We start from the raw sequence: 72,089 nt of genomic DNA, 5'->3' as shown, positions 1-72,089 counted from the left end.
TGATGGATGAATGGATAAAGAAAATGTTGTATTATATACAAAGGGCTATTATACAATGATAATAGAGAAGGAAATCTTGCCATTTGTGACAACATGAATGAGGCTTAAGAGCATTATGCTAAGTGAAATAAACAGAGAAAGGTAAATTATATTGTAGTTATATGTGGAATTAAAAAAACAAACTAGGAATAAGTCAGTGGTTATCAGAGACTGGAGATGGAGGGTGGGGAAAATGAATGAAGGTGGTCAAAAGGTACAATTTTCAGCTCTAAGTAAATTCTGCAGACATCATATGCACATGGTGACTATGGTAGCGGTGGCGGTTTAGTGGCTAAGTCGTATCCAGCTCTTGCAACCCCATGGACTTTAGCCTGGCCAGGCTCCTCTGCCCATGGAATTCTCCAGGGAAGAATACTGAAATGGGTTTCCATTTCCTTGTCTACTAAACAGGGCTTAATGGCATCAACCTCACTGGGGCATGAAAGGGCTCAAGAGAGACAAAGCCTCCTAAAGTTCTCGACACAAGGCTTGGTACCCAGGAAGGTTCCACACACAGTAAGTTCACTGTAAGCAATGATCAAGAACACTCCTGGGGGCCTGCAGGGTTCCCTGAGGGAAAGGAGCAGAGTGCCCACCTCCCCAGTCTGACAGAGGGCCGGAAAACACTGGCGCATGAGTTAACAATATGTATTTGTATTTGAAAGTTGCTAAGGGAAGATCTCGATGGACATGAGTTTGAGTAAACTCTGGGAGTTGGTGATGGACAGGGAGGCCTGCTGTGCTGCAATTCATGGGGTCACAAAGATTCAGACACGACCAAGAAACTGAACTGAACTGAACTGAACTGAACTGAAGGGAAGATCTTAAAAGTTTTCATCACAAGAAAAAAATGTGACTATGTGAAATCATGGATGTTAACTAAAGTTATTTGTGGTAATCAGTTCACAATACATATACAAATAATGAGGGGAGTCGGGGCACCAACCCACCATGAAGTCAAAAATCTGCTGACTGCTCTGCCTCAAAAACAAAAGAATTAATTAATGACTCACCCAAGAGCAGGAAGCTGAAGCAGTTTGGTTAGAATTGGGACTCAAATCCTAGTCATTTTAATTTCACATATCGTGATCTCAAGTCAAACATAAACTGTTCCGCCACAGTTAATTCATTTAAAGATCTGCAAAATGAAAATACAGGTACCCAAATTTATTGAAAAAAATTTGCATATAAGTGGATCCATGCAGTTTAAATCCATGTTGTTCAAGACTCAACTGTATATCAAATCACTATGTTGTGTACTTTAAACATATATAATATTACATGTAAATAATATATCAATAAAACTGAACAAAATAAAGAATAATATGCTCTCCCATAATCAAGATTTAGTCTTTTTTTATACACAAGCTTTTGAGTTAGTTCATAGCACCTGTAAACGATATATTGGAAGATGTTCTGCTTTACCTAATTGAGTTGCTCAGTCGTGTCTGACTTTTTGCGACTCCATGGACTGTAGCCTACCAGGTTCCTCCATCCATGGGATTTTCCAGGCAAGAGTACTGGAGTAGGTTGCCATTTCCTTCTCCAGGGGATCTTCCCAACCCAGGGATCAAACCTGGGTCTCCCGCACTGCAGGCAGACACTTAACTGTCTGAGCTACCAAGGAAGCCCTCAATATATCAATAAAACTGAACAAAACAAAGAATAATACTCTCTTCCATAGTCAAGATTTAGTTTTTGTTTATACACAAGTTTTTGAGTTAGTTCATAGCACCTGTAAACGATATATTGGAAGATGTTCTGTTTTACCTAATTGAAGCTTGAAGCCAAAACCTAAAACATATTCTAATTTTTTTCAAAGCTAGCAACCAAGATGTGCGTGACAAAATACATTTTCACCTACTATACTTTCTGTACAGTTATTTTTATTTTTTTAATAGTCACTGTTAACAGCTATCTCCTATTTTCTAGCTTAAAATATTTTAGATAGCTTAAAAAATGTGTATTTGTCTAGGTTGCTTTTTTTCCTAAGCAAGAATCTCTCTGCTTTTGCTGGTCTGAAAGTTTATTAGGAGTCATTTTAAGTGACAGTGGGAAACTGTTAAGTTATTGAAAAAAAAGTTGGCAACATTTTTAATGCATTGTGCTTGTAAGCCAAGATATATTAGAGCTTTTTATGGACAAAATGTGTTAAGACATAGAGTGAAATCTACTTACAGGGAAAACAGAAAGATCTTGATCTCTTTCCCGTTTTTAGTATCTAATGTTGACATGCCTATATTTACAGTTGACTGAAATTGCCCCTGGTTGGCAATTACCATGCCTGTCTCTGAAAGTATGAAAAGATCAAATTAACAATAAAATGGATTTCTGACCCTCAAAAGTTACAGTAATAGCTAAAGTGCTGTGTAAGTTTTTGCTAATTTAAATGAGAGTTGCTGTTTTACATTTAAATGTACAAAAAAAAATTTACTTGTGTTGGATGGTTTTTCCATATTAAAAAAATGGGTTACTATGTTTTTCTCTATTTAAATAATAAGAAAGATCATCCTCTGGTATCATGCCTAAAGTAGACATTGCATATTTTGCTGATCTTTTTATGCCAGTGATCTTTTCATAGCTGCCTAAAATTCCATCTCAATTATAATTTATTAACTATTTCCTTATAGACAAACTATTTTTTGCTATCACATACTCTGCTGTTAACTATATTTTCAACTTACATATTTTTCACATTGAAATTTTGATAAGGCAGAAATCCAGAAGAGGAAATTTACAGGGGCAAAAGCTATGTACATTTCCAAAGAATCATGGTGGACACTGCTTTTGCACTCCAAAAATCTACACAAATTTATATTTTCACTAAAAAGTTAGTGGGAGTGTATACCTTTACATTTTCTTGCAGAATATTTCAGTAGCTTATTTATTAGTACCTATAAGACATATATATTTGCTATTGTTACAAACTTTATGTCATTATTTAGGATGAAGATTCTTCTATACACTTATTAAACTTCTCTATGATTTTTTCAGAGATTTTCATGACATGTTTTGTCTTTGACCTCTAGTAATATATTTACTTTAAAAACATTTTAGAAGTGAATTCTGGCATTAATAGCAAATTTTAAAGGATAGAAAACATGTATGTTTAAACAGAAATTTAGAAACAATTCTAATTGTTTATGCTTTCTAAATATTGAAGTTTTTTGTTAGGTTGCCTAAACTACAAATAATATTGACCTGCTTGATGGAATGTAACTTTACATTTGTTGTTGTTTAGTCGCTAAGTCATGCCCAACTCTCTTCAACACCATGGACTGTAGCCCACCAGGTTCCTCTGTTCATGGGATTTCCTAGACAAAAGTACTGAAGTGGGTTGCCGTTTCCTTCACTTCACTTCCTTCTGACCCATGGTGCAAACCTATGTCTCCTGCATTGGCAGGCAAATTCTTTACCACTGAGCCACCATGGAAACCCCAACTTTTACATTCATTGTAACTAAATTTTAGAAGAGAATAATTACCTCTCACCACCCCTTTTCATTTCATACTGCAAGTACTAGATAGTACAATAAGAAAAGGCAAGACACAGTATAGAGATTAGAAAGGAAGAATTAAAAATGTCTTTGTTTGTAGATGATATGATTATCTATGTAGAAAATCCCAAAGAACTGACAAATAAACTCCTGAAACTAGCAAATCATACAGCAAATTTGCAAGATTTTTGTTGTTGTTCAGTCACTAAGTCATGTCCAACTCTTTGTGACCCTATGAATGGCAGCACATCAGGTTTCCCTGTTCTTCACTATCTCCCAGAGTTTATTCATGTCCGTTGAGTCAGTGATGTCAGCCAATTATCTTATCCTCTGTTGCCCCTTTCTCCTCTCGCCCTAAATCTTTTCCGACATCAGGGTCTTTTCCAATGAATCAGCTCTTGGTATCAGATGGCCAAAGTATTGGAGCTTCAACTTCAGCATCAGTTCTTCCAAAGAGTATTCAGGGTTGATTTCCTTGAGGATTGACTGGCTTGATCTCCATGCCATCCAAGGGACTCTCAAGAGTCTTTTCCGGGACAGTAGTTCAAAAGCATCAATTCTTCAGCCTTCTTTATGGTCCAACCTGCACATTCATACATGACTACTGGAAAAACCATAGCTTTGACTTGACAGACCTTTGTTGGCAAAGTGATGTCTCTGCTTTTTAATATGCTGTCTAGGCTTGTCATAACCTCTCTTCCAAGGAGCAAGTGTCTTTTACTTTTGTGGCTGCAGTCACCATCCACAGTGATTTTGGAGCCCAAGAAAATAAATTAATTACTGTTTCTACTTTTTCCCCATCTGTCACTATTTCCACTTTTCCCCCATTTATTTGCCATGAAGTGCAAATCTGTCAGTTTCCACTTTTTCCCTGTCTGCTTGCCATGAAGTGATGGGGCCAGATGCCATGATCTTTGTTTTTTGAATGTTGAATTTTAAGTCAGCTTTTTCACTCTCCTCTTTCACCTTCATCAAGAGACTCTTTAGTTCCTCTTCACTTTCTGCCATTAAAGTGGTATCATACAAAATCAATATATAAAAGCCAATAACTTTTTTATATACCAATAAACAATAGGTAAAATTTTAAATTGAAAGCACAACACCAATTATACAACACCCAAAACCAATATACATAGATATAAATCTAACAAAACCTTTATAAGATCTAAATGAAGAAAGAAAGAAAGAAAAAACCTCTGATGAATGAAATAAAAGTAAATGACTAGAGGGACAGTGTATGTTCATGGATAGGATTATATTGTCAAGATGTCAATTCTGTCCAACTATATTGATAGATTTGAAGATTTGAAGGAATCACAGTTGAAATCCCAGAAAGTTATTTTGTGGACTCGACAAAACTGATTCTAAAATGTATCTGAAGAAGATCCAGAGTATTCAACACTGTATTGAGAAAGAAGAACTATATTTAAGAATTGAACTACCTAATAATTTTACTATATTGAGCAGTAGTTTAGCTTACGGAGAAGGCAATGGCACCCCACTCCAGTACTCTTGTCTGGAAACTCCCATGGACGGAGGAGTCTGGTGGGCTGCAGCCCATGGGGTCTCGAAGAGTCGGACACCACTGAGCGACTTCACTTTCACTTTTCACTTTCATGCATTGGAGAAGGTAATGGCAACCCACTCCAGTGTTCTTGCCTAGAGAATCCCAGGGATGGGGGAGCCTTGTGGGCTGCCGTCTCTGGGGTCGCACAGTCAGACATGACTGAAGCGACTTAGCAGCAGCAGCAGCAGTTTAGCTTGAGGAAACCTTAGATATATTCATAGAGCATCTACTATGCATGTAACTAGCACTTCTTAGACATCATAATGGTTATAAGAAACTAACAAATAAAATAGTCAATGTATTGCTGCTAAGTCGGTTCAGTCGTGTCCGACTCTATGTGACCCCATAGATGGCAGCCCACCAGGCTCCTCCGTCCATGGGAGTTTCCAGGCAAGAGTACTGCAATGGGGTGCCATTGCCTTCTCCAGTCAATGTATTATGTGTATTTAAGTCATGCCTAGAATAGCTCTCAGGATTTTATCTGTAGTATATAAATTATACCTCTTGACACCACCACTAAAGGGTAAATATTATTATTATGCATATTTTAGACATGAGAAAATTAAGACTCAGAAAGTTAAGTAACTTGCCTAAATTAATGATGTGAAAATGGAACTATATTCAGTAGGCTCTTATGGTCTAGATAACGATCACAGGAATTATAAATGTGAAATATTTGTTAAAAGACTATATTTTAAATACCTATGAAAACTATAAATCCTATAACAGTTCAGTGGGCACAAAGTCAGTATGACTGGGGTGATTAAGGGTGTTTTTATAAATGTTTTAAATTTAGGCCAGGAGACATAAGTTGATTTAGCAGGTTTTAGGAAAAGATGAGGATTTTCTAGTAGAGAGGTTTATGGATGGAAATGGGAATAATAATAAAGGACTTTTGCAACTTATGAGGATTGTCCTGGAAAGGTAAATTTTAAGTACTGTCAGAGAGTAGCCATTTGTTGGATTTACTTGTCCGGCACCCAATTTCCTCTTCTACAGATAAAACATTTCAATTTTCATCCAAGTATCCATATTTGATCAGTTCATACATTTCATAATTTGATTCCACTAGCGGAGTTAGTTATTCCTTCGTGTCTGACTCTTTGCAAACCCAAGGACTTGTAGCCTACCAGGCTCCTCTGTCCATGAAAGTCTCCAGGCAAGAATTCTGTAGTGAGTTGCCATTCCCTTCTCCAAGGGGATCTTCCCAACCAAGAGATCAAACCCATGTCTCCTGCATTGAAGGCAGATTCTTTACCTTCTGAACGACCAGGGAAACCCATTGTGACTCACCCTAAATCGGTATTGTCTGCATTGCTATATTAGAAGCATCTAATATGAGTTCATCTGAACTCTTTTGGTCCATAATAACCTTTTTAAACACAGTCATTCATATGAATGTGTGCAAAATAAACCCAGAAGCCATTATAGGTCCCCAAGTAGAGTATCCTTCTAAGAATGGAGGCAAAAATGAAGAATGGAAGCTGTGTAACAGAGAATAAGAAATGAGAGCCTGGACATCCTGAGTCTCTTACAGGTACAGCTTAGAGACTATGCTTTTGTTACAAAAATTACATTTCTTTATTTTTTTTAATTTAGTTTAATTATAGGTTTTCATTATAATTGAAAGCATACTGTTGAAAACAGATAGTAACATGTGAAGCAGGTAACAGAAAAAGCATAAATGTAAAACAAACACTATGCATGATTCCCCCATTCTCTAAATGAGTAATATTTTCAAGATATTTAACTTCTCTCTGAGCTTCAGTTGACTCATTGGAAAAGAGAAATAACTAAATTATAGATCATTTAGCACAGGCAAAATTGACAGAGTGGAATTAGATGCTGGTAAGAATGAATGTATACTTGAGGAACTCAGATTTGATAGTTTTTTACAACGGCCTTAAAAATGCTGGCTCAAGGGAACGACCTCACTGGAGGCTGACATGACTGTACTGTGAGCACATTTATTTGAACACTGTTTTGCTTAAAGATCTTCAGGGTAATAGCTAGAAAATACCTAACAGTAATTAAGTGTGGAGATTTGGTCTGCATTAGAGTGTTGAGCACAGGAACAGGAATGAATAAAAACTGGTGAGAAAAATATTTCAAAAACCAGAAAAAGAAATTGATCCTCTACTTCAATAGAATGACAAAATACATTGGCTTAGTTCTACTTTAAACTGATATTCTAAATTTTATAGGAAAATAACAACAATTCAGTTGATGGTTCAGCAAAAATTAATGTTATACTCGGTTTTGGAGTTTTATAAATCTGTGCTTTTCCACCTGGTTTGTAGTTCATAGTTCAATAAAGACCCTACTTAAAGATATGATGCTATGCTGTACACCCAAGAGAGCTACAGAATAGAATAATACATTAAAGGAAAATATTAGACTTGTATTTGGTAGAACTGTACAATAGAAATGTAGAGAAGTTGAGATCAAGCTGAAATAAATTAGCATGAGTTTGAAAGAAACACTAACCTAAAAATAGTTGTAGCCTTTGTCAGGTGTATTCGCTGGAAAAAAAAAATAGCAGCTCAGAGTGTATAAATTTTCCCCAATCAGGAACTATATATACAAATATAAAGAAAACTGAAGAGCTGGAAACGATTAATATGTATTATAGAGTAAGACCATGAGTTTCTTCAAAAAAAATGAGTAAAGAAAATGACTGAATTATCTAGAATGATAATTTTTCTATAATATTGAGCTGGTTATTTTCAGTGGGTTCTTGTTCAAGTTTCTATTCTTCTAAAAATAGCTCAAATTTGTGATAGAATGTCGATGGAACACTAGGGCAATCTTGTTTCAGTGAAATACAAATTTCTGGCCCTGACATTCCTGTCATGATTGCAAACTGTTTTCGCTTTTTTTTTCTCCATGTTGCTTTATTCCCTCTACAAACAAGGGAAAAAAAGATAGTATTCTTAACATGATTTACAGGTTTGTTTTTCAGCAGAAACTAATAAAACCTAGGTTGTAAAGCATTTGGAAGATATAAAATTTGAGGTTAATGCATAATCATATGTGCCGAAGATACCATGCGACAAAGGACAACACCAATGTTCCAGGTGTTCAAAACTAACAAAGCTAATGACACCAGAGCAGCTATAATTCATGAAAAAGACAAAGATCTATTATAAGTTTTGCAAAAGCCAGAGAAGGATGAAGTAAATACTGTGGGACTTTATTCATTATTAAAATATGCAAAATTGAATAGCTGGGGCCTCAAGGTAAGAACACTATGGCACTATAAAATGAATTGCAAATTAGTTTAGCTTATGCTAGGCTATCAGAAGAATATAACTATAACTTATGCTAAAGGATTTTTCATTTTAATTTTTCAGGAGGATCTGTGAGAGCCAAATTCTCAAACCAAGAAATAAGATCACTGTCAGTCTGAGTGTGTTCTACTATCTCTGGTCCTTCTGTTTCAGCATTCTACATTTGCTGCATTGATGTAACCCCCTCAGAGCCTTGCACTGACCCAATTCCTGAGCCAATTCTGATTAAGCCAAGAAATATAGCAGTGCAACCATCAGGGAGCATATAAAATCAAGTCAGCTTTCTCACTTTACAGTTTTATGCAGTTGCCTTGTTTATATCTTATACAGTCCCTTCCTTGATGCAGACTCTACTTTAGAAAATTTACCTTTACTGAGCACTTATTTTATGTTAAACTCTGTCCTATAAGCTTTTTAAGCTTCAAATATATATATGTATATATATATATATATATATTTTTTTTTAAGTAGAGTTAATCCTGTGACTCAGTTCATAGTACTTAGTCATCACTGGTCACTATAAGACTCCTTGTTAATGTTTTTTATCCCCTTTATCAATCACCATCTCCTTTCTCTACATCATCCCAAACTATTAAATGAAAAATGGCTGCTCCTACTCAGAGCAAGTAGGGAGGAGTATATAAAGCACACAAGTCTTGTGGAGGCACCTCTTTGTGCCACTCTATACTGTGATGACAATTAATGGAAAACTACAATTCAAATAGGCAGGGTTGTTAATGGTACAGATCCTAAAGGAATAAAGTTTGTTGTTACCATGCTAGTCAAGAGACCACAGTCAGCTGAGGTGCTTTCTGAGACCAAAGGAAATATGAAATTGGTAGTAGAAAATGGAATTTATTAATATAAGCTACAACAACATGATCATTTGCAGCAAGGAGGATTAGTAGTTCTAGCTATTTCTTTCTTGTCTGTGTCTTTCTGTGTGTAGGTACGAATGAAAGCATTTGTGTATATGTGTATATGCCAAACAAAGAAGGCAATGGCACCCCACTCCAGTACTCTTGCCTGGAAAGCCCCATGGATGGAGGAGCCTGGTAGGCTGCAGTCTGTGGGGTTGCTAAGAGTCGGACATGGCTGAGCGACTTCACTTTCACTTTTCACTTTCATGCATTGGAGAAGGAAATGGTGACCCACTCCAGTGTTCTTGCCTGGAGAATCCCAGGGACAGGGGAGCCTGGTGGGCTGCCATCTATGGGGTCGTACAGTGTCGGACATGACTGAAGCGACTTAGCAGCAGCAGCAGTATATACCAAATGTTATTTTAATTTTTCTGCTCCTATTTCTTTATCATTAAGAAGAAGTTGTATTAATAGTGGCAAAATAAAGCAAAAGCTGGAATCAAGATTGCCGGGAGAAATATCAATAACCTCAGATATGCAGATGACACCACCCTTATGGCAGAAAGTGAAGAAGAACTAAAGAGCCTCTTGATGAAAGTGAAAGAGGAGAGTGAAAAAGTTGGCTGGAAACACAACATTCAGAAAACTAAGATAATGGCATCCGGTCCCATCACCTCGTGGAAAATAGACGGGGAAACAATGAAAACAGTAAGAGACTTTATTTTGGGGGGCTCCAAAATCACTGCAGATGGGGACAGCATCCATGAAATTAAAAGACGCTTACTCCTTGGAAGAAAAGCTATGATCAACTTAGATAGCATATTAAAAAGCAGAGACTTGACTTTGCCAACAAAGGTCCATTCACTCAAAAGTATGGTTTTTCCAGATATTCATGTATGGATGTGAGAATTGGTCTATAAAGAAAGCTGAGTGCCAAAGAACTGATGCTTTTGAAACTGTGGTGTTGGAGATATCTCTTGAGAGTCCCTTGGACTGCAAGGAAATCCAACCAGTCAATCCTAAAAGAAATCAAGTCCTGATATTCATTGGAAGGTCTGATGCTGAAGCTGAAGCTTCAATACTTTGGCCACCTGGTGTGAAAAACTGACTCATTGGAAAAGACCCTGATGCTGGGAAAGATTGAAGGTAGGAGGAGAAGGGGAAGACAGAGGATAAGATGGTTGGATGGCATCATCGACTTGATGGACATGAGTTTGAGCCAGCTTCGGGAGTTGGTGATGGACAGGGTAGCCTGGCGTGCTGTAGTCCACGGGGTTGCAACGAGTTGGACACAACTGAGCAACTGAACTGAACTGAACTTGATATATCAATATATAACTTAAAAGATATCAAGGGGAAAGTGTGACTCAGAAAAATGAACATCACCTCAAGATGAATAAAGTAAGACTTTGCATATTCTCCTTGGGGGAATGGGATAGCATATATGGGGTTTTATGAGGGACCATTGCATCTTCTTAGATTGAAACTTATCATGTTTAGATGGAAGCTTAATATGGCCAAAAGAATGTGCTTGGGTATAAATCTGTCTAAGTGTAGATGGCAGTAGACTCTTTTCTGTGACTTGGTTATTCTGGGAACCAAATTTTTAAAAATCCACTTTTCTGTATGATTGCAAAGTCAAAATGGCAAAAAGCGAAATTCATGGTAGGTTTCAAATGCGTAGAAGCAGTAGCGGCCATAAGCCTTTGAAGATATTTGTCAGATTCAGTTGTGATGACTAACAGGTTCAGAAATGTGTGATGGATCCTCATGTATTGTCACTATGTTCTCTCCTTTATGGCTGCCCTTCTTCCTAAATGTTGACCCTGCTGAACACCAGTGACCCTGGGCTCCCCACCACATACTTGGCTGTGACATCACAGAGTCAAAGATTTCTATATAATTCCCCGTGAACTCCCCAATTACGGTCTTGCTTCAGCAGCTAGGTGGGTTGGACTTCTCACATGAACTGGTTGGTGACATTCTGCCAAGACTCCTCTCCATAAGCTCCAGATTCTTATACCTAACTGTAAGCTGGAGGTTTCTGCTTGATGTCTACTATATATCACAAGTTCAAACTGGACAATGTTCAATGACTGCTCAAAGATCAACTCTATCACATAATGCTTGTCCTCCTCAAATCTTCACTATCTCACTAAATGGTAACTTCAGTCCATCTAATGCACTGATGTGATTCTTGGTTCCCTCCTTTCAGTCTTAATTCACTACCATATTTTATTGGTTATCCCCTTAAAATACCTATGGAATTAGACCATATCCACTTAACTCCTTGGTTTAAACTAACATTATCTTCACGTGAATTATTTTCAACAACTTCTTCATTAGTCCTCTTACTTCTTCCCTTAATACCTAGTGTCTATTTTAAACCTCTGTAAACATTATCAGCTTGTAAGATTCCTTTGCTCAAAATCCTCTAGTAGGTCCCTGTTTCAGCATAAAAGATAATATACTTAGGATTTTCTGCAATGCCGTACATTAATGGCTTCCAGTGAAAATGATTCCATACTCTAGACAGCATTAAGAAATATTTAAGAATATTTTGTATTTCATAATATTTGATGGGCAATTATTGGGAAGGATCCAGTGATACTTGATATCTTGAAATTCAAGATACTTGATATCTTGAAATTCTTGGAGTATCCTGTACCATAAAGTATTACCCCTTATTTATAAAACTTGAATCCCTATTCTACATTACTCTGGGTTTAAAAATCTCATTATAATTATCTAAAACTAGAATCCATTTCAATGTGATTGCAAAGAATTTTGTGTGACTTTAATATTCCAGTGTTACAGGAATGAAACCACCATGTTAGCCAACAGAAAATTACACTATGTTATATTCAGGTTTTGCAAAAATAAATTACTTATTCTGAAAGTCACAACAACTATAGAAACAGGACTGCTGCTGCTGCTGCTGCTGCTGCTAAGTCGCTTCAGTCATGTTTGACCCTATGCGACCCCATAGATGGAAGCCCACCAGGCTCCCCCATCCTTGGGATTCTCCAGGCAAGAGTACTAAAGTGCGTTGCCATTTCCTTCTCCAATGTGTGAAAGTGAAAAGTGAAAGGGAAGTCGCTCAGTCGTGCCCAACTCTTAGCGACCCCATGGACTGCAGCCCACCAGGCTCCTCTGTCCATGGGATTTTTCCAGGCAAGAGTACTAGGGTGGGGTGCCATTGCCTTCTCCAATACTTAAATCACGTATGCAGGGCAGTTGCATAATAAGCTATTATAGCACACCGTGATGATCCATGTGATTCTATTTAATCCAAGCATTTAACTCCATCATTATATCTTCACGCATAATTGTGTCTAAGCTATTTAATATCAAAATACACATTGTTTTATTATAAATAAATTATATTTTGATTCCTTTTATATTAAAATTGGTTATTTTATTGATTTTTTTAAAATTGTGAGTATTGTTATATTCAGTTCATTACCATTTAATAAGAGTAGTAGTATAAAATTCTCATTACAAGGGGATATTGAGCCTAACACAGTTTCCTGATTTACATTACCTGGATTCTATGAAATATCCTTGTGTCTATCTAGTAAATTCTGACTTCTTAGTCTGTCTCAGCTATGATTTCCTTTTTCCCCAAAGTGCTTGAATTGGCTTTTGTTACCTGTAACCAGAAACCACTAACAAAGGATATCCATTACATTTAAAATACTATTCAATTCAGGAATATCTCAACCAAATCAAGGAAATCTCTAATGAACAAAATGATGCCAGTATTGCTTTCATTTTTCCCTTTTTGAGTCTTCATTTCCACATTCTTATTTTCCCTACTGTCCTGTGATTCTGGAACCTTTAATAGACCTTCTCCCTCCTTTCCCCATCTTCCTAGCTAATAAGAAGATGAGAAGAGAAATAAAATCTGAAACTCAAACCATGTGGTTTTAGACTTGCTGAAGTGTGAAAGTGAAAGTGTTAGTCACTCAGTTGTGTCTGACTCTTTGCCACCCTATTCACTGTAGCTGCCAGGCTCCCCTGTCCATGGAATTTTCCAGGTAGGAATACTGGAGTGGGTTGCCATTCCCTTCTCCAGGGGATCTTCCCAACTCAGGGATAGAATCTGGGTCTCCTGAATTGTTGGCAGATTCTTTACCATCTGAGCCACCAGGGAAGCTCAAATGCCAGTAAATGAAAAACAATTATATTTAATGACAAAAATGAAGTACTAACAAAGCTTCAAGGTAGCCTGTTCCTAAGCCTGGGGGCAAATAAAGCACAAATTTATTTCTCAGCAAGATGATCCAAGCTACACTCCAGAGAGAAAACATTGGATTTCACATCAAGTGACAGATTACCAACTTCTCTTCAGCAAGGTAATTGGCTCTTTGCTATTCAAACAGTTTTATTCTGCAATGATTTCTGGGAACCTGCTTTGTGCAGGGTTTCTCATCACTCGAGACAGAAAAGTGAACAAAATAGACAAAATCCTTGTATTAACAGAGCTGATTTCTCATGAATGAAGACAAACAGAAAGTAAACAAACAAGTATCTAAGAAGGTAACAACAAATTAAGAAGTTAAAAAAGCAAGGAAGGGGTACAGAGTATGATAGGATGTCTTTTTAGATAAATGTCAGAAAATACCTCATTTAATTGGGTCTTATTCACTGATGCAAGAGTGATAAAGAGATTACTTGTCCGCATATATTGGTAAAGACTTTTCTAGGATGAGGGAAAAGCATGTGTGAAGGTTATGAGGGAAAACAAAAGGATGACAAGATTAAGAAACAGGGAGATTATTGCTTTAGAATAGAGATAGTAAGAGGAAAGGAAAATTAATAAGAGATGAGATAACAGAGCTGGAATCAAGATTGCTGGGAGAAATATCAATAACCTCAGATATGCAGATGACACCACCCTTATATCAGAAAGTGAAGAGGAACTAAAAAGCCTCTGGATAAAGGTGAAAGAGGAGAGTGAAAAAGTTGGCTTAAAACTCAACATTCAGAAAACGAAGATCATGGCATCCGGTCCCACCACTTCATGGGAAATAGATGGGGAAACAGTGGAAACAGTGTCAGACTTTATTTTCTTGGGCTCCAAAATCACTGCAGATGGTGACTGCAGCCATGAAATTAAAAGACGCTTACTCCTTGGAAAGAAAGTTATAACCAACCTAGATAGCATATTGAAAAGCAGAGACATTACTTTGCCAACAAAGGTCTGTCTAGTCAAGGTTATGGTTTTCCCAGTAGTCATGTATGGATGTGAGAGTTGGACTGTGAAGAAGGCTGAGTGCCGAAGAATTGATGCTTTTGAAGTGTGGTGTTGGAGAAGACTCTTGAGAGTCCCTTGGACTGCAAGGAGACCCAACCAGTCCATTCTGAAGGAGATCAGCCCTGGGATTTCTTTGGAAGGAATGATGCTAAAGCTGAAACTCCAGTACTTTGGCCACCTCATGCGAAGAGTTGACTCATTGGAAAAGACTCTGATGCTGGGAGGGATTGGGGGCAGGAAGAGAAGGGGATGACAGAGGATGAGATGGTTGGATGGCACCACTGACTCGATGGACGTGAGTCTGGGTGAACTCCGGGAGTTGGTGATGGACAGGGAGGCCTGGCGTGCTGCAATTCATGGGATCACAAAGAGTCGGACATGACTGAGCGACTGAACTGAACTGAACTGAGGTAACAGAGGAGGCAGGAGAAAGGAAACTGATTAAACACAAAAATTTTAAATGAAGGTAAATCATCCCAACAGAGTATCACAAAATTGAGGAGAAAAAAAAAGATCACTATATACCACAATGTGTTATCTTCTTTTGGAGAAGGTGGTGGCACCCCACTCCAGTACTCTTGCCTGGAAAATCCCATGGATGGAGGAGTCTGGTGGGCTGCAGTCCATGGGGTCGCTAAGAGTTGAACACGACTAAGCGACTTCACTTTTCACTTTCATGCATTGGAAAAGGAAATGGCAACTCACTCCAGTGTTCTTGCCTGGAAAATCCCAGGGACAGGGGAGCCTGGTGCGCTGCTGTCTATGGGATCGCACAGTGTCGGACACTACTGAAGTGACTTAGCAGCAGTGATCTTCTTTATAATATAACTTGTAAATTAATCAGGTTATCAAAAAGTATCTATAGAATTATGCTTTTAATTTTTTTAAAAAAGTACATATGTGTGTGTGCATACAATTATATTTTAGAAAATTAAAAAACTGTTATATAAATTTTAAAATTATGAAAGAAGTTTCCTGTTGTGAGAGGAAAACACAGAGAGAAGACAGAGGTGGAAGTTAGTCTCCTCTACAAGTACCTTGTTTTGTCAATGTCATCTTAAAGTTATGTAAATATTTTATGAAATTATGAAAGATAATTAAATCAAAATATTAAAAGTAATCCCTACAAATCAAAAGCAATGTGAATGTAATTATCTTTTTTCAAATACTCAGTGATAAAATTATTTAAAATGTTTCTTTTATTTCAGTGTTATAAATCTTGGGGGATTAGATGGAACAGAAGACAGAAGAGTATTAGTTTCTTTTTTTTTAAAAAAATAATACCTACATAACCTATGCATGGCAGTCATTATCTGGGGATACTGAGACAAAAGGCCATGTCCTCTTGTTAAAAAACTTGCATTTCAATGGCAAAAATGGACACAAACATTACAACATGACATCCAGATTAAAACTGCATGAAATGATAAATAGCATTTGACACCTCTCTGTCCCAAAATAGATGTTGCATTTTTTCTCCTTCTACTACTTTTCTGTGTCTAGTTTATTTCTTTTTTATCACAGTTCCAATTATTACCTAGGTCTTTTCCCATGATCTGTATTCTCTACTATATTTTCCAATATCTCCTCTGAGGAGGCTCAGGTGAGTAGAGTAGGAAAGAATACCCACTTTTATACAGTTTTTTTTTTTTTTGCAAAAGAGTACTTAACATATGATACTATCAGAATGCACTTCAAATATATTCATCCAAGAAAAGAATGACTCCAATAAAAGATATTTCTATTTATGTAGGAAAAAGTTCTCTTTCAGTTATCTGTTACCATGTAATAAATCTAAAACATTGGAACAGCTTCTCTATACTGCACAGAATGCCAGTTTTCACGCAAACCAGACAAGAGGATCCATTTCCAAAATGGTTTACCCAGTGGCTGGCAAACTGCTAGAAGTCTCCATGGGACTGCTTAAGCTTCTTCATAGGATAGTGGCTGAATTCCAAGACTGAGTGTTCTGAGAGTCCTTAAGGACTTGGCCTGGAAGCTGGTACATCACTTTCACCATATCCTATTGGTCAAGAAGACATAGATCTGACCAAACTCAAAGAGAAGGAACATAAACTCCACCTCTCTATGGAATAAATATCAAAGCATTTGCAGTTATTTTTAATCACCACAAAATTACCCAGACACATAGGAAGATCATTTACTTATAAAAATACGTGAATAAATTTTTTCAAAGGTCTGCACACACACACACACACACACACACACATACACCAAAAAGAAAACAAAAACAAATCTGTATGAGCCCACTAAATTGTATTTCATGCACTGTCTCAGTGCAATGCCATTAGTGAGAGTGAGGGGAGGGAGCTTTGCTCCAAAATATAAACATAGGTTCCTTCTAACATGTAACTATGACATATTCCTGGGCTTTGTCCTCTTCTACCATCAGACAGTATACAGGGAAAGGGAGAGACTAAGCATGTAGGATGGTGAGAGAAGTTTTTTAAAAATGCCAGTATAGGGTGGAAGGTGGGAGGGCAGTTCAAGAGGGAGGGGGCATGTGCATATCTGTTGTAAAGCAATTACCCTCCAATTAAAAATGAAAGTAAAAAAAAAAAAAAAAACCAGTAACTGGGAAAAAAAAATCGATTAAAAAAAGAAAAAACAAAAAAAATGCCAGTCTAAAAGTTGACGTAAATCACATCTCATTGACTAAAACTCACTGGCTAAGTGAAAGGGAGGATAGGTGTTTGAACTACCTGTATGCTCAAGAGAAATAAAAACAGGTTCGGTGAGCATCTAGTCAATCCCTGATGCACCTTTCAAATTACAGATGTACAGATGCCTGTATACAGCTGCAAATTTCATGAACCACGAACTTTTTCTACTAAATAAACAAAACAGGAGATGAATTTTAAATACTGCTACTCCAATTGTCTGATTTCTGATTAAGATGCTTCATGAAAGAGCCTGTGGTTCTAGCCTAATGAATGTGTAATTCAGTTTCTAAGTTGGGCTGAGACTCTCTGAGAGTTTTAAACCCTCAAATTGTTCAATAGTGAAGTGAAGTTAATAGGTAATAGTGAAGTTAATAGTTAATAGGTAATTTTCCCAAGTCCTGGAAAATTTTGTCTTCTCTCATATTTAGCCCTATTCCATTGGATGTTCCTTATCTCCTGGCTTCTGACCTTGTTTTCTCTCTCTCACCACACACTATATATAGCACCAATGACCCTGAGCAACTATTAGCTCATATTGAGTTGAACTTCATGCGAAGAGTTGATGCATTGGAAAAGACTCTGATGCTGGGAGGGATTGGGGGCAGGAGGAGAAGGGGACTACAGAGGATGAGATAGATGGCTGGATGGCATCACTGACTCGATGGACGCGAGTCTGAGTGAACTCCGGGAGTTGGTGATGAACAGGGAGGCCTGGCGTGCTGCTATTCATGGGGTCACAAAGAGTCGGACATGACTGAGCGACTGAACTGAACTGAACTGAGTTGAACTTCTCTTTGTTTTAATTAATTTTTATTGGAGTACAGTGAATTTACGGTGTTGCATTAGTTTCTGCCATACAGAAAACTAAATCAGTTATACATATAGCCACTCTGTTTTAGATTCTATTCCCATATAGGTCATATAGAATATTTAGTAGAGTTCCCTGTACTATATGGCTCAGATGGCAAAGTGTCTGCCTACAATGCAGGAGACTCAGGTTCAATCCCTGGGTTGGGAAGATCTGGAGAAGGAAATGGCAACTCACTCCAGTATTTTGCCTGGAAAATCCTATGGATGGAGGAAGAACCTGGTAGGCTACAGTCCATGGGGTTGCAAAGAGTCGGACACGACTGAGCAACTTCACTATTACCTATTTTATATATAGCATAGTGTATAAGTCAATTCCAACCTCTCCACCCCACACTGCCCTTGTGTGTTTGTTTTATACATTTGCGACTCTATTTTTGTTTTGTAAATAAGTTTATTTGTACCATTTTAAAAATTCTACATGTAAGCAATATCTTATATTTGTCTTTATCTGTCTGACTTACTTCACTCAGTATGATAATCTCTAGGTCCATTCATGTTATTGCAAATGGCATTATTTCATTCTTTTTGTGGCTGAATATTATTCCATTTATATATGTACCTCATCTTCTTTATCCATTCTTGTTTTGATGGATATTTAGTTTACTTCCATGTCCTGGCTATTGTAAGTCATACTGCAATCAACACCAGGGTACACATATATTTTGAATGATGGTTTTCTCTAGATACATGGAGTATGATCATTGGATCATATGGTAGCTCTATTTTTAGCTTTTTATGAAACCTCCATATTGTTCTCCATAGTGGCTGTATCAGTTTACATTCCCATCAATAGTGTAGGAGGGTTTCCTTTTCTCCACACCCTCTGTAGTATTTGTTGTTTGTAGATTTTTTTGATGGTGGCTGTTCTTACAGATGAGAAGTGATACCTCATTGTAATTTTGATCTGCATTTCTCCAATGGTGATACTGAGCATCTTTTCACGTGCCTCTTGACCATGTCTTCTTTGGAGAAATGTCTATTTAGATTTTTTGTCCATTTTTTCATTGCATTGTTAATTTTTTTGATATTGAGCCTGCATGAGCTGTGTCTAAAGTTTTTATTTTAATATTTTGTCAGCAACTTTGTTTGCAATATTCTTTTCCCATTAAATGAATATACTATCCAAAGTAATCTAGAGACTTAATGCAATCCCTATCAAATTATCAATAGCATTTTTCACAGAAGTAGAATGAAGATTTTTAAAATTTGTGAGGAAACACAAAAGACCCAGTATAGCCAAAGCAATCTTCAGAAAAAAGAAAGAGTTGGGAGAAATCAGGCTCCCTGACTTCAAACTATACTACAAACCTAGTCATCAAAACGGTATGGTACTGGCACAAAAATAGAAATATAGATCAATAGAACAGGGTAGTAAGTCTAGAGATAAACCCATATTCCTATGGTCACCTAATCCATGACAAAGGAGACAAGAATATACAATGGAGAAAAGACAGCCTCTTCAATACTCAGTGCTGGGAAAACTGGACAGCTCCATACAAAAGAATGAAATTAGAACACAGTCTAACACCATACACAAAAATAAACTCAAAATGGACTAAAGACCTAATCCTAAAACTGAATGCTATAAAAATCTTAGAGGAAACATAGGCAGAACATTCTGACATATATCGCAGAAGGCTCTTTTCCGATCCATCTCCTAGAGTAATAAAAATTAAAAAATAAAAATAAATAAATGGGACCTAATGAAACTTAAACATTTTGCACAGCAAAGGAAACCATAAGTAAAAATGACCTTCTCTCTTTTAACTGTAGAAAAGAACTTTCAGATCTCCAAGCGGGTTTCCCAGATTGGCAGGAACAGCATTGCCTGGGGATTTGTTAGAAAGGCAAATACAAGTATCCAGCCCCAGACCTACTAAATGAGAAACTCTCTGGATGGAGCCCAGCAATCTGAACTTTAACAACCCCTTCAGGTGACTGATATCATTAGGTTTTAGAACAACTGAAAGAGAGTATGCCATTTCCCCCCCTTCCATGTTCATAACCAGCCCATCGACCTAATTCCTAACCTCCTGTTTCTTATTAGTCTATGTTCCTGTGGTTTGCCCAGAAAGAAGTCATTGTATAAGTATTAATCTACTTGCTTAATTAGCACTAGTTTTATTAAGAAATAAATAAGGAATTTGTTGCTGCTTACTTAATACCTAGAATACCTAGAATAAATTCTGAGATCAGCTATTGTTTATGCCCTTATATTGTCACAATGACAAAAGCTGTCTACTTTGTCTCTCACATTTTTCCCTGTGAGCTTAATATCTTGTTCTTTATTACTCAGCTAAATAAATAATTTCTTGTCATCTTAGAAACTTTACTTGGATGGTTATATAGAGGTTTCATATACTGTTGATTTGTATGTTTCTTTAATTATATGTTGATGAACATAATATGATAATCATTTGTTTATAAAGATATTTAATGCTGTTTACGTCTAAAATCACACTTAGTAGAGGTAAAAGTACAAATAAAAATGTTTAGCACTATTAAATTCTCAAATTACTCTTGTAATATGAGTATTTTTCACTTAAAATATATTTATTAAAGTAAGTAAATACTGGGATACCAGCACAATATTTGGCATGATTAAACACATTGCTCTAACATTTCCCTCACATTTCTTAGAGAGGAATTTAGCAGTGTTATAGAAGACATATAATGTGCTTTTGTGGTTGCACAATGGGGGATCCATTTTAAGCTTGAAACCAAGCAGAAAATGGCTCATTTCATCAAAGAGATTTAAAATGTCTTTCCTATCACCCAGCAGCAGGGCTGCTGCTTACAGTAGAAAACGCACACACACACACGCACACACACTTTTCTGGTTAGAGAAAACAAGAACTTCAGTAACACACAGCCTCTTTGTTTCAACTGTAAAACAAGTAGCTAGTTCTAAGCAGTGTATTTTAAAAATATAAGAGTTTTTCTGTAACAATTTATAAAAGTTTAGAAATTACAGGACTCAGACATTGATAAAGGACTTGATTAGTTAATAATGAATTCCTTGAAGCAAGAGGCATATGTCGCTGCATACATGTCTTTGGCAAATAGAACAATGGCAAATGATTTAGAAGAGGATCCTGGCTCCACTTGAAAAGCTCTGGTCCAGTTGTTTAGGGGTTCTCATTAGCACTTTAGAAAAAGTATATCTGTTCAGTTTTATTACAGAAAACGTAGCACACTATTTAATTTGTTATGTATTATATAAGAACTCAAAATCTACATGTTTTATTATCAGAAAATGTGAGTCACTTCTTAGCACGTTGTTTTGTGGTTTCCTTAAAGATCCAGAGTATAAAATCTCACCAAATGTTATTATAGCTATGTGAATAGGGTGGACTCTACTGGACAGATTATTTTTTTTTTTATACTTCTTAGGGGCCCCTTTTGGAGAAGGAAATGGCAATCCACTCCAGTAATCTTCCCCTGGAGAATCCTGTGGGCAGAGGAGCCTGGTGGGCTGCTGTCCATGGGGTCGCACAGAGTCGGACATGACTGAGGCGACTTAGCATGCATGCATACATTGGAGAAGGAAATGGCAACCCATTCCGGTATTCTTGCCTGGAGAATCCCAGGGACAGAGGAGTCTGGTGGGCTGCTGTCTATGGGGTTGCACATAGTTGGACACGACTGAAGCGACTTAGCAGCAGCAGCAGCAACAGAGGCACCTTTTGGGCTTCCCTGGAAGCTCAGCTGGTAAAGACTCCTGGGCCAGGAAGATCCCCTGGAGAAGGGATAGGTTACCCACCCCAGTATTCTTGGGTTCCCTAGTGGCTCAGTTGGTAAAGAATCTGCTTGTAATACAGGAGACCTGGGTTCCATCCCTGAGTTGGGAAGATCCCCTGGAGGAGGACATGGCAACCCACTCCAGTATTCTTGCACAGAGAATCCCCATAGACAGAGGAGCCTGGCAGGCTACAGTCCATGGGGTCCCAAAGAGTTGGACATGACTGAGTGACTAAGCGTGCGCGCGCGCGCGCACACACACACACACACACACACGTAATAGATTAAGGATTCAGTTATGTAAAGGTAGAAGAAATAATTTTTTAAAGAAAACTAAGATTCTTTTTACAGTCATATATTAAGAAATATGTTTGAAATGTGAGATAATTGGAATGATCTTATAGGAAGACCAGTGTGCCTGATATGTAAGTGAAGATAAAGTAGAAGGTGTGACTTTGAGTAGAGAGGTGACCTTGAACAGAGAGGACCTATATCTTACAGGCCCTTTAGGGTGGAGTAAGAGTTTGGATTTCAAGTGGAATAAGACACAGTGAGAAGTTTTAGCCAGAGAAGTTACATGGCTCTATTTATATTTCAGCAGATACTTTGGATGATACATTTTTTAAAAAAAAGATGAAACTGGATTATGAACACTAGTTACAAAGGACTGAGGCAATAATCCAGACAAGAATAGTTTAAACATCAAGTTGTACTCTTCAAATATACAAAACTTTTATGTATCAAAATACCTCAATTTAAAAAACAAACAAAAAACAATGCAAAGCCCAAACATGAACAGTGACAGTGGAAATGAAACCAAGTGGAGATATTAGAGATTAAATCAACAAGTCTGTTGATGAGTTCTGTCTGAAGGATGTTTGAAAATGAGAAAACAAAGATGATTCAAAGATGGGTAACAGCGTTACTGACTGTAATAGGGTGAGAGGATAGCTCTAAAATAAGATTGGGTAATAATGAAGACATGTTTTATTTATTCAGTTCAGTTCAGTCACTCAGTTGTGTCTGACTCTTTGTGACCCCATGAATCGCATCACTCCAGGCCTCCCTGTCCATCACCAACTCCCGGAGTTCACTCAGACTCACATCCATCGAGTCAGTGATGCCATCCAGCCATCTCATCTTCTGTCGTTCCCTTTTCCTCCTGCCCCCAATCCCTCCCAACATCAGAGTCTTTTCCAATGAGTCAACTCTTCGCATGAGGTGGCCAAAGTACTGGAGTTTCAGCTTTAGCATCATTCCCTCCAAAGAACACCCAGGGCTGATCTCCTTCAGAATGGACTGGTTGGATCTCCTTCTCCAACACCACAGTTCAAAAGCATCAATTCTTCAGTGCTCAGCTTTCTTCACAGTCCAACTCTCGTATCCATACGTGACTACTGGAAAAACCATAGCCTTGACTAGACGGACCTTTGTTGGCAAAGTAATGTCTCTGCTTTTCAATATGCTATCTAGGTTGGTCATAACTTTCCTTCCAAGGAGTAAGTGTCTTTTAATTTCATGGCTGCAGTCACCATCTGCAGTGATCTTGGAGCCCCCCAAAAAAGTCTGACACTGTTTCCCCATCTATTTGCCATGAAGTGATAGGACCAGATGCCATGATCTTCGTTTTCTGAATGTTGAGCTTTAAGCCAACTTTTTCACTCTCCTCTTTCACTTCCATCAAGAGGCTCTTTAGTTCCTCTTCACTTTCTGCCATAAGGGTGGTGTCATCTGCATATCTGAGGTTATTGATATTTCTCCCGGCCATCTTGATTCCAGCTTGTGCTTCTTCCAGTGCAGCATTTCTCATGACGTACTCTGCATATAAGTTAAATAAGCAGGGTGACAATATACAGCCTTGACGCACTCCTTTTCCTATTTGGAACCAGTTGTTGTTCCATGTCCAGTTCTAATTGTTGCTTCCTGACCTGCACATAAGTTTCTCAAGAGGCATGTCAGGTGGTCTGGTATTCCCATATCTTTCAGAATTTTCCAGTTTATTGTAATCCACACAGTCAAAGACTTTGGCATAGTCAATAAAGCAGTTAAGTTGTGACATCTGTGAGACATCTGGTTGAAACTATCTGTTGTGAGGCTGAAAATTTAAGTCTGGTGCAGAGGTGAAAGTCTGGGCAAAAAGTCCACATAAGGAAGTCATTGTTGTATATTACTGAAAGACATGCAGTAGGTAAATTTGTCTAGTAAGAGAAATGAAGTGGACACAAAATGGAATGATATATACCTTCAGTGAGATACTGAATATGGGAGAATTTGGAATAAAGAGGATTACAAAGGAGTAGTTACTAGGGTAGATTAAAAATCAGAAGAGAATGGCATCATGAAAGATTTCTCTCTAACAAAAGAGAAAATGTCAAGAAGAGGGAATATTCAACAATACACCTTCTACAAAGAATTTTCATTAAGATGAGTATATTGGTAGCATGCACAGAACTATTTATTATGATAAAACAGATGTAGTGGGTGAACGAAGAAGTCAGAGAAAGGATTGAGTATGGAATAGGAGGGAGAAAGTGGAGGCACATATTCAGACTTCTTGAGAAATGGGAAAGAGAAACATAACAGACTTGCCTGATAACATTAAGTACCAGTTTGTGGTCTACTTTCATAAGTAGTATTAATATTATTTATTTAATTATAAATTATTTAATTTGACTCTATGATTTTTTTCAGTAATGTCTTGCTATTTTTTGTCTAGACATTGACAATGCAGCTATTAGACTCTATTTGTTCTGGAATTTTGAAAGCAAGTTCAATAATACAGAGTCTAAGGAAAGGATGATATTTGATGTAAAGGAAATTACTATATTGATAATAATACATCATTAAATTTAGTAAAATGAATTAACAGATCATTAAATCTAGTAAAGGGAACGTAGGTAAGAAAGGGTGGGATTAAATGTTTGAGGGTTTGGGTAAAATCTAAGACGTGTAGTAATAGTAGTAATTCAAGAATCAAGCTAGAAATAAAAAGTCAGGATTTGAAAAGTGGAATTTTACAGTGGCTGGTTTTTGGGAGTGGTAATGTCACTGGTAATGACAAGGTCCTTTATTGTCATGGATCAGAATGAGGTAAGGTTAAAAAAAAAAAACACTGGAGATGAGGAAGTCGGTGAACTCAGGATCAAGATGTAACATGGATCATCACTTCAGATGATGCTAACAAGAGTGCTGCCTGAGTCTGGAACTGTGGGGAGGAGAGTAAGACAAAAGGAATGACCAGATAGTTCTGAGAGTAAAATAATAGGATGAATTCTTTTTTTTTTTTTTTTTGTCTGTTAAGATGTTATTTTTTAGAGAAGTTTCAGGTTCACAAAAAAATTGACAGGATGGTAAAAAGATTTCTCATACATTCCTTGCCCTCACCCATTCCTAGTCTTCTCACTATTAAAGACTCCCACCTGAGTTGTACATTTGCTACAATTGATGAACCTTCATTATCTCCTCACAATCACCCCAAATCCATAGTATAAAATAGGGTTCTCTCATGATGTTGTGAATTCTGTGGGCCTGGACAACAATATAATGACATATATCCATCATTATGGTATCATACAGAGTATTTTCACTGTCCTGAAACTCTGCATTCTGCCTATTCATCTTTCTTCCTAGGTCAACCTTTGGCAACCATTGATCTTTTCACTGTCTCTATAGTTTTGTCTTTCCCAGAATGTCATGCAGGTGGAATCACACAGTATGTGGGCTTCTCAGGTTGGCGTCTTTCATTCAGTAATATGCACTTAAGGTTCTTTTGTGTCTTTTCACTGCTTGATAGTTCACTTCTTTTTAGCACTGAATAATTTCCTTTCTAATTGTGGTGCTGGAGGTGAATCTTGAGGGCCCCTTGGGCTGCAAAAAGATCAAACCAGTCAATCCTAAAGGAACTCAATCCTGTATAGTCTTTAGAAGGACTGAGCCTGAAGCTGAAGCTCCAATACTTTGAATGAACCATTGGAAAAGTCATTGATGCTGGGGAAATTGAAGGCAGGAGGAGAAGGGGGTGATAGAGGATGAAATGATTGGACAGCAGCACTGACTCAATGGACATGAATTTGAGCAAACTCTGGGTGTTAATGAAGGACAGGGAAGCCTGGTGTGCCATAGTCCATGGGGTCCCAAAGTGTTAGACATGACTTAGCAATTGAACAACAACAATTCCATCATCTATAAATACCACAGCTTATCCATTCATGGACTAAAGGACATTTTGGTTGCTTCTACATTTTGGTAATTATGAATAAGGCTGCTCTACATCTATCTATATGCAGGTTTTTGTATGCATATGTTTTCAAATCCTTTGGTTAAATACCAAAAAAAGTCTAGATCAAATGATGAGTCTGTTTAGATATGTGATAAACTGTCTTCTAAAGTGGCTGATTTACATTTTACACCAGCAATGAATGAGAGTTTCTGTTGCTCAACATCTTAGCAATGTTTGTTATTAGCAGTGTTCCAAATTTTAGCTAATCTAATTGGTATTTAGTGGTTCGGTTTTTGATTCCAGCTTTCAGATGGTAAAGAACGTGCCTGCAATGAAGAATATCTGGGTTCGATCCCTGGGTCAGAAAGATACCCTGAAGAAAGAAATGGCAACAGACTCCAGTATTCTCACCTGGAGAATTCCATGAACAGAGGAGTCTGGCGGGCTACAATCCATGGTGTCACAAAGAGTCAGATATGACTAAATAACTATCACTTTCACTTTCTTTCTAAAAGTGTGAGAAGATACATTAGAAGGTTTGTGGGAAGGAGAAAAGCAAAATTTAAAGAGAAATTAGGGGATGTCCACCTATCCTACACAGTAGTGTACACACTTTTCTACCGTATCTCATGGCTCACTTTTATCCATAAATAGAACCTATTTGCTGATAAGTTACCTTGAGTAGATGAATCAAGGTAAATTGGAAGTGGTCAAACAGGAGATGGCAAGAGTGAACATTGACATTTTAAGAATCAGTGAACTAAAATGGACTGGAATGGGAGAATTTAATTCAGATGATCATTGTATCTATTACTGTGGGTCAGAGATCAAATTGCCAACATCCGCTGGAACATCGAAAAAGCAGGAGAGTTCCAGAAAAACATCTATTTCTGCTCTATTGACTATGCCAAAGCTTTTGACTGTGTGGATCACAATAAACTGTGGAAAATTCTGAAAAAGATGGGAATACCAGACCACCTGACCTGCCTCTTGAGAAACCTATATACAGGCCAGGAAGCAAAGTTAGAACTGGACATGGAACAACAGTCTGGTTCCAAATAGGAAAAGGAGTGTGTCAAGGCTGTATATTGTCACCCTGCTTATTTAACTTATATGCAGAGTATGTCATGAGAAATGCTGGGCTGGAAGAAGTACAAGCTGGAATCAAGATGGCCGGGAGAAATATCAATAACCTCAGATATGCAGATGACACCACCCTTATGGCAGAAAGTGAAGAGGAACAAAAGAGTCTCTTGATGAAAGTGAAAGAGGACAGTGAAAAAGTTGGCTTAAAGCTCAACATTCAGAAAACGAAGATCATGGCATCTGGTCCCATCACTTCATGGCAAGTAGATGGGGAAACAGTAGAAACAGTGTCAGACTTTATTATTTTGGGCTCCAAAATCACTGCAGATGGTGACTGCAGCCATGAAATTAAAAGACACTCCTTGGAAGGAAAGTTATGACCAACCTAGATAGCATATTGAAAAGCAGAGACATTACTTTGCCAACAAAGGTCCATCTAGTCAAGGCTATGGTTTTTCCAGTGGTCATGTATGGATATGAGAGTTTGACTGTGAAGAAAGCTGAGCACTGAAGAATTGATGCTTTTGAACTGTGGTGTTGGAGAAGACTCCTGAGAGTCCCTTGGACTGCAAGGAGATCCAACCAGTCCATTCTGAAGGAGATCAGCCCTGGGATTTCTTTGGAAGGAATGATGCTAAAGCTGAAACTCCAGTACTTTGGCCATCTCATGTGAAGAGTTGACTCATTGGAAAAGATTCTGATGCTGGGAGGGATTGGGGCAAGAGGAGAAGGGGACGCCAGACGATGAGATGGCTGGATGGCATCACTGACTCGATGGACGTGAGTCTGAGTGAACTCCGGGAGTTGGTGATGGACAGGGAGGCCTGGCGTGCTGCAATTTGTGGGGCCTCAAAGAGCCGGACACGACTGATTGACTGAACCGCACTGAACTGAACTGTGGGTCAGAATCCCTTAGAAGAAATGTAGTAGCCCTCATGGTCAACATAGAATCCAAAATGCAGTACTTGGGTGCAATCTAAGTGACAAATGATCTGTGTTCGTTTCCAATGTAAACTATGCAATATCACAGTAACCCAGGACTATACTCAATCACTAGTGCTGAAGAAATGAAGTTGAACAGTTCAATGAAGATCTATAAGGCCTTCTAGAACTAACACCAAAAAAAGATGTCCCTTTCATCATAGGGGACTGGAATGCAAAAGTAGGAACTCAAGAGATACCTGGAGTAACAGGCAAATTTGGCCTTGAAGTACAAAATAAAGCAGGGCAAAGGCTAACAGACTTTTGCCAAGACAATGCACTGGTCATAGCAAATACCCTCTTCCAACAACACAAGAGAATACTCTACACATGGACATCAGGAGACGGTCAATACTGAAATCAGATTAACTATATTCTTTGCAGCCAAATATGGAGAAGCTCTATAGTCAGCAAAAACTAGACCAGGAGCTGACTGTGGCTCAGATCATGAACTCCTTATTGCCAAATTCAGACTTAAATTGAAGAAAGTTGGATAATCCACTAGATCATTCACATATAACCTAAATCAAATCCCTTATGACTATACAGTAGAAGTGAGAAATAGATTCAAGAGATTAGATCTGATAGGCAGAATGCCTGATGAACTATGGATGGAGGTTTGTGACATTGTACAGGAGATAAGGATCAAGACCATCCCCAAGAAAAAGAAACACAAAAAAGCAAAATGGCTGTCTGAGGAAGCCTTACAAATAGCTGTGAAAAGAAGAGAAGTGAAAGACAAAGGAGAAAAGGAAAGATATACCCATCTGAATACAGAGTTCCAAAGAATAGCAAGGAGAGATAAGAAAGCCTTCCTCAGTGATAAGTGCAAAGAAACAGAGAAAAACAATGGAATGGGAAAGACTAGAGATCTCTTAAAGAAAGTTATAGACACTAAGGGAATATTTCATGCAAAGCTATGCACAATAAAGGACAGAAATGGTATGGATCTAACAGAAGCAGAAGCTATTAAGAAATCATCTTAGTCACTCATCGTGGCTGACTCTTTGCTACCCCATGGACTCTAGCCTGCCAGGCTCCTCTGTCCAAGGAATTTTCCAGGCAAGAATACTGGAGTGGATTGCCATTTCCTTCTCCAGGGGTTCTTCCTGACCCAGGGGTCAAACCCAGGTCTCCTGCATTGCAGGCAGACTCTTTACTGTCTGAGCCACCAGGACCTGATATTAAGAAGAGGTGGCAAGAATACACAGGTGAACTATACAAAAAAGATCTTCATGGCCCAAATAACCATGATGGTGTGATCACTCACCTAGAGATAGACATCTTGGAGTGTGAAGTCAAGTGGGCCTTAAGAAGCATCACTATGAACAAAGCTAATGGAGGTAATGGAATTCCAGTTGAGCTATTTCAAATCCTAAAAAAATGATGCTGTTAAGTGTGGCACTCAATATGCCAGCAAATTTGGAAAACTCAGCAGTGGCCACAGGACTGGAAAAGGTCAGTTTTCATTCCAATCGTAAAGAAACGCAATGCCAAACAATGTTCAAACTACCACACAATTGCACTCATCTCACATGATAGCAAAGTAATGCTCAAAATTCTCCAAGCAAGGCTTCAACAGTATGTGAACTGAGAAATTCCAAATGTTCAAGCTGGATTTAGAAAAGGCAAAGGAACCAGAGATCAAATTGCCAACATTCATTGAATCACAGAAAAAGCAAGAGAGTTCCAGAAAAACATCTACTTCTCCTTTACTGACTACACCAAAGCCTTTGACTATGTGGATCACAACAAATGGTGGAACATTCTTAAAGAGATGGGAACACCAGACCACCTGACCTGCCTCCTGAGAAATCTGTATGCAGATCGAGAAGCAACAGTTAGAACCAGATATGGAAAACAAATTGGTTCCAAATTGGGAAAGGAGTACATCAACGCTATATATTGTCACCCTGCTTATTTAACTTATGTGCAGAGTACATCATGAGAAATGCTGGACTGGAAGAAGCACAAGTTGGAATCAAGATTACCAGGAGAAATATCAATAACCTCAGATATGCAGATATCACCCTTATGACAGAAATTGAGGAGGAACTAAAAAGCCTCTTGATGAAAGTGAAAGAAGAGTGAAAAAGCTAGCTTAACACTCAACATTCATAAAATGAAGATCATAGTGTCTGGTCTATAACTTCATGGAAAATAAATGAGGAAACAGTGATAGACTTTATCTTGGGGGGCTCCAAAATCAATGCAGATGGACAGCAGCCATGAAATTAAAAGACTCTTGCTCCTTGGAAGAAAAGTTAAGACGAACCTAGACAACATATTAAAAAGCAGAGACATTACTTTACAAACAGAGATCCATCTAGTCAAAGCTATGGTTTTTCCAGTAGTCCTGTATGGATGTGAGAGTTGGACCGTAAAGAAAGCTGGTTGCTGAAGAGTTGATGCTTTTGAACTGTGATGTTGTAGAAGACTCTTGAGAGTCCCTTGAACTGCAAGGAGATCAAAACAGTCAGTCCTAAGGGAAATCAGTCCTGAATATTCATTGGGAGGACTTATGCTGAAGCTGAAGCTCCAATACTTTGGCTACCTGATGCAGAGAACTGACTCATTGGAAAATACCCTCATGCTTGGAAAGATTGAAGGCAGGAGAAGGGGACGACAGAGGATGAGATGTTTGGATTGTTTCATGAGATGTATGCCCAACTCTATGAACATGAGTTTGGTCAAGCTCTGGGAGTTTGTGATAGACAGGGAAGCCTGGCATTGTTGCATACCACAGGCTGGCAAAGAGTTAGACCCAATGGAGCAACTTCACTGAACTGATGATAAGTTTAGAAAATTTTTATGTTATAATCAATATACTAGTTAAAATATACAACTGAAATATGAGGTTCTTACATAAGGAGACAGGAATAATGAATTTTTTGGGGGTGGGTGGGAGTAGTGGTAGTGTTTGGTAATCCTTGCCTTAAAGAATATTTACCTTCAAAATCTAGGAAATCAAAATAAAGTCAGCATGTTCAGTTTAAAGGAGTTTTTGTTTGTTTTTAGCTATGACCATTCTATGAAAGTGCATGACCATTCTATCATAGGGACAAGAAATAATATTCTCCATACATTCTCATGTAAGACATGCCTATGACAGGTTATAAAATTGTTTTTAACCATTACTGCATTGATTTTACACCACAATCTTTTTGTCCTTCAATAAAAACTATTGATTGGATTGAATAATCCAATAAAAATTACTCTGTGGAAAGATTGAAGGCAGGAGGAGAAGGGGACAACAGAGGATGAGATGGTTGGATGGCATCATCGACTCAGTGGACATGAACTTGAGTAAACTCTGGGAGTTGGTGATGGACAGGAAGGCCTCGCGTGTTGCAGTCCATGGGGTTGCAAAGAGTTGGATACAACTGAGCGAATGAACTGAACTGAACTGAAAAGAATAAAGCAGATAACAGATAAGCCTGGTTTTTAAGTACTTTGAATGGATGAGTAAATACAGTATCTGCCCTAATAGAAATGTAGAATTCTTCCTGAGCACACACAGTGGTTCTGTTCTTCAGTAATAGCTATGAAAGCTTGTAAACAATAATCTACATTCTATTAAACCACCTTGAAGTTTAATGGGACATATGTAGCTTCTCCTTACTGAAAATTATTTGATCACCTTAAGTTTGTAAGACATGTACACATGTATTTTTATTATAGTTTTATTATGCTATATAATTAATACATATGATTTTAGCATATTTTCAGTTAATAAGAATTATTAAATAAATATGTAATATAAATGGCAGTCTATTTGACAATCATTTTTTATTAATTTATTATTTATTTTTAAAATTATTTTTATTTTATTTTTTTTTACTTTACAGTATTGTACTGGTTTTGCCATACATCAACATGAATTCGCCTTGACAATCACTTTAATGCATGTGCTTCTGCCCATCCTTTGATAAACCCTCTCAAGTTTAATTTAGGATATACATTTTCTTACTTATATTTCAATAACTAACATATTACCTGTGCTTAATTGCTATTTGTTAATTTTGCAAGCAATTATACAGCACTGTGGTAAAAATTTAAGTTATCTGTGTTAATTATATAATGCTAGTTGATATAAAAAATACACACCAACTTTCCAATTGCTTACCAAACTGGAAAATTATTTTTTTATGTAAGCATCCAACAAAGATGTCCTGGATTGGCTGTCAGTGTCTTTCATCTATGTGGTGATTCAAGGGCCCACATCATTTCCAGCAGTATTCACCCTCTTCAGGCTTTCACAGTGGGAGAGAGGATTCTTGGACAATTAAGCCCTAATGTCCTAAAGCATCCATTTGATATAATAAATTGACTTCTTGGCTACTCATCTAACATGGAAATAGTTATGCAAATCCTTGGGAGATCTTTGATCAGTCAATCAAATGAGGAAGCATGTGCCTGCATGTATGTGTGTGTATTGTGTGTCTGAGTATGCAATTACAAAAAATGGAATGCACCCATTTATATTATTATGGAATTTTCTATTCAAAAAATAGCAAAACAGAATATCTTAAGCTTTACCATGTTATGACACATATAATTCTATATGTACATAAAAATAAGTGCAATAATTTTATTATTAATGGACATTTAAGTAGTTTCTCCAGTGTTCTTGCCTGGAGAATCCCAGGGACGGGGGAGCCTCGTGGGCTGCCGTCTCTGGGGTCACACAGAGTTGGACACGACTGAAGCGACTTAGCAGCAGCAGCAACAGCAAGCAGTTTCTATTTTTCTGTTATGGCAATGTATGAATTTGTATACAATAATATATTGTTAAGTGTTTCCATACTCTGCTCTGCATATAATTCTTTATTATGTATATATGAAAGTTTAAGAAATAATTCCCCTACTGATCGATAATTAGGTTGTTCCTATTTTTCTATAAAGACAATGCTATAATGAGTATACTTGTAAATACATTTATTAAATGCACACACATTTGTGTTTGACTGGATTTTACAAGTGGATTTTTTGAGTCAAGGCATATGCACAATTTGAACCTACAAATTTGATTCCATTTCCCTCCAAAAAGTACTATATCCATTCTTTGCAAAATCATTTATTCCATCTCCATGTTGCCTCTACTCGATATTTTTGATCTTCTTAATCAAAATCTTATTGATTTAGTTGGGGAAAATGATATTTTTTTGTTTTAATTTGCATTCATTTCATTACTTGTGGGCTTTCTTGGTGGCTCAGATAGTAAAGAATCTGCCTGCAATGCTGGAGGCCTTGGTTCAATTCCTGGGTCTGGAAGATCCCCTGGAGAAGGGAATGGCAATCCATTCTAGCATTCTTGCCTGGAGCATTCCATAGACAGAGGAGTCTGGCAGGCAGTCCATGGGGTCACAAAGAGTCAGACATGACTGAGCAACTAACACTTCTACTTCATTAATTATGAGGCTGAATACATATGCATTTGTTATTTAAAATCTATTTTGAAAATTGACCATACATTTTGACATTTTTCCATTGGATCGCATTGTACTTGTTTTCAATTTTGTTTAAAGGAATAACTAAATAGCTGCCATTTTGAATATGTTGTTAATATTTTTCTGTTCTCCACACTTTCACTTGTGTAGTTTATTTTGTAAAAGTTTAATTTTTCTGGATGCATATCTATCAGTATTTTCTTCTCATGTTTCTGGATTCTGTTAAGCTTAAGAAAGCTTTCCACACTTCAAGATTGTAAAAGGTGGTGTTCCAATGTCTTCTAATACATTTTTCTTTTTTTTTGCTTAAATTGTTGTAGGTAGTCCCTTTGATCAATCTAAACATTAATTTCTATATAAGATATAACTTCTTCATAGATATATAAAAGATATCTTTATTTTTACTCAAATGGGCTTTGCTTATAATAAGACTCTCCTTCCTCATTTGAAAAGCATATTCTTAACTGTATTTTGTTCATATATCTACTTGTCTATATCTCTTAGAACCACACTGATCTAAAAGGTCTTAAATTATGTTGTCATTAGACAAGATGTATGCAAAACACAGCATTATTGGCATTCTTTTTAACAAATGACTTATACATATTCATGCATACATTCCTCATACGTATTTTATAAATAATTTCCGAAATTGTAAAATGGTGTTGTGCTTGTTATTGAAAAGAATTTTTAGACTATCTTGATGAGAAGTATCATATGACTAGTATAATATACATCTTTTATTCAAGTTTTATTTTGTAGTCTATGTAAAAGTTACACAGTTTTATTCATGTATGTTTCAAACTCTTGTTTAGTAAATATGTTAAAATTTTCTACTACACTTTTTCATAAAATAATTATGGTATATAAGAAAATAATAACATTTGGACCATTGATATCTACTTGTGAATATATGAATTTGTATTTACTGACCTCCTATTATCTGCCCTAATCATGTCATGCACTTTGCTTGCATTCTCTTACTTAATCTTTAAAAAGAAACCTGCAATATTATCATTCCTATTTTAGAGAATGGCAAATTGAAGCTGAAGTGATTATCCTCTGAAAACAAATAGTGGAGGAAAACACAAATCAGATCCAAGTTTCCATAATCTTAACTCTTAACATCAGACTGTTGTCTAAGTTCTAGTATTTTTCCATTTGGGGCTTGTAATTTGTAAGTAAACATTTATTTTAAAAACATTTGTGATATTTATTTATCTTTATAACTCTTCCATTGTTTTTTTTTTTTTTCTTTTCTTTCTACATATGTTGACATTTATGTGGTTATTTTCAACTGGAAGTTTCAATCAACTTTTCCCAATATTCTAATAATTCAGAAAGGGTGTATTTATTTGTGAGCATGCTCAGACTTGTTTATAAATAGAGAATTACTTAGAAATGATCTCAAAATTGCAATTGTTATGAGAAAAAAATAAAATCTATTAACAGCATCATCTTTCAAAGTTTGCAATTTGATTGTGAAGATTTATCTCAAAGAACAAATCCACCACCCCCATTAGAATCATATATTTTTTGATTGACTCCACAAACTTTGGGATAATCCACAAAGGAAAATTGTCCCCTTAGGACTAATTATGGTAATAGAAAAAGATTTACCTATCCTTTAAACTCTTCATTTTTTTGTTTTGTTTTGCTTAAGTCTAATTTGGTATGTTTTAGGCTACTCTTGGGAGAAGGCAATGGCACCCCACTCCAGTACTCTTGCCTGGAAAATCCCATGGATGGAGAAGCCTGGTGTGCTGCAGTCCATAAGGGTTGCTAGGAGTCGGACACGACTGAGTGACTTCACTTTCACTTTTCACTTTCCTGCATTGGAGAAGAAAATGGCAACCCACTCCAGTGTTCTTGCCTGGAGAATCCCAGGGATGGGGGAGCCTGGTGGGCTGCCGTCTATGGGGTCGCACAGAGTCAGACATGACTGAAGCGACTTAACAGCAGCAGCAGGCTACTCTTACAGGTCTGTCCTTTTGAGCTCTGCTTACACTGAGAAGGCTTTGCTAGGAAGAAACTGATATTTTGGGTGGGTATTCTGCATCAGGAATATTGATATGCATTTGGTTTCATTTGTTACTGTCATTTAATCCTTACAAAAACTTTATGGGTTGGCATGAAGTGTTAGTCAATTATTAATATCTTACATTCCTTGGTGATTTAAATAGTCCCCTTAAAATATCAGGGATCCTACCTGTTTATTTCCCTCTTTGTTTTCAAGTAGCAAATGTGATTTCATGTATAGAAACACAGATTTATTTGTTTGCAAGTATACTTAGATAACATTGCTGAGTGACTTAGGTGGCAGATTGGACAAATCTAGTTTCACATATTGATGCTGATGCTTACCCAGTAAGTTAGGGTAAATGCCTAACTTCTCTGTGCCAGAGTCTCTTCAATGGTTAAATGGAAATAATATTTATATCAGAGTGGTTTTGGAATGAAAACATAAAAGAAGCTGTGATCAGGGCCAGGTTACAATATCTGGAACAGCATATTTATCAATAAGATAATGTGTTTTTAACATATCCACTCAAAAAATAAATAGAAATATTTACTGATGTTTTAGATCTTTTTTGAAATATGTCTCTATTTAACAATATTTTGCTGTGACTTATTTTACTTAACACAATAGCCAAAATTATAAAAGGAGAAGAGAATTAAAAATCAAGAGTATTTCAAAATCAGAGTTGTGGGAATAAAACAATGGCAAATTCTGGAATTTATTGGGATTTCTCATTAACAACATATTGAAGTTTTATTTTATACTGCCTAGACTTCTAATACATTTAGTATTGCTTAGAAATATCCCAAACTACAAAACTCTAGCAAATAGAATAAACAAGCCATTTTTTCTCCTTCAGTGCTTAATGGCTCAGTTTCATGTGTGTGTGTGTGTGTGTTTTATTTTTATTTTATTTATTTTTTTTCCAACTACTATTTTATTTTATTTTTAAACTTTACAAAATTGTATTAGTTTTGCCAAATATCAAAATGAATCCGCCACAGGTATACATGTGTTCCCCATCCTGAACCCTCCTCCCTCCTCCCTCCCCATACCATCCCTCTGGGTCATCCCAGTGCACTAGCCCCACACATCCAGTATTGTGCGTTGAACCTGGACTGGCAACTCGTTTCATACATGATATTTTACATGTTTCAATGCCATTCTCCCAAATCTTCCCACCCTCTCCCTCTCCCACAGAGTCCATAAGACTGTTCTATACATCAGTGTTTCTTTTGCTGTCTTGTACACAGGGTTATTGTTACCATCTCTCTAAATTCCAGTTTTTTAATATACATATAGTCCAAATTTCATTTAGTTTTAAGTATCTTTCTCAAAAAAACCTTTCTAACACAGCTATTCCCTTATGCATTCTATCTACACATATTTCATGTCATTTAACTAGAAAATTAAGAGACACATTTTAATAAATTATTCAGATATAAATTGCTGTTGCATTGAAGCATAAAAATATGATTGATCAGATACTGATAGAATGTTACATAGGGTATAAAATTAAATAAATAGAATTTATAGTTGGTGAATCTCATAAAAAATAATTATCTAGGTAAATTAAATATATTTAATTCTAAAAATTACCATCTGAAATCAGTCATTAAATAAATTATTGTCTTATGTTTGTCAAACTCACAAAGTTTTCTAGTCAATATTTTATAAGTGAATGGTTTTAAAAAATTCCTTGATGTTTTATTTTTAAGTTTCAAGATTCATGTTTATTAAACTTTCTCTTATGTTTACTGTGTTCTGACATTTGTATTGGAATAAAGTATTCATGGGAACACAAATCAGAAAAAATAAGTAGAAATGTGAAAGACACAGATATAAGTCACTTGATTCCTTTCAAAAGCAAAGACATGCTGTCCAGTTGCAAAGAATGTGAGTCAGCTAGAAACTTGCTGCTGCCAGTTCTACCAAGTCCATCTTAGCTTTCAAGGTCACGCTGTTCTTGGGTCAATCCCCAGACAAAGCTTGTACATGGCAGTGGTTTAAGAAAAGCTTGTACATGGCAGTGGTTTAAGAGCTTCGTAGCGTCCACAGAAGGTGGGGCTCTTCTACTGAGCAGTCTTTGCTGTAGAATTTTGTTGTGCTGAAATACACTTGTTAGGTTGCATCTCTGTCAGTTGGCTCCCTCTGCCTAACCATATTTTTTCTCCTTTTCCATCACAGACAGCACTCCTCTGTACATCTTCTGTATTGCTATTAATATTTCTTACTTCTGTATCCAAAAGAATTCAATCAGCTCAAGAACTGAACCACAATGATTTGCCAACCACACTATCATACCTGATAAGTGAAATAATAGTTCCCTAAAACAATGCTCTTACCATCTAACCCAGAAACTTAAGTACATTTGATTCTAAAAAATACCATCTGAAATGTAAGTCCTAGTTCTTACTATCTGAACCTAGTAATTACCATCTGAAATATATGCCCTACTATTCTAGTTGTACTACTTGAGTACAACTTTTGACTTTGTCCCCCCAACACCAGTAGAACACCAGCTTTGGTCATTTGCGTGCTTATTATTGATCACCAATCATTTCCCACTACTGAGCTTGTATTAGTTACAAACTTAACATGGTAAAACACGGGCCTCCAGAACATATATCTAGTCCAACTCAAACAATCAGAGTGACCTGCCAAATGTTCCCATTAACATTCTCCTGCAGTGAAAGTCAGGGCTTGCCTGGTGGTTCAGTGGTAAAGAATCTGCCTGCAATGCAGGAGATATGGGTTCGATCCCGTGTCAGGAAGATCCCCTGGAGAAGGAAATGGTAATCCACTCCAGTATTCTTAACTGAAAAATCCCATGGATAGAAAAGCCTGGTGGGCCATAGACCGTGGTGCTGCAAAAAGTGCAACATGACTGAGCAACTGAGCATACAAATGCACACAGTGAAAGTCACAGCTTGCTCCTCAGTTGTTCATCTCTCTTCTCATCATTCTTTGTGTTTTTTGTTTCTCCAGTTCCCTCAGTAGAGTGTATATTAGGGGAAAGAAAGCCAATTATTTTTATCTGATAGGTTTGGTACTCCCAGTTTGAAGTTCATCCTCATTCTAAGGTAGCCACCTCCTTCCCTTCTTTGTAAGAGAAGCTTGGTATTTGCATAGTGCCAGGGTCCAGCCCCGGCTGATCCAGGGTATTTGAAGGGGAGACGGCTTCGGCAACTATTTAAATATTCATCAAAGATATAAAGAGTAATAGAATGAGGATAGCTCAGTAGGAAAATTCAGTGGAGAAAAGAGGCTGAGTAGCTTGGTTTACTCTGGAGACCAATAAAACTTCAAGACAAGAAGCTTGCACCACTTACGTAGGCCACAGGCGTCCTTCCGTTCTCCAGAAGGAGAGGAGACACTGAGGCCTCCCTGGTCGGATCTTAGAAGCCCAGGCAAAATTAGTAAGCATGGTGGGTTCCGCACTCCAGATGCAGACTCAGCCAGAGTGAGAGAGAGAGAGACATGGGGAGACCAGTATTTCGAGGAACTGATCCCAATTCTTTATTTTCCATGGTCTACTTTTATACACTGAGATGTTATGCAAAAGCCATGCGGGGTCAGCAGTCCTGACTTTTTATCAAAGTCAGGTGCTTCACACAAATGTATACAGAGGTCTTAGGGGTGTTACATCATCTTCTGGCCAGGGGGCCTGCTGACAATTTATAACCCTCTCCTTGTGACAGCGGTCAGTCAACCAGGACACTTATTTCTCCAGGGGTGATTATTCTTAAAACAGATGCCACCCAAATAAAGTTACATTCCTACAGGGTGAGGGTATAGTGGGTTTTAGTTAAGGAAAGAATTTACTTAGCCTAAGGTCTAACGTGATTAATATCAAAGGTTAATACTTATTTCTTCTATATATTCATTAATGTGTGTAAGGGCAGGGGATATGGAGACTTAGCAACAAACATTGGCTCAACAAATGAAAAACCCTTCACCAACACAATTTCTAATCATCCCATTATACTTATACTAATAGTTTTCTGACTTTTCTAAGGAACCTGTTTTTAGAAGGTTTAAAGTATCTCATGCCTCTCACGGTTGGGAGGCTGTGAGCAATCACAACCCTGTCAGGCAGGCCAGAGAACCTTCAGAGGAGTTTGTAGGTTAAAACACTCTTGTCACGCCCAGGAGTTTTGATTAACTGGCGCTCTAGGTTGACTGCTTCTCCGAAAGAGGTGGTGGGGGACAGCTCCCCGTAAAGTCAGAGGTGTAGATGAGAGCACAAAGTAGTAAAGCAGGCAGGCTCTGGTTATGGGGGTAGATGCTCGAGGATTTCCAGGGGGACTCCTGAGGCTCGATCCCGCCTTTGGGTATGTCCAGCCTCCTTCCTCATGACCTTTGTCATGGGCAGAGTGCCTCACGCCGGCCCCCAACAGCATAGGAAAAGTTTGAAATTTACATCCAGAATAGTTGGAATACAAGTCCCAGTGATAGCCACAACGCCAGAAAGGTTTCAGGAACAGAATGTGGTGGTCACAAGGACATGCATTTCATTGCATATCCCTTGAGTTGGAGGGAACCTATGGTTACTCTTTGAGTTACAATAAAACTAAATACTCCAGACTAGGTCTGGTTCAATAACAGTTCCATAATAGTGAGATGGTCCTGACTAAGAACTAGGTTGCCCTGAAAATGAAATTGATATAAATAACCTGGAAACATGTCTTCTTTTAATATTCCAACATATAGGCATGCACTTATCTATTTACAAAGTGTTTCTGGATGCTTATTATATGGAGTAGTTAATGTTGACCCCAAACCGCTCTAAAAGTTTTTTTAAAATGCTACTCATTGTAGTGCAAGTTGGAGTTAAGCATATGGTTGTCCAATAATAAAATAAACACAGTTTCTTCCTTCATGATATGGTGGAGATTTTAAGCAAAAAAAGGATAAGTGCATGTAGTGAAGTCAGTGCTAATGAACAGGAGGTACTGGATGCTGGGGGAACACATATACCATTTCCTAACGCAGGTTAGGGGAATCCCAGCCAAGGACGGTTGGTTATAGGAAATAAAAACCAAAGTAAGAACTGAAGGATGTGAATGCAGGAGCAGGGCAGGTGTATTGTGCAGGAAAAGGAATAAACCATTTCAAGCAGAAGGACTGTATATTAAGGCCCACAGGTCAGAAAGAATTCGTTTGTCTCCTCTCTTTTCCTGTATTGGAGATTTCCCTAAAAGTCTTGTGGGATAAAAGGGAAGAAACATTATTCACATTTGGATCAAAAACAGTAAATTTCTTTGTTGAACTGGCCCTTATTCTGCATTGCTCTATAGAATTATCATATAGTCTTCTATATCTCCTTTGCTGGAAGATGCCTCCCCAGCTTTGAAGCTTTAACTCCTTTAACTTCCTCTATGATGACTTTTCTGAAGTCCCCACTCAAATTTAATCATTTCATCCACTATATTTGGAAAGATGATACTGTAGCATGAAAAGACTGAATAGTTGTATCCATAAACTCTTGCTAGAGTGGAGTTTTTAATGCTGATATAAAGGAAGAAGCATCGGTTATACAAAGGATGGAACCAGTGTCATCTGAGGTTCTCAGCAAAACGTGATTCCTTCATCAAAGAAAGTGATTCTTTCATCATTTTAAAGCAAGTGAAAGGCCACTGGTCCCTCAGAACCAGACATAGCATGCTCACCTGAGAGAGGAAGAAGCAACAGCAGCAGCTAATCATTTATATGAGCCAAATAAAGCAGCTAGCCAACATCAAGCAGCACTTCCTGGAGAGAAATATATCCATTCTTAAACGTTATTATATGAAGATTATTATTTGCATAAACAAGGACAGGTTATTCTGTGATCTGTTAAATGGGTTCCAGAAACAGAAGTAGTATCAATGCAAAAGCATGTGGGTACTACAGATGAAAATATATTTTGGATGAAGGCATTTTTTTATCCATTTGTTAAGGATTCACAACTGCTTCAATAAGTGGGGAACTGGTGATTTCATGGTATGTAATTTACTATTTGTTCTATGTAAAATTGTAAAATAATTTATATATATATATATATTTTCTAATTAGTTTGTATCTGCTACTGCTGCTAAGTAGCTTCAGTCGCGTCTGACTCTGTGCGACCCCATAGAAGGCAGTCTACCAGGCTCCCCCGTCCCTAGGATTCTCCAGGCAAGAATACTGGAGTGGGTTGCCATTTCCTTCTCCAAAGTATAAAAGAGAAAAGTGAAAGTGAAGTAGTTCAGTCGTGTCCAACTCTTAGCGACCCCATGGACTGCAGCCTACCAGGCTCCTCCGTCCATGGGGTTTTCCGGGCAAGAGTACTGGAGTGGGGTGCCATTCTAGCACAAGTGTATTCAGAGCAGATGTCCTTTTTTTTTCCCTCAAAAGTTCCTATCCAGAGAACAGCATTGTTTATGTCATTCCATAGTATCCTTCCAGATCCAAAATTCTGTTCCTTATATTGGGTAAAATCTTATAAATTTCCAGTATATAAAATTCTAAGTTAGATAGGCCTACTTCTTTCTTCAGTATATATACATAATTTTTTTGTCCGTATCTTTGTCTCAGCATATTGTCCTATGTCTGTCTCCATTTACATACATTTATATACACATAAATGCTGGACTGGAAGAAACGCAAGCTGGAATCAAGATTGCCAGGAGAAATATGAATAACCTCAGATATGCAGATGACACCACCCTTATGGCAGAAAGTGAAGAGGAACTCAAAAGCCTCTTGATGAAAGTGAAAGTGGAGAGTGGAAAAAGTTGACTTAAAGCTCAACATTCAGAAAACGAAGATCATGGCATCTGGTCCCATCACTTCATGGGAAATAGATGGGGAAACAGTGGAAACAGTGTCAGACTTTATTTTTTTGGGCTCTAAAATCACTGCAGATGGTGACTGCAGCCATGAAATTAAAAGATGCTTACTCCTTGGAAGGAAAGTTATGACTAACCTAGATACCATATTCAAAAGCAGAGATATTACTTTGCCAACAAAGGTCCGTCTAGTCAAGGCTATGGTTTTTCCTGTGGTCATGTATGGATGTGAGAGTTGGACTGTGAAGAAAGCTGAGTGCCGAAGTATTGATGCTTTTGAACTGTGGTGTTGGAGAAGACTCTTGAGAGTCCCTTGGACTGCAAGGAGATCCAACCAGTCCATTCTGAATGAGATCAGCCCTGGGATTTCTTTGGAGGGAATAATGCTGAAGCTGAAACTCCAGTACCTTGGCCACCTCATGTGAAGAGTTGATTTTTGGAAAAGACTGATGCTGGGAGGGATTGGGGGCAGGAGGAGAAGGGGATGCCAGAGGATGAGATGGCTGGATGGCATCACTGACTCGATGGACATGAGTCTGAGTGAACTCCGGGAGTTTGTGGTGGACAGGGAGGCCTGGCGTACTGTGATTCATGGGGTTGCAAAGAGTCGGACACGACTGAGCGACTGAACTGAACTGAAACATTCACATATACACAGGTATGTGCATATATATGTGTATATATTGTGTACATACACAATCCCTCATAGGACTGTAAGATTGTGAGATTCTCAGTACAGGGATCTCATTTTGTATAATTACATAGATCTAGTATATTTCTCTCATACTGTACTAGATGAATGAAAAACTGAGTGGATGGATTCATGACCAAAAATTATATAGCACGGTAATGCAGTTTGGTTTTAATGTGTAATCTTAAAATAGTACCATGAAACTGTATTTGGAGATATTTAACTTAAATTAAAGGAAGCTATATCAGTTCAGTTCAGTCATGCCTGACTCTTTGTGACCCCATGAACTGCAGCATGCGAGGCCAAAGCTATATGTTCATAGGTAGTAAGTAAGAAATCAAGCTTTGCAGATGAACCCAGGGGAATCTCTGATGGTTATGCAGAATGACAGCTGACAGAGCCTATCATGTTAGTAACCCTCTCACATGATAGAGTATAAAAGACTGCTTTATCTTGCCATATTTCTATCCCTGAAGTGTGTTACATGACTTTTTAGCAGTAAAATAGAAAGCAGAGACTAAAGCAATCCTATAAAAAAGACTTTAGTAAAGATCCCAGAGTAATTAAAAAATATTAACACATTATTTATCTAATAAATAAATCTCTGAGATATCTATAAGTGTGTTTTTCAATGGAATATTTTTATAATTGGATAATTTTATGAAGCTATTAAAGAGTTGACAAGATGATTAACTTTGTGAATTCCTTGGAAAGTGAGTAATCAACTCAATTTACTACCTATGTATTGACTTTTCTAAACAGAAGAAAATCATGTACATTCAAATGTCTTCTGCATCACATATTATGCCTATTTTACAAAGAGACAATATGCACCAAAATTAAAACACTGAGGTAAAAGTCAGCCTCAGATTGCTTGAACAAAAGGAAATAACTCTGCTTGTAGTAAAAGAAAAAATACACACACAAAAAAAACAACTTATAAATGTTTTTATATACATAAACAACACAAAATGTAGAACAATAAAATGTAATAATTTGCATAACTTTCCTCTAAAGAGATCAAACTGCTCTCTAGTGCATTATCTCATTTAACCTTAACTTCCTCCCTACTCAGAAAGCAACAGAATGTATTACCTGTAAATATTATGAATTCCCACTTCCCTCTGAATAGACATTGCTTAGTGAGTAAAGAATCTGCCTGCAATACAAGATACCCAAGTTTTATTCCCGTGTGGAAAAGATCCCCTGGAGAAGGAAATGGCAACCCACTCCAGTATTCTTGCCTGGAGAATCCCATGGTCAGAGGAGACTGGAGGGCTACAGTTCATGGGGTCACAAGAATCAGACATGCCTTTCTATACATCCTGGATAGAAAAAGCTCAAATTATACAAAAACTTTACAAGCAAGATTAAAAGCTAAATCTAGGCTATGATGTTATTATCATCACAAGGTGTGAAAGCACTTATTTTGAGACAAGAACTCCTACAATCTAAATGTAGTCCAGTTAGGATTACAAACAATTGAAGGAAACCATGAATTTCTTAATTAAGACAGCACACCATTTAATCAGGCTATAAGACAGAGGTTAAAACCATTGGTGGTAATTCAGTGGGCCATACATTAGTACAGGTTTACAAGACAATGACTCTTTTGTCACTAATCCCTTAGTGCAAGAAATCAGTCTTATTCTCCTGAATTATTGCCCTTTCCCCATTCTTGGTCTTCCAATTGTTGTTTTGATTTTCACAGCTTCCATCCAGCAACCAGTCATCCAGGTACACCAGGGATTGTATTTTGATACCTGATTTTGCATACTGCTCCATAAATATTTTTTTCAATCTTTGACTTTCTACCTATTCATATTCTACTAAGTCCCTTTAAAATTTGATCAATACAGAGTACCATCATATATTTCAAATAAATGTTTTCCAAAAACATTACATTTGCTTTGTTACACTTAAATGAGTTGTTTAACAAATACATGATACTACATTATTTTTCTCAGACTAATTTGTTGAAGTAAATTTATACACATGTATTCTAACTAAAAAAATTTTTCTTTACATAAATTTTCCTTAATTTAAGATACTGCATTTTCATTTCTAAAATTTATTTGTGTATTTATTTATTTTGAATTTGCATCTATTATTCTTCACTAACCCCAAAGAAAAGGAGAATTTTCATGTTCATGTTTTTCTTTACAACATACTAGCAAAAGCCTTTCATATGCCCATTTGAATGAAGAGTTCCAAACAGAAAGGAGAGATAAGAAAGCCTTCCTCAGTGAACAATGCAAAGAAATAGAGAAAAACAATAGAATGAAAAACACTAGAGATCTCTTCAAGAAAATTAGAGATACCAAGGGAACATTTCATGCAAAGATGGGCACAATAAATGACAGAAATAGTATGGACCTAACAGAAGCAGAAGATATTAAGAAGAGGTGGCAAGAATACACAGAAGAAGTATACAATAAAGCTCTTCATGATCCAGATAACTACGATGGTGTGATTACTCACCTAGAGCCAGACATCATGGAGTGTGAAGTTAAGTGGGCCTTAGATGGCATTACTATGAACAAAGCTAGTGGAGGTGATGGAATTCCAACTGAACTATTTCAAATCCTAAAAAATACATGCCAATAAAGTATTGCACTCAATATGCCAACAAATTTGGAAAACTCAACAGTGGCCACAGGGCTGGAAAAGATCAGTTTTCATTCCTATAATGAAAAAAGTGAGTGAAAGTCACTCAGTCATGTCAGACTCTTTGCAACCCCATGGACTATACAGTCCATGGAATTCTCCAGGCCAGAATACTAAAGTGGGTAGCAGTTCCTTTCTCCAGGGAATCTTCCCAACCCAGGGATCAAACCCAGGTCTCCCGCAATGCAGGCAGATTCTTTAACAGCTGAGCCAGCAGGGAAGCCCAATAACAAAAAAGGACAATGCCAAAGAATGTTCAAACTACTGCACAGTTGTACTTATTTCACATGTTAGCAAGATAATATTCAAAATCCCTCAAGCTAGGCCCTAACTGTACATGAATCGAGAACTTCCAGGTGTACAAGCTGAATTTAGAAAGGCAGGGGAACCAGAGATCAAATTGCCAACACCCATTGGATCATAGAAAAAGCAAGAGAATTCCAGAAAAACATCTGCTTCATTGACTATGCTAAATCCTGTGACTGTATGAATCACAACAAACCATGGAAAAATTTTAAAGACATGGGAATACCAGATCACCTCACCTGCCTCCTTAGAAACCTGTATTCAGGTCAAGAAGCAACAGTTAGAACTGGATATGGAACAACAGACTGGTTCAAAATTGGGAAAGGAGTACATCAGGGCTGTATATTGCACCCTGCTTATTTGATATATATTCAGAGTACATCATGTGAAATGTAGGGCTGGATGAATCACAAGCGGAATGAAAATTGTTGGGAGAAATATCAATAACCTCAGGTATGCAGATGACACCACCCTTATGGCAGAAAGCAAAGACAAACTAAAGAGTCTCTTGATAAAGGTGAAAGAGGAGAGTGAAAAATCTGGCTTAAAACTCAGCATTCAAAAAATGAAAATCATGGCATCTGATCTCATCACTTCATAGGAAATAAATGGGGAAACAAAGGAAATAGTGAAAGATTTTTTCTTGGACTCCAAAATCACTGTAGACAGTGACTAAAGTCATGAAATTAAAAGACACTTGCCTTTTGGGAGAAAAGCTATGACAAACTTAGATAGCATATGAAAAAGCAGAGACATTACTTTGCAAACAAAAGTCCATATAGTCAAGGCTATGGTTTTTCCAATAGTTCTGTATGGGTATTAGAGTTGGACCTAAAGAAGGTTGAGTAACAAAGAATTGATGCTTTCAAACTGTGATGTTGCAGAAGACTCTTGAGAGTCCTTTGGACTGCAAAGAGATCAAACAAGCCAATTCTAAAGGAAATCAACCATGAATATTCATTGGAAGGACTGATGCTGAAGCTGAAGCTCCAATACTTTGGCCACCTGATGCGAAGGGCTGACTCATTGGAAGACTCTGATGCTGGCAAAGGTGGAAGGCAGGAGAAGAAGGGAATGACAGAGGATTAGATGGTTGGATGGCATCACTTACTCAATAGACATGAGTTTGAACAAGCTCTGGGAGAAGGTGAAGGACAGGGAAGCCTGGCATGCTGCAGTCCATGGGGTCACAAAGAGTCAGACATGACTGAGGAACAAAACAGCAATAAATACTTCTGTATCTTAGCTAGACGGTTGATGTACAACTAATTATGCCTGAGAAATCAGACTGAAGGCTAACTGCTTTGAGAGGATCTCAAGTAAACAAATTAGCTAAGTAAATAACACTTAATAATTTCCTGAATGATACAATAAATATTAAAATAATTGAACTTGAACAAAATCTATATTTCGAAGTACTTTTTCTGAATTTTAGACTGCTACTGCTACTGCTACTGCTAAGTTGCTTCAGTCGTGTCTGACTCTGTGCGACCCCATAGACAACAGCCCACTAGGCTCCTCTGTCCCTGGGATTCTCCAGGCAAGAATACTGAAGTGGGTTGCCATTCCCTTCTCCAATGCATGAAAATGAAAAATGAAAGTGAAGTCACTCAGTCATGTCCGACTCTGTGCAACCTCACGGACTGCAGCCTACCAGGCTCCTCCATCCATGAGATTTTCCAGGCAAGAGTACTAAGTATATAAATCTTTCTGACTGTATTTTTAAAACATCATGATCAACTTTTTAAATGATTATACATACAATTACATTTGATAGGGTTTCCTGGGTGGTGCTAGTGGTAAAGAACCCACTTGCCAATACAGGAGATGTAAGAGACACAGGTTTGATCCCTGGGTTGAGAAGATCCCCTGGAGGTCATGGCAACCCATTCCAGTATGTTTGCCTGGAGAATCCCATGGACAGAGGAGCCTGGCAGGCTACAATTCATAGGGTAGCAAGGAGTCAGACACAACTGAAGCAACAAGGCAGGCACATATATTTGGTAAATTCTTATTTCACCTACCTTCTAATGTCAGTTCTATTATTATTCAGAAATATTTTCTCAATGCTTGCCATCATTAAGATGAAACTAATTTCCATAAAGTTTTAAATATATATTAAGCAAATTTGGGGGGAGGGGGCTCCAAAACCACTGCAGATGGTGACTGCAGCCATGAAATTAAAAGACACTCCTTGGAAGAAAAGTTATGACCAACCTAGACAACATATTAAAAAGTAGAGACATTATTTTGCCAACAAAGGTTCATCTAGTCAAGGCTATGGTTTTTCCAGTGGTCATGTATGGATGTGAGAGTTGAACTGTGAAGAAAGCTGAGCACTGAAGAATTGATGCTTTTGAACTGTGGTGTTGGAGAAGACTCTTGAGAGTCCCTTGGACAGTAAGGAGATCCAACCAGTCCATTCTAAAAGAAATCAGCCCTGAATATTCATTGGAAGGAATGATGTTGAAGCTGAAATTCCAATATTTTGGCCACCTGATGTGAAGAACTGACTCATTGGAAAAGACCCTGATGCTGGAAAAGATTGAAGGCAGGAGGAGAAGGGGATGACAGAGGATAAAATGCCTGGATGGCATCACCGACTCAATGGACGTGAGTTTGAGTAAACTCTGGGAGTTGGTGATGGACAGGGAGGCCTGGCGTGCTGTAGTCCATGGGGTTGCAAAGAGTTGGACACAACTGAGGGACTGAAGTGAACGGAACTGAACTGATTAAGCAAATTATTTTAAAGTAATGATAAAACAAATAATGCACTTCAAATGATCCACATCATTCACAGTATATTCAGTGCTTTCAACAGGGAAACATCATGTAGTCTCTAACTTGTATCCTCTAGAAAGGAAACCTCTGAACTGTGGTGTTGGAGAAGACTCTTGAGAGTCCCTTGGACTGCAAGGAGATCCAACCAGTCCATTCTGAAGGAGATCAGCCCTGGGATTTCTTTGGAAGGAATGATGCTAAAGCTGAAACTCCAGTACTTTGGCCACCTCATGCGAAGAGTTGACTCATTGGAAAAGACTCTGATGTTGGGAGGGATTGGGGGCAGGAGGAGACTGGGACGGCAGAGGATGAGATGGCCGGATGGCATCACTGATTGGATGGACGTGACTCTGAGTAAACTCTGGGAGTTGGTGATGGACAGGGGGGCCTGGCGTGCTGCAATTCATGGGGTCGCAAATAGTCGGACACAACTGAGCGACTGAACTGAACTGAACTGAATATCTTGGATAACAGCTCACAGATCTGTGCTAACCTTCCTTCTGATAAAAAGTCCTACTTCCCTACTCACACAAGTGGGAAATGTTCCAAACTAGGCCAATCGTCTTCCCTTTGATCTCTGATTAATGGGTTGAAAGTATCTGAGCAGAAGGCATTGATACTGCCCATTTGTATTAGTAGAAAATTAAACCAACAGAGAGAGAAGTAGAAACACAGGCAATCCTAATAATATTTCATTTTTCTATTTCTTAGTCTTCCCTAACACCATCAGCTATATATCTGTCCTGACCAAAGTTTGTAAATGCAATCAATAAATATCTCATTTGATTATACCAGGATAGAGAAGTTAAGATTCTCTGATTGATATAAGAATGAAGTCCTATAGTGCCTCCTATTATGACTCCCCTCCCCTTCCTAAGATGGCTCCTAAACTCCCTGACCCCACATGTTAGCTCCTTTCTCCGAGTGGACAGAATAACAATTTCAAAATCTCTATTGAGTCTAAATCAGGTCTCTTCCAGTGATTATTTAGAACCTCTCATCCATTTTTCTCCTTCAATGACAAATTCATTTATCAAATTATTACTAAAAGGTAGAGGTGCAAGAGATACATTCAGGTGTAAGAATTTGGTGTAAAAAAAAAAACAAAAAACAACTTTTTATTACATTCATAAAAGAAACCCTGCATGGTAAATTTTTGGGTACGTGTGCCAGTGTTCAGAGAAGGCAATGGCACCCCACTCCAGTACTTTCGCCTAGAAAACCCCATGGACGGAGGAGCCTGGTAGGCTGCAGTCCATGGGGTTGTGAAGAGTCGGACACGACTGAGCAACTTCACTTTCACTTTTTACTTTCATGCATTGGAGAAGGAAATGGCAACCCACTCCAGTGTTCTTGCCTGGAGAATCCCAGGGACAGGGAAGCCTTGTGGGCTGCCGTCTATGGGGTCGCACAGAGTCGGACACGACTGAAGCGACTTAGCCCCAGCAGCCAGTGTTAGTCTTCAGTCATTAATAAATAGAACAAGAATCTCCGGTTGTTCATTTCTTCCTGGGAAAGTAAAAGTGTCAGTTGCTCAGTAGTGTCCAGCTCTTTGTGACTCCATGGACTACAGCCAGCCAGGCTCCTCTTTCCATGGAATTTTCCAGGCAAGAATACTGGAATGAATAGCCATTCCCTTCTCCAGAGCATCTTCCCAACCAAGGAATCAAACCCAGATCTCCTGCATTGCAAGCAAATTCTTTAATGTCTGAGCCGTTAGGGAAGCCCCTGATCCACTAGGTTCCTACCTAAAACTTGTGAAAAAAAGTGAAAATGAAGTCCCTCAGTCGTGTCCGATTCTTCGTGACCCCATGGACTGTAGCCTACAAGGTTCCTCAATCCATGGGATTTTCCAGGCAAGAATAATGGAATGGGTTGCCATTTCCTTCTCCAGGAGATCTTCCCGACCCAGGGATTGAACCTGGGTCTCCTGCATTGTAGGCAGATGCTTTACCATCTGAGCCACCCTAAAACTTGTCAGACAACAATTTGTATCATTTATGTTAAGCAAACTATAAATAACCACTATGATATCTCTTTTCTAGAGGAAAATGTCAAAAATTATCCCCCTAATTTTTGTTAACTGAAAAAGAAAGAACCAAAGGAACAAAAATGAAAGAGGTCCCTCATAAGAAAGAGTAGAAAGAATTTTCTGCACTTTGAAAATGGTTCACTATGCATTAACTTTTTAAGTAAATGGGGTTTTACAAATAATTTATATTTTCATTCATTATCTTAACTTTTGCTTATTCTGAAAGATAATGCTTTTAATAATATATAGGCATAGTTGCCTATCCTATACAGATAGGGATAGATGCCTTTAAAATTATCAAAATCTTCTAAACAGCTCACGTGCACCTCTCTCCCATGGCAGGATTAAAGCCATGAAGTTTTCTCCATAGTATCATCACAACCTGCATGTTTATCCGTATTAGTTCAAACTAGTTTGCTATACATCAAAATAAAAACATTTAACCATAATTAATTTATTTTTGATGAGCTAGAGCCATGATGATATGATCCCCATAATGACTGACTGTCATTTGCATCGCTGCTTCTTTATTCCTGTGTGGGTAAAAGGATGTGGAACAATGGACAGAGTCCTTAAAAGTGAACACACTCTGCATCTGTTCAGCCTCAGTCCCCCCAGAGGAACTTTTTTGGGGACTTAAATGGTTGTGCTGAATATGAATTATGAAGTAGCTTTACTTCCTTAAAAAAATAATTTTGGTTTCATCAAAATATGAATGCTTCCAAAGTACTGTCGTGCATATAAATGTCATCCATTATGAGTGACTTTTCATTAAGGAAAAAAGGAGGCTGAGAACCAGCTGATTAGAATGTCACTTTTATTTACTCACTAAATCTTTACTGGGTTCCTGATGGGTGAAACTGACTAAAAAAAACCTGTTAGCTCTATTTGTGACTTCTAATTAGTAACAAAAATATCAATCATAAATGATACATTTATCACTAATATCAGAGTAAGAATTACCATTGAGTTCATTTCCTAGTACTTAGATCTATCTCATTACTAGACAAATAGTTTTAAAAGACTTCCAGATCTCTTGTCTCTATAGATTTGTCTTCATAAGCTTGCATTAACAAAGAAAATCTGATCTTAACAAAAATAGTAATACAATGATATTTTGAAAGGCAACACATAATTCAAGAGTATACCATCAATTTGAGCCTGTTAGCTTAAACAAGGTTTATTTTAGCTTCATTATTTAGGCTCCTTAAGCCAATCAGTTATGAAATTCAATCTGATTAATGATAAGCCCACAGATAAAAGCAAAGAGAAGTGACTGTGGAGCTTCTATCAGGGATTTTTAAAGCACAGTGGCTTGGAAATAATTATATCCCTAATACCAAAGTCTATATTATTTTGTTTCTATACATATATTCTATACATATATTCTATACATATATTCTATACATATATTCACATATGTACATATATAATACATAGGTATATATTATTTAATATACATATTTGCTATATAAATATTATATATGCATGTTCTTTAAGATAAATTTTCATTTCCTTTATCTCTTCATATGAATTCATTTTAAATACAATCTTTAAAAAATTTTGTATAAAAATATAATTGGGTTAAAATGATCCTCAGTTCAGGCAAAATCTTTTTACAGTACATCTCTGGTTTTTCATGGTAAAATTTCTCATCTGAGGATGTAGATGCAGGTGATAGAAGCAAGGTCTGATGCTGTAAAGAGCAATATTGCATAGAAACCTGGAATGTCAGGTCCATGAATCAAGGCAAATTGGAAGTGGTCAAACAGGAGATGGCAAGAGTGAACGTCAACATTCTAGGAATCAGTGAACTAAAATGGACTGGAATGGGTGAATTTAACTCAGATGACCATTATACCTATTACTGTGGGCAGGAATACCTTAGAAGAAATGGAGTAGCCATCATGGTCAACAAAAGAGTCCGAAATGCAGTACTTGGATGCAGTCTCAAAAATGGCAGAATGATCTCTGTTCATTTCCAAGGCAAACCATATAATATCACAGTAATCCAAGTCTATGCCCCAACCAGTAACGCTGAGAAGCTAAAGTTGAATGGTTCTATGAAGACCTACAAGATCTTTTAGAACTAACACCCAAAAAAGATGGCCTTTTCATTATAGGGGACTGGAATGCAAAATTAGGAAGTCAAGAAACACCTGGAGTAACAGGCAAATTTGGCCTTGGAGTATGGAATGAAACAGGGCAAAGACTAATAGAGTTTTGCCAAGAAAATGCATTGGTCATAGCAAACACCCTCTTCCAACAACAAAAGAGAAGACTCTACACATGGACATCACCAAATGGTCAACACCGAAATCAGATTGATTATATTCTTTGCAGCCAAAGAGGGAGAAGCTCTATACAGTCAGCAAAAACAAGACCAGAAGCTGACTGTGGCTCAGATCATGAACTCCTTATTGCCAAATTCAGACTTATATTGAAGAAAGTAGGGAAAACCACTAGACGATTCAGGTATGACCTAAATCAAATCCCTTATGATTATACAGCAGAAGTGAGAAATAGATTTAAGGGACTAGATCTGATAGATAGAGTGCCTGATGAACTATGGACAGAGGTTCCTGACACTGTACAGGAGACAGGGATCAAGACCATCCACGTGGTAAAGAAATGGAAAAAAGCAAAATGGCTGTCTGGGGAGGCCTTACAAATAGCTGTGAAAAGAAGAGAAGTGAAAAGCAAAGGAGAAAAGGAAAGATATAAGCATCTGAATGCAGAGTTCCAAAGAATAGCAGGAAGAGATAAGAAAACCTTCCTCAGCAATCAATGCAAAGAAATAGAGGAAAACAACAGAATGAGAAAGACTAGAGATCTCTTCAAGAAAATTAGAGATACCAAGGGAACATTTCATGCAAAGGTGGGCTCAATAAAGGACAGAAATGGTATGGACCTAACAGAAGCAGAAGATATTAAGAAGAGGTGACAGGAATACACAGAAGAATTGTACAAAAAAGATCTTCACAACCCAAATGATCACGATGGTGTGATCACTGACCCAGAGCCAGACATCCTGGAGTGTGAAGTCAAGTGGGCCTTAGAAAGCATCACTACGAATAAAGCTAGTGGAGGTGATGGACTTCCAGGCGAACTATTTCAAATCCTGAAAGATGATGCTGTGAAAGTGCTGCACTCAATATGCCAGCAAATTTGGAAAACTCAGCCCTGGCCACAGGTCTGGAAAAGGTCAAATTTCATTCCAATCCCAAAGAAAGGCAATGCCAAAGAATGCTCAAACTACTGCACAATTGTACTCATCTCACACACTTGTAAAGTAATGCTCAAAATTCTCCAAGCTAGGCCTCAGCAGTACATGAACCGTGAACTTCCAGATGTTCAAGCTGGTTTTAGAAAAGGCAGAGGAACCAGAGATCAAATTGCCAACATCCACTGGATCATGGAAAAAGCAAGAGAGTTCCAGAAAAACATCTATTTCTGCTTTATTGACTATGCCAAAGCCTTTGACTGTGTGGATCGCAATAAACTGTGGAAAATTCTGAAAGAAATGGGAATACCAGACCACCTGACCTGCCTCTTGAGAAACCTGTATGCAGGTCAGGAAGCAACAGTTAGAACTGGACATGGAACAACAGACTGGTTCTAAATAGGAAAAGGAGTACATCAAGGCTGTATATTGTCATCCTGCTTATTTAACTTATATGCAGAGTACATTATGAGAAACGCTGGGCTGGAAGAAGCACAAGCTGGAATCAAGATTGCCAGGAGAAATATCAATAACCTCAGATATACATATGACACCACCCTTATGGCAGAAAGTGAAGAGGAACTAAAAGGCCTCTTGATGAGAGTGAAAGAGGAGAGTGAAAAAGTTGGCTTAGAACTCAACATTCAGAAAACGAAGATCATGGCATCTGGTCCCATCACTTCATGGGAAATAGATGGGGAAATAGCGTCAAACTTTATTTTTTAGGGCTCCAAAATCACTGTAGATGGTAACTGCAGCCATGAAATTAAAAGATGCTTACTCCTTGAAAGGAAAGTTATGACCATCCTAGATAGCATATTCAAAAGCAGAGAAAACAAAGGTCCATCTAGTCAAGGCTATAGTTTTTCCTGTGGTCATGTATGGATGTGAGAGTTGGAATGTGAAGGAGGCTGAGCGCCAAAGAATTGATGCTTTTGAACTGTGGTGTTGGAGAAGACTCTTGAGAGTCCCTTGGATTGCAAGGAGATCCAACCAGTCCATTCTGAAGGAGATCAGCCCTGGGATTTCTTTGGAAGGAATGATGCTAAAGCTGAAACTCCAGTACTTTGGCCACCTCATGCGAAGAGTTGACTCATTGAAAAAGACTCTGATGTTGGGAGGGATTGGGGGCAGGAGGAGAAGGGGATGACAGAGGATGAGATGGCTGGATGGCATCACTGACTTGATGGACGTGAGTCTGGGTGAACTCCAGGAGTTGGTGATGGACAGGGAGGCCTGGCGTGCTGTGATTCATGGGGTCACAAAGAGTCGGACACAATTGAGCGACTGAACTGAACTGAACTGGGGATGTAGAACAATCTCAAATATCCTTCTTTAAATGGGTTTTTGATATTTAAATGAAGTCTATCCTAATTATTAAAGACACCTTCTCAACTATCAAAATTGATTATAGATATCCTTATATAGTAGAAAAACAATAACAAATATTCTTAGCATATGAAACTATACAGTAGTTTAAAAAGAGACTCTTTTTTGAGAATGAAATTTAAACGTTTGTTTTCCTAAGAACAGAACTACTACAGGAAAGAAAAAAATGCCAAACAGCTACAATTTGTATAATCAACGAAATTCAAAAAGTCATTATATTCTAACACAGGAACAATTTAAAATATCAAATATTGTTTTCAAATGGAAAACTTAGTTTCCAAAATGTATACTTCAATTAGTGGGCTTCCCAGGTGGTGAAGAACCTACCTGCCAATGCAAGAGACATGGATTCAAACCCTGAGTTAGGAAGATCCCCTGGAGGAGGACATGGCAACTCATTCCAATATTCTTGTCTGGAGAAACCCATAGATGGAGAAGCCTTGGCAGGCTATGGTCCAAAGGGTCGTAAAGAGTCAGACACTACTGAAGTGACTTAGAATACACATATACACTTCAATTATACAATAAAAAGTTTAGATATGACTAAAATTGGTCAATTATCTTTTAAAATACCTTAAGACACTTTCCCTGCTCTAGAGCAAAAACTACCATTAAACAAGGAGGTAGTAAAAAAAAATCTACAAGTTGGAAAATTTTCTGGATTTTATGGATAAGTTAAAGCTTTAGTGTGTGTTTATGGGGATGTGTGTTTATATGAAGACTATTGAGTCTTTTATATAGAAAAATAAAATTAAATTTTCACTGAACGTTTCTGAACCACAAAAATATAAGAAAATAAAGAGACATGTGTCCTGAACTACAAGCACAAATACTACAAACCTCAAATTGTATGGCAAAATTTTCTGAATTAAAAAAAATTAAATTATCTGATATTCAATAACTCAGAAAATATATAGAATTCTCAAAAATAGGATGCTCAGAGAATTATTTCAGAATACAATGCAAGGTTACTAGTTTCATTATTTATTATTAGTTTCCAATAAAAGAAAAATTTATTTCCTCAATTTTTTTTTTATCATGGTAAAATCTGTTCTCCCTGGAGAAATATCTCAAATGATGAAAAAGGGAGTGGAAGGGAATATAACTAAACACACATACACTCTATAGAAAGCTATTCCACCTAATAGTGCCTGTACAAACTGCCTGTGGCTTCTCTGAACCCTACAATAAGTGAATGGTTCTCTTATGTATGACTCTACCAATAAGAAGAGAAGCAGTCCTTCAAATCCCAGGTTACTAAGGAAAGCCCTCCCACCCACACACCCTAGACCTACCTCAGCACATCCCAAAGTAAAATTCACTCCCTAACATTTCAGTTTGAAGCTTTGGACATACTTAGTTATGCTACTCACCCCAGCCTTAGCTTTCTTTATACTGCTTTTTGCCACAGAGGTCCTGGTGGGACCATGACAGGAAATGTTGATGACCCCAAAATGTGCAGCAAGATTTTACCCTTGGTGTGGAAGAGCAAAACAATCTAAAACATATCCATCAGCACCAAAGAAACTGGAGAAATTAACCCTCTTCAGCTCCACTGCCAATGCACCATTTATGTAGCACTGTGGAGAGTGAAAAAGTTGGCTTAAAGCTCAACATTCAGAAAATGAAGATCATGGCATCTGGTCCCATCACTTCATGGGAAATAGATGGGGAAACAGTGGAAACAGTGTCAGACTTTATTTTTCTGGGCTCCAAAATCACTGCAGATGGTGACTGCAGCCATGAAATTAAAAGACGCTTACTCCTTGGAAGGAAAGTTATGACCAACCTAGATAGCATGTTCAAAAGCAGAGACATTACTTTGCCAACAAAGGTTCGTCTAGTCAAGGCTATGGTTTTTCCTGTGGTCATGTATGGATGTGAGAGTTGGACTGTGAAGAAGGCTGAGTGCCGAAGAATTGATGCTTTTGAACTGTGGTGTTGGAGAAGACTCTTGAGAGTCCCTTGGACTGCAAGGAGATCCAACCAGTCCATTCTGAAGGAGATCAGCCCTGGGATTTCTTTGGAAGGAATGATGCTAAAGCTGCAACTCCAGTACTTTGGCCACCTCATGCAAAGAGTTGAGTCATTGGAAAAGACTCTGATTCTGGGAGGGATTGGGGGCAGGAGGAGAAGGGGACGCCAGAGGATGAGATGGCTGGATGGCATCACTGACTCGATGGACGTGAGTCTGAGTGAACTCCAGGAGTTGGTGATGGACAGGAGGCCTGGCGGGCTGCGACTCATGGGGTCGCAAAGAGTCGGACACGACTGAATGACTGATCTGATCTGTGGACACTGAGCTGCCCAAGATATTCCTTTAAGAAAGGACTTATTGCCCCGGCTACTGGGTGTGCTATTGGCAGGTGCCTATTAGATCTCGGCCCCTTAGGAAGTTGCCTTAGTTGCAGAGAGCCACTCTCACTAAGGCCAAGACCCTTCCACATTTAGCCCACACCCAGTTTTGGCCCAATGTCAGACAAGCCTGATGGACCGTTTTAGCCTCAGAGCTCCCTGTACTGTTGGCTGAAACTTGTCAGATCTGCATCATAGTTCAGGATCTACTTCTGCCCTATTCTCCTTCCTTCCTCTGCTTTTACAGATGTTGATCTCAAGGACTCTCCCTAAAATAAATCTGAATATTAAACACAGCATCATAGCCTACTTGTGGAAGAAACTCATCTACAACATCCAGTAAATGAGAGTAGGATTTAGAGATAAAACAAATTTGCTAACAGTGTGACAAGAGTTCATGTTTGAGCTGGACATCAAACATGGACTAGTTCTCATAGACTTATATCTGAATAAAATCAGAAATTTAAAAAAAATGAGTATCAACTATGACCCAACTCAAAGTTAAATGTGGATTCTCATGAAGAAAGTGAATCCATTTCTAGGAATAGAAATGGATTAATTAGCCTATAGTGAATACTTCAACATGTCAGATTGATAAAAATGAGAAGCAGAAGGTTTATATATTGGGGCTTCCCTCGTGGCTCAGATAGTAAAAAGTCTGCCTGCAATGCGGTAACCTTTCATTTAAAAAACAATGAATTTATAACATGCCTTCATATTTGGTTAATTTGAAATCACTTTATAAAACTTCCAGTTCATCCTAATATATCTGTGTTTTCAGTCCCTGCTTCAAGATACAAAGATAAAAGAATCTGCATCTTTTACATTATCATTCCATATCTACATTGCACACACACACACACACACACAATACACACAACTTTCAAGGAGATTGAATGAGTTTTTAAAAATCTAGTCAGCTAAAGACAAATACTAAAAGAAAAGGAATTACATGATGTTGAAAAAATGACAGGATAACAAGTTTGATAAGGAAAAGAAAGAACTAGTGACTATTCTAGGGCATAATAGACTAATAATTTTGATTATTTTGAGTTATATGACTCTGTGGCTTGATACTAGTTTTAGCTCACCAACAATATAGTCCACTTTAGCCAAATTTAAGCATAAAATAACTTCCAAGGGCATCACATAGTTAAGCTTGCACATAGTCGAGTTGCTCGGGGGGACCCAACTCCTGTGTCTAGGGGCAGATGTTGCAGTTTCCCACACTGAAGCAGGACAGACACCAGAGTCTCACTTCTCCTTCTCCAGGAAGACAGACACTTCTGTGAGAAAGTAGATGCCATGCAGTTCTTGTATTTTCAGTTGATGGTTGATGGCTAAATGATATGATGAGGAAGGACTGGGAAAGAGAGTTTCTGGACTTCTAACTTCAGAGGGCAAAGTTCACACTATGGGAAATTCCATGAGCATTGGCTATTTACTCCAAAATTGGCCATTAATTGTGACAAATATCCATATGGATGTTTCCAAGTTTTCTGCTGGTCGATGTTTGGAGGAAAAAAAAAAACTTGCTTAAATAAGATTAAGCTTTTTTGTTTAAACTACAATGTCCTTAACATGTAAAATCATACTGTGTGAAGTGCGTGGAAGGACTGGCTTTTCACAACAGAGGTGGTGTGTTGGGGATTTGGGAAGGTCAGCCATGCTTCACAAAGAAGGTGCAATATAAGTTGGAAAGTGGGTGGGTTTGGGGCAAACTGGAAAAGCAGCATGATGTGTGTATTTCCTTATGAGTATGATATGAGGCTGTTGAGAAATGCAAACAAAGAGCAGGAAAAAAGAATCTGTTGAGAGTAAAGTGTAGTGCTTGGTAATGTGAAGTTAATGTGCTTGTAAATAGGAAACATGACCCAATCAGACAGAGAAAGGCTGAGCTACTGGACAAAAGTTAAAGCCCTTATGGTAACAGATTGTCTGTTCAGAATACAACCCTTTCCATCTGAGGTTTTCAGGATTGATAAAAATTATACTTCCCTTTACACTAACTTGATATACTGTAGTAAAAACTCTGATTTTCTTTTACAGAAAAGTCATGACTGACCATTTAGCTTTATAACCACTTTACCACTTAGCTATGCCCCAGTGCCGAGTTTACTCCCAAGGATGACAATATACGAGGCTCAGGAAGAGTCTAAAGAAGGAAAAGAATATCAACTGGTAAGGACTATTCCTATCTGCTGAAATAAGTGGGAAGAGAGGGGGATATGGGAACTGTGAAGAATGAAAAGATTGTGACTGATAGAGGGAAACATGTAAGAAACTGTTGTTTGAAGAAAAGGACTAGATAGAAACATTGAGGGAGAGAATGAGGTCATGACACAATCATTGGTGAACAATTTAGACTCTCAATTGAGTGAAACTACCAGGTTAATAACTTCTGCACACCCTGAGTATTTGCAGTTAGTTTCAAAGACTTTCATGAAAATGGATTTATTTTTCTCCCAGAGTTGGAATGAAAGCCCTACTTCTGAGAACTAAGACACTGACCTTAGACACAAATCAGGGACCAAAATCAAAATTCTATGAGAAATAGTGACAATGGAAAAAACAGTTTAACTTTTTAGAAGAAATGGACACCTTTGGAAGTGAATATAAAAATACCTTGTAAGAAAGAAGAGTCAGATTAGAGATTCGAGGGCTCTACATACAAAATGGGAAAACACGATAAAATCAACAGCAAGAAAAAGCAGGGCACAATGAAAGTTATTTCTGTCCAAACTTCAGAACAACACACCAGTTAAATAGAGCACTCAAGATGACAATGTTATAGAAATACTGCAGATAAAACATATATACATAAGAAATACTTGAGATTTGAAGATAATAAACTAAGACTCCAAATTCCATTTATAAGCTTCCAAATACAAATATACTTCATTCTTGCTATCTTATATTTAGAATAGAAAATACTATTGTTGAAATAATACTATTGTTGAAATTGCACCCATAACTTTAAAATCTTTGCCACTACTGTGTCCTAACAGAACCATGTTCTAAAATGTGCAGTAGGCATGATAATTTTATCGGATATACCTATAATTATTAGACTTCCCTTGTAGCTCAGCTGGTAAAGAATCCGCCAGCAATGTGGGAGATCTGGTTTGGGAAGATCCCCTGGAGAAGGGAAAGGCTACCCACTCCTGTATTCTGACCTAGATAATTCCATGGACTGTATAGTCCATGGGGTTGCAAAGAGTCGGACACGACTGAGCGACTTTCACGTTCACATATAATTAGTTCACATATAATTAGTAAAAACCTTAAAAGAGGTTCCAGGACAAACTCTCCTTATATGGAATTTTATATGATGATGAATATCAATACTTAACAATATAGTTTGTTTGAGTTTTAATCAGTCCCCAACTGTCCTATTTTAAGTTTCTATGAGAATAAGTTTAGTTTCCTTGCCAGATGTTTATATTTTAATTTTACCTAATAACGAAACATCTATTATTTGGTACACTAGTGTATTTGGTACAGTAATGTATAGGGAAGGCTAAGGTAGTCTGTGTGCTTCAAGCTGGCTGTCCCTCTCTGCAGTACACAGGAGCAGAGAGAGCTGTCATTCAGTATTTGTACATGAACTATTTAGTGACTACTTACTATGTGTCAGATGCTATATTATCTATTGGGTAATAAGATTTTAAAGTTTATGCTGCGAAATTGGATCAATATTAACAAGAGAGACACTTGTTTGTCTCATATATTCTAACGTGGCTAGGGGAAAAAAATGTGAAAATCCAGGACAAATAGGACTTGGTAAACAGAAATGAGAGAGCAGAAATGATAAATAGAAACATAGCCAACCAGACCCTGGGGGAAGGATAGCAAAGGAAAGCAGACGAGACAAGAAGAGAAATGACACTTTCAAGCAATTATGAAAAAGAGATTCAGCAAAACTAAAAACAAGTAAAATGTAAATGTGTACATATGCCTGTGCATGTGTGGACAGAAAATACCTATGCTTGTTCTTTCTCTTGGGTTCTCATTGGTTATAACATAGATGGGATGCTTTCTTGTAGCCTGAGCTTATGTACATCCACAGCAATTGAGCACATAACCAGAAACACAGAAAAAGATACTACTCATTGAGACGAAGAACCTGGAAAAGTATGGAAAGGAAGGTATAAAATCTTTAGCACCTGAAATCTTTGTGATTCCTTTCTCTTGGCACTTGCCCATATGCTAAGCCAGTCTTAGCTCATCTCCTTCAACACCTAGGAATGTAGCTGTTTTGTTTCTCTTTCTGAGGGTATCCAACAACTTCAGTCCTTAGAAACATCAGGGCATGGACCATAACCTCTTTGCCCCAGGTCTGAGACCACAATGACCAGTATGTTTGCAATTGATTTGAGGCACAAACCATTTTCCAAGGAGCAGGCACACCACTTCCTTGGCTACATACATTCTCTGTCTGTTTTAAACACCTGGATTGTGCTAGCTCTTCCTAAGGCACCTACAAGCACCCAAGGAGAACAGGTAGGTTCTTTGGGTTCCTCTGCCACCTGGCAGGAACCTGGGGGGCTGGGATCGGGCCATTTTCTCTCATTCCGTTTTCCTCTCATCCTTATTTAACATTTGGGTGAGTCTTTTACTCTCTCTTAGCTTTAGTTTTTCCTACAAAAATATAGATAGTACATGCTCACAGCAGAGCATTTGAAAATGTGCCTGGTTCTATTAAGTGCTCAATAAATGTTAGATATCATCATCACCACCATCTTGTTGACTGACTTGTTATTGCCCCAAATATTTCTGTGTCTACTCTTTAGAGAAGAAATATCACACCATATCCTTGCAGGTTCTAACTTTACTCCTCAATGCATAAAGTGACCTGAATATGCTGGGACTCTTCTGCAAAGCACAGTCTTAATTTATTCATTCCTTCCTACACTTAGACATTCAACACCCAGTAAACAGCATACTGAGTGTTCCGCACAAAGGGAAAAGCTGAATGTGTAAGGCAAAAGGAAAAATGTTGTTCCCAGTTTCCTGGATAGCTGCTAACTTCAACTCTTTTTTTTTTTTTTTTAATTTTTAGCTTTACTTACAAAAGACTATTTTGCTAGATAGGATGGTCACTATTCAAATCAGTTTTCCCTGTGCTGTGACCTCTAAATTATTTACAATAACTGAAGGAAGCTGCAGGCTTGAAGTGGTCTTCAGGCTAAAGGCATGGTATCCCTCAGTTTGGTTAACTCGCAGAAGATAAGCTGGAAGAGACGTTTGCCCCATAGTACACTGCGTCAGTAACTTGCCTAGTAATGCTTCAGTTCAGCTCAGTTCATTCGCTCAGTCGTGTCCGACTCTTTGCGACCCCAAAATTGCAGCACGGCAGGCCTCCCTGTCCATCCCGCAACTCCCAGAGTTCACTCAAACTCACGTCCATCGAGTTGGTGATGCCATCCAGCCATCTCATCCTGTGTAGTCCCCTTCTCCTCCTGCCCCCAATCCCTCCCAGCATCAGGGTCTTTTCCAATGAGTCAACTCTTCGCATGAGGTGGCCAAAGTACTGGAGTTTCAGCTTCAGCATCATTCCTTCCAAAGAACACCCAGGGCTGATCTCCTTTAGAATGGACTGGTTGGATCTCCTTGCAGTCCAAGGAACTCTCAAGAGTCTTCTCCAACACCACAGCTCAAAAGCATCAATTCTTCAGAGCTCAGCCTTCTTCACATCCATACATGACTATTAGAAAAACCATAGCTTATTCTTGGCAGCCAAAGATGGAGAAGCTCTATACAGAAGCTCTAAACAAGACCAGGAGCTGACTGTGGCTCAGATCATGAACTCCTTATTGCCAAATTCAGGCTTAAATTGAAGAAAGTAGGGAAAACCACTAGACCATTCAGGTATGACCTAAGTCAAATCCCTTATGATTATACAGTGGAAGTGAGAAATAGATTTAAGGGACTAGATCTGATAGATAGAGTGCCTGATGAACTATGGACTGAGGTTCATGACATTGTACAGGAGACAGGGATCAGGACCATCCTCATAGAAAAGAAATGCAAAAAAGCAAGATGGCTGACTGGGGAGGCCTTACAAATAGCTGTGAAAAGAAGATAAGTGAAAAGCAAAGGAGAAAAGGAAAGATATAAGCATCTGAATGCAGAGTTCCAAAGAATAGCAAGAAGAGATAAGAAAGCCTTCTTCAGCTATCAATACAAAGAAATAGAGGAAAACAACAGAGTGGGAAAGACTAGAGATCTCTTCAAGAAAATTAGAGATATCAAGAGACCATTTTATGCAAAGGTGGGCTCAATAAAGGACAGAAATGGTATGGACCTAACAGAAGCAGAAGATATTAAGAAGAGGTGGCAAGAATACACTGAAGAACTGTACAAAAAAGATCTTCATAACCAAGATAATCACGATGGTATGATCACTCACCTAGAGCCAGACATCCTGGAATGTGAAGTCAAGTGAGCCTTAGAAAGCATCACTACGAACAAAGCTAGTGGAGGTGATGGAATTCCAGTTGAGCTATTTCAAATCCTGAAAGATGAAGCTGTGAAAGTGCTGCACTCAATATGCCAGCAAATTTGGAAAACTCAGCAGTGGCCACAGGACTGGAAAAGGTCAGTAATGCTTAGTAATGCAGGATACTCTGGTAATCTGCACCTTATGGACCTCCTGCCAAGTCTCCCCAGATGACGTCAGACTGTGTACCACTTGGCCACTGGCTGAAAGGGACACCCGGCTGGTGGCACCACTTCCCATGCCAGTGCCCCTGTGCTCCTGGGATCTGCCCACCTTTTATCCCGGGCACTGCCTGAATGCCCCAGTGACTCATCCCGGACCCCAGTGGCCTCTCCTCCCTTGGTCCCAGCTCTCACTTGCCTCCTTTGCGAGCTACTTGTGTTATGTGGGGTACCCAGGCCTGGCCATGTCCCGCAGGAACTCAATGACTGGGACCAGGTTGCTCTCAGTAAGTTTTGAAAACAAACAAGTAAATGTACCTAGCCCCTGGGGCGGGGGGTAGGGGGGCAGTGGGGGGAATTCAAGAGGTTCCTGACTATAAGAATTTTGAAATAACAAATGATTTCAGTACTTAATGGAGTAATTGCAACCTTTTATTGAATACTTATTGTGCCTCGTTTTTTTTTCCCCCTCTAAAATCTTCATGTATGTTATCTCATTAAAGCTTTCTTATAACATTGTGAATTAGATATTGTCATCTCCTTTTTATAGATAAAATTTAGGGAAGTTGATTAATTTTCCTAAGCTTATACACATGCTAACTAGCAAATTTTGATTGAAACTCATCTGACTCTAAAGCCCATGGTAGTGATCTGTATCCCATTGCCCAGTCTCAATAATATATATGAGTCAAATTCACTTTACTATAATAATTTATTCATGCATCAGCTTATATCTGTAATACTTTCATCTAGACTTTCTAACTTTCCCTCTCAGCAAATCTCTAAAGCATAATAAACAAGATATTCCTTTACCAAACAAGAAATTCAGACTATGGGATTTAGATGAGACAGTGCCATATCTTCTAGTTAGCAAGGGGGAGAGCCAAGACACAAGCTTCTGACCCTGAATCTCATTCAAGAATTAAAAGGCTATAGATGTAAGGCTTTAAGCAGTGGTCCTTGGAAGGAAAGTTATGACCAACCTAGATAGCATATTGAAAATCAGAGAAATTAATTTGTCAACAAAGGTCCATCTAGTCAAGGCTATGGTTTTTCCAGTGGTCATATATGGACATGACAGTTGGACTGTGAAGAAAGCTGAGAGCCAAAGAATTGATGCTTTTAAACTGTAGTGTTGGAGAAGATTCTTGAGAGTCTCTTGGACTGCAAGGAGATCCAATCAGTCCATCCTAAAGGAGATCAGTCCTGGGTGTTCATTGGAAGGACTTATGCTGAAGCTGAAACTCCAATACCTCATGCGAAGAGTTGACTCATTGGAAAAGACCCTGATGCTGGGAGGGATTGGGGGCAGGAGGAGAAGGGGACGACAGAGGATGAGATGTCTGGATGGCATCACTGACTCGATGGACGTGAGTTTGAGTGAACTCCGGAAGTTGGTGATGGACAGGGAGACTTGGCGTGCTGTGATTCATGGGGTTGCAAAGAGTTGGACACAACTGAGCGACTGAACTGAACTGAACTGAACTGAAAATATGGTCTACCAGAGATTAGAAGCTATCTAAGGTATTTTGTTTTAATATACATTTCCTAATAGGGGCAGAAATTGAAGCTAAAACATCACTCTAGGGTAAAAGTAAAAAGTAAAAAAGCTCAAGTATCTAGTATAGAATAAGTCCAAGAACAAAAAACAAAATTATCATCTAAGCTTATGATCAAATGAGATAATCTTCCAGGTTATAGAAGAAACATGCTTAGTTACCTCAGTCAATGAAGATTTAATATAAGAATAAGATGGAGAAGAAGAAAAATGTTAAGTCTGATTCCTGGTTTTATATCTGCCAAGGATTCCAATAAAGATCAGAATCCTTAAAGCGGTTTACAAACTTTCCAGTACAGAAGCTATGACTTTATCTACAATCTCATTTCTAGACATATATGCTGCACATCTGAAGTTATTTCAGGGGCCGTGATCTCTTGTCTCAAAGCTTTTAAAATATATTGCATGTTTTGAATTCAAAGAAAAAATGGGAGGATGTGAGTGGCCTAGCTGTGGCCAGCTGGTACTATGCAGAAGCTCTGCTCATAGACAATAAGAAAGCAGGTAGAGAGTGATCTTTCATACAGGGCCATTCTTTTCACCGTGACACCAGATGATGTGTGGTTACAAAAGTACTTGGAGTCAGTCACTTCCTTCAAAATGAGTTTATGGAAGTGGAATGCCCAGTCCACGATGAAAAGTCACAACAGAAGATCTGGCCAAAATTCAGAGTAAATAAGCAAACTCATTAGTTAGCACCCCAAGGATACAGTCACACTCTATCACATAAGGCCTTAAGACTGAGTCAGTGAATTGTTAATTATTTCATATAGGTTAGTAGCTATGAAGATGCTAAACAATGAATTTGGCTTAATGCCCTAAATAAGCAACAGTCATTAGCAAAGTCATTAATTAGGGTTATGCTTACCCTTTTATCATCAACTCTAATTATTTGTTTGAATTGATATCCTGTTATTACCAGGCAACATCTCAGGCAGTAAAGGAAAATACGCATGCGTCTCTGAAGTATAGACTGCAGAATTTTGCCAAGCTGAGCTCTAGTCTGACTATTTTAATAACAAGGCTGCTAAGAAAAGGTTTTTCTTTACAACAGATGTGGGAACCTCATTAGTGAATTTGCTAATTAGTCTAGTTTTAATAAATAAACACATTGAAGTAGGAAGATAGACTAATCAGTTTCGCTAAAGGAGCCTGGTTACTTTCCATTTCAAAAACCCTTGGGCTTATAATGAGATATACAATTTTTGGAAAATGAATTATTACATTACTGCTATATTTTAAAGTTTCACATCACTGTAACCACATTAAAACCTGACCACTGGATTGATGATCACAACAGATATTAAAATAGTCTCTTTCAAAATAATTATTAAGTATATTGGAAGATACATTTGCATATAGTACTATTTTAATTGTGCTAAATACAACTGACAACACTCATTAAACCAGTTTGTGTTATGGCTTAGAAATACATATGCTGCTGCTGCTGCTGCTAAGTCGCTTCAGTCGTGTCCGACTCTGTGCGACCCCATAGACGGCAGCCCACCAGGCTTCCCCGTCCCTGGGATTCTCCAGGCAAGAACACTGGAGTGGGCTGCCATTTCCTTCTCCAATACATGAAAGTGAAAAGTGAAAGGGAAGTCACTCAGTCGTGTCTGACTGTAGTGACCCCATGGACTGCAGCCTACCAGCCTCCTTCATCCATGGGATTTTCTAGGCAAAAGTACTGGAGTGGGGTGCCATTGCCTTCTCCGAGAAATACATATAGATTATATATTTCACAGTTTGATGAGAACAAATCTGACCTGCCAACTAATTAAAAGACACTTTTGTGTATTTTAAACTAATTAAAATACAACTAATTAAAATATTTTTGTGTGTATTTTTGTACACTTTTAATTTTTTTACATTACATAAATTAAGTGATATATTTAATTGATTTTACCACTCTTACTATTGTATTATTTTTGTTTTCTTATTTATTAGTGGCATAAGCCAAGGTACCATCAGGAAACACAAATGCTTCAGTGAGCAGACAAATAACAAATTCCCAGATTATATTATTCCCCTACTTCTGGGCAAGGAGTAGGGGAGTAATAAGGAATGATGATACACCCATAGCAGTAATGCAAAGCCATTACCATTCTTAAGGCTGAAAAGACAAGAAGACCATTACCAGAGCTCACTGAGAGAAGTGGTCACCTGGTATGCAGAGATCACAATGGTCTCAATCCTTTATTGATTAAAACTGTACTACTAGGTTGGTTGCTTCCCAGATGGCTCAGTGATAAAGGATCCATCTGCCAATGTAGGTGATGCAGGTTCGATCCCTGGGTCCACAAATAGCAAACTCACACCAGTATTCTTGCCTGGAAAAATCCCAAGGATTGAGGAGCTTTGCAGGGTACAGCCCATGGGGTAGCAAAGAATCAGACATGACTGAACATGCATATGATAAACCAGGTTAGCTAGTGACTTTAGCTAGCCACCATTACATTAACAAGCACACATCTTCTCTGAAGAAAGACGATAGAACAGAAAGCACTTCAGTTTATCTCTGTAGATCTATGTGCAGTGTTTGGTACTAAGTCAGAAATAACCAGGCACACTAATTGGTAAAAATGGAAGTGATCACAAATCCAAAATAATTAAGCAATAAAAGAGCCAGGTCATTCAGTTCTTTATTTCATTCATCAAACACTTTTTATAGCATGTTGTGTGTGCTGGACCATACTCTTAAGTGCTAAAAATAATACTAAAAATAAAAAACTAAATTTATCTAATCCTTACACCAAGCCTCGGAAGTAGGCATCATTACACCCTCATTTTACAGACAAGGGACTGTGATGGACACAACACCCTAGAAGGTGTTTAGATTTTAACACCTGAAATCTGTAAATATATGCCTTATATAGTGAAAGGGATTTTACAGTTTTTTTTAAGTTAAGGATATTGAGTTGGGGAGATTATCCTTGATGATGCCAGTGTGACTGACCACAGAGTTCCTTTCAAGAGGGAGGTAAGATGGTAAAGACTCAGAAAAGATGTGATGAAAAAGCAAAGGCTGGAGCCATAAGAAGGCATCATAGGCAAAGAACACAGGTGGCTTCTTAAAGCTGGAAAAAAATCAAGGCAATGGATTATACCCTAGCCTCCACAGGAGTAACAACCCTGCCAACCCAGTGATTTCAGGACTCCTGACCCCCAGAACTGTGCAATAATACATGTGTGTTGTGCTATGCCACTATGTTTGCGAAGATCTGTTGCAGCCCCTCTCCCTCCTCTCTCTCTTTCCCTTTCTGTCTCTCTCCAAAGACCCAAATGGAGAGAAAATGAAGCCTCCTGCTGTAAGAGTGGTGAGTGACCTTGGAAGAAGAACTTACTTCTCAGTCAGTTCTATAGAGACACGGTCATAGCCAATAGGCCAACAGTTTGACCACAGACTTTCAAGGGCCGTAAGGGAGATAATCCAGCTAATATATTTGGAGTTAATTTGTTATGCAGTATGTATTAAAAAAAAAAAAAAAAACACTTGCTCCTTGGAAGGAAAGCTATGACAAACCTAGATAGTCTATTTAAAAGCAGAGACATCATTTTAGTTTTTCCAGTAGTCCGGTACATATGTGAGAGTTGGACCATAAGAAGGCTGAGCACCAAAGAATTGATGCTTTTGAACTGTGCTGCTGGAGAAGACTCTAGAGAGTCAATCCTAAAGGGAATAAACCCTGAATATTCATTGGAAGGACTGATGCTGAAACTGAAGCTCCAATACTTTGGCCACCTGATGTGAAGAATTGACTCATTGGAAAAGACCCTGATGCTGGGCAAGATTGAAGGTAAAAGGAGAAGAGGGCATGCAGAGAATTAGATGGTTAGATAGCATCACGCACTCAACGGACATGGATTTGTGCAAACGAGATTGTGAAGGACAGGGAAGCCTGGCATGCTGCAGTTCATGGGGTCACAGAGTCAGACACCACTTATGGAGTGAACACACACATGATCAGGCACCCCAAGATGGCTGTCTGCTTGCTCTCTGTACATCCCCTGCTAGACCAGGGCCTGCTTCACCTACACTCTACTCACCTGACTGAGCTTCCTACATACTTGCTCCCACCCCAGCTAGTGATTGTTCAATTCCAGATTTTTTTCATGTCATATATATATTAAATTATGTCTTATATGCAGTATTTGATTTTAAAGTATGAAGAAAGTAAGCATTACATCTAGTGGTTATTACCCTTGTCTCTCAAGCATGTTGTTTATTTCCTTGTGTGTTAGGGATCTTTGGCTGCTATCTCATATTTTCTTTACAATAGGAATTTTAGAAGTCTGAACTGGGGATCTTTTACTCCAAGAAAGATTTTGCTTATGACAGAATTCAATGGTAGTGCCTATCTGGGGTCAATTTAGCCTCCTTTGAAAACAATAGACCTCATGTAAGCTTTATTTTGCCCATGTGGCAGATAGTCCTGTTGTCTTCTGAGTTATCACCACATACTTTATGTTCAGTTGCATGAGGAGGGGTGATATTGTTTATTTAACATAGAAAAACATTCTATAGCTGAAGACAAGATTTTTTTTTCCTTTTTGCTCATATGATAACACTGTGATTCACACTTTTTTTTTTTTTTTTTGCTATCTCTGATTATTCCCTTGGGATAGAGCTCTACAAAATGTAATTATTGGATGCAAATTTACATAATATTTGAAGGTTTGAAAGTATATTGCCAGATTGTATTTCAGAAAGTATCTACCAATTTGTACCCTCACCAATGGTGTATGTATTTAATTTTACTGTGATTAATTTATTCAAATTATTTTCCTATAGCATGTGAGTGCTACTACGTCTGTACATGCTAAGTCACTTGGGTCATGTCTGACTCTTTGAGAGCCTGTAGCCTGCCAGGTTCTCTGTCTATGGGATTCTTCAGGCAAGAATACTGGAGTGGGTTGCCATGCCTTCCTCAGGGGATCTTCCCAACCCAGGGATTGAGCCCGCATTTCCTGTGGCTCCTGCATTGCAGTTGGATTCTTTACTGCTGAGCCACCAGGGGACCGCTGAGTGCTACTACACAGAATTAATTAATTACATTGGTGAATATGGCAGAGAGAAGTTAGGCAGGGTTCTGAACTACTTAAACTCTTCAAGGATACCCTTTGTTTGACAGCTGAAGAGGATCATAGACACCTGACAAAAAGTTTATAAAGGAATTTGAGGAAATGGGATCATGAAGTTAACTAGAGAGTGAACCACATCTATTTTGAAGATATGCTGAGAGCTGATCCAGTTTACAGGATAACAAATCTTAAATTAAACATCCTCTAGATCACACACATTTTTTCAAAAGAGTAATTTCCCCAAGGGGGGGAAATTTGTACAGGAGTTTATTTCTATTAACTAAGGTAAAAAGGAGGAAAAATGGATGTATTAAGAAAACCACTTTTACTTGCATTACTGCTGACAAGGACAAAACCAGAAAAACAAATATGCTAGATTTCAGCTGGCTAAATGATTAACTTGGCAAAAGTAAAAGCTGCTGACACACTAATAAGAAAAGATTTATTTGCAAAAGATCTGTCATTGCCTCTGCAGAAGATTATGTAACTGCATACTATATACTTTTTTCCTAAAAAATATCCATTAACTCTGAAATATCCCCAGAAGATTGGAAACTCTTAAAAAGATAAATAAATAAACCAAAAACCTGAGGGTTATACAAGGCAAATATGTAAGACAATATTTTTATGTTCTTTCCAATTGCTTTTCCTTGAAATAAGACAATGAGATGGTATTCACTTGAAAATTTTTATAAATATAAGAATGGTGTGCTCTTCATTTCAAATCAGTTTTGACCCATGGGTGTGTATAAAATGTGGCCTAAACAAATGCTTAGTATTCTAGAGTGTCTTTCTGATTCCCCTAACTTATTCATGTGGTGAGAGCCTTCCTTCTTTTTATGCTTTTACAATCTTTGAATTTCAAAGAACTCTAATATCATGAAATAAGTCATAAAGTCATGGCTGCCTAGCAAAGAATTTAGATGTTTACTTTGCCCTCATACTTTATGATTTTAAAAAGGTAACC

This window comes from Bos javanicus, chromosome 6 (assembly GCF_032452875.1).
Source record: "Bos javanicus breed banteng chromosome 6, ARS-OSU_banteng_1.0, whole genome shotgun sequence".
NCBI classification, from domain to species: Eukaryota; Metazoa; Chordata; class Mammalia; order Artiodactyla; family Bovidae; genus Bos; species Bos javanicus.
Note: the sequence above shows the minus strand (reverse complement) of the source record.